General features: G+C 29.9%; 7 protein-coding genes across 7 annotated transcripts; 3 read left to right on the top strand and 4 right to left on the bottom strand.

The window, feature by feature from the left end:
* The first annotated feature begins 7,802 nt into the window (after positions 1-7,802).
* LOC109798586 (uncharacterized) lies at positions 7,803-9,461 on the top strand. Its single transcript, XM_083061274.1, has 2 exons — positions 7,803-9,242; positions 9,297-9,461. The coding sequence occupies exons 1-2, from the start codon at positions 7,803-7,805 to the stop codon at positions 9,459-9,461; spliced, it is 1,605 nt and encodes a 534-aa protein (XP_082917400.1).
* Positions 9,462-14,960: 5,499 nt separating this feature from the next.
* Positions 14,961-17,289, bottom strand: LOC109798557 (exocyst complex component EXO70H1). The gene has a single exon (XM_020358881.3). The coding sequence runs from the start codon at positions 17,011-17,013 to the stop codon at positions 15,136-15,138; it is 1,878 nt and encodes a 625-aa protein (XP_020214470.1). The 5' UTR covers positions 17,014-17,289; the 3' UTR covers positions 14,961-15,135.
* Positions 17,290-27,581: 10,292 nt separating this feature from the next.
* Positions 27,582-33,392, bottom strand: LOC109798585 (cytochrome P450 93B16-like). Its single transcript, XM_083061273.1, has 4 exons — positions 33,371-33,392; positions 32,201-32,475; positions 31,523-31,592; positions 27,582-29,681 (listed from the first exon to the last, which is right to left on the bottom strand). The coding sequence occupies exons 1-4, from the start codon at positions 33,390-33,392 to the stop codon at positions 29,173-29,175; spliced, it is 876 nt and encodes a 291-aa protein (XP_082917399.1). The 3' UTR covers positions 27,582-29,172.
* A 2,353-nt stretch (positions 33,393-35,745) lies between these two features.
* LOC109798972 (large ribosomal subunit protein uL29) lies at positions 35,746-37,655 on the bottom strand. The gene is made up of 4 exons (XM_020359427.3): positions 37,499-37,655; positions 37,231-37,366; positions 36,983-37,139; positions 35,746-35,910 (listed from the first exon to the last, which is right to left on the bottom strand). The coding sequence occupies exons 1-4, from the start codon at positions 37,500-37,502 to the stop codon at positions 35,836-35,838; spliced, it is 372 nt and encodes a 123-aa protein (XP_020215016.1). The 5' UTR covers positions 37,503-37,655; the 3' UTR covers positions 35,746-35,835.
* Positions 37,656-40,388: 2,733 nt separating this feature from the next.
* On the top strand, positions 40,389-41,954 carry LOC109799176 (Chloroplast-targeted copper chaperone protein). The gene is made up of 3 exons (XM_020359714.3): positions 40,389-40,924; positions 41,103-41,178; positions 41,546-41,954. Exons 1-3 carry the CDS (start codon positions 40,499-40,501, stop codon positions 41,707-41,709), a joined length of 666 nt encoding a protein of 221 aa, XP_020215303.1. The 5' UTR covers positions 40,389-40,498; the 3' UTR covers positions 41,710-41,954.
* An 8,810-nt stretch (positions 41,955-50,764) lies between these two features.
* On the top strand, positions 50,765-52,254 carry LOC109807304 (dirigent protein 24). Its single transcript, XM_020369824.3, has one exon. It carries the CDS (start codon positions 51,056-51,058, stop codon positions 51,818-51,820), a length of 765 nt encoding a protein of 254 aa, XP_020225413.2. The 5' UTR covers positions 50,765-51,055; the 3' UTR covers positions 51,821-52,254.
* A 1,473-nt stretch (positions 52,255-53,727) lies between these two features.
* On the bottom strand, positions 53,728-54,752 carry LOC145950849 (dirigent protein 25-like). The gene has a single exon (XM_083062676.1). It carries the CDS (start codon positions 54,718-54,720, stop codon positions 53,884-53,886), a length of 837 nt encoding a protein of 278 aa, XP_082918802.1. The 5' UTR covers positions 54,721-54,752; the 3' UTR covers positions 53,728-53,883.
* Between the last annotated feature and the right edge of the window lie 5,622 nt (positions 54,753-60,374).

Raw genomic sequence — 60,374 nt, 5'->3', positions numbered from 1 at the left:
ATTTAGAAATGTGTTTTTGGGCCACATACAGTTGTACTTGGGCTGATTGAAGTGGATTAGTAGAATATACGGTATATGATAAAGTCAACTTGATTGATTGCATTTAGCATCGTCACCAGAGTCGTACTACCTATCATATAAGGAAAAAGACACCCCATGTGATGCATAGATGATCCTAAGAAGAATTTTATTTTTTATATTAAAAAAAAGACATTGACGATTTAGTTAATTGCCTTTATTGTTAACAAAATATAATACAATATGATTCAACTTTTTACAATAAGAAAATTCAATTATTATTTACCTAAGTTACTATAGAAGAATAACATAACAATTAGATACAAACTTATTCGTAAATAAATAAATAAATAACTCAATGTGCTTAACTATTTTTTTTAATATATCTATAAATTTTAATTTCATAATGTTTTCTTTCTTGAAATAAAAATAATTTCATAGATGAACTAATTTCATCACATTAAAATGAGAAAAATAATTTTAACTAAAACGACTCACAAATTATTCCACTAAAACTATTTTTGGGGAGTTTGTTAATTCAATATCATGTAAAAATGTTGTAAACAAAATTAACCATTTGTATTAAATACAAACTAGCTATTTATTAATTTAACAAAATACAATATATATATATATATATATATATATATATATATTCATTTGTATTAAATTAATCAAAATTTTTTTGTAATTTTTTAAATATAAAACCTAAATATATTCTTTGCTGCTATTTTTAGGGGTAAAAAATAAATTTATTTATTCATTATTTATCTGATTCATTCACAAAGAATGTTATATTTCAAGAATTAAAGTCTTGTTCAAAAATTATAAACAAATTGAAAATTTGTTTTAACCTAAATGGGATAATATTATATTTGAATTTGTGTTACTTTTAACTCTTTTGAAAAAATGATATTTGATATTATTAAATTTACTATTTACAAAATTCAATACGCTTGTCAAATAATTCTAACACAACTCACACAAGTCACGTTAAAGAAGATAGTCATTATGTTATCGCTTATGGTATAATAAATGCAACATAATTATATGTGAATCATTCATTTATTTTAATAATATGAAAATCTAATCCCGAAACTTCCCTAACGACGAGTGAGTAAATTGTTCCTTCAATGGCTAAACAATTTTTAAATATAAAGATACTTATAAATTTTATGTTTAATTACTCACTCTAGGAGCAAACTTTTTATCATTTAGTCTTTGTCGTTGATTGTAATATTAGGTCAATATAACTTTTTGTTGACATGGTCGTATAGTGTACCAGAATTCTTGATGTATATGGCAAACAATATGCATTGTGGTTGAGATCTTAACAAAGCTTGAAGCTAATTATGCACATGTTAGGTGTTAGAATCTGAAGAAGGTTTAAGAGAAATGTTAGTAATATAATCTTTAAAATAATTATTTTAAGTTTTTATTAATGAGAAATATTTATAAAAAAAATTACAATTTTTTTAATATGTCACTTCTCATTTAATAAACTTGTATTAATTTTATAGTTTTTAATAAGGTTTTAATCAATAACAAAATATATACTAAAAAGAGTATGTTCTTAACTCTTCCGTCTAATTATTATTATTATTAATGAAAAAAGGTTCTTCGTGTCTTATTAATATTGTGAGTTGTGAAAGTTATAAAACGATTATGCTGCAATTTATTTTTAGAAAATAATATTTTTTATTTAAATTAATTGAGTAAAATTACTAAGTCATCATTCACTAAAAAAAATTGTGCAATTATCATAATAAATAAAGAGTAAAAATATCTTAAAATTTGTATACATGAAAATGGTGAATCATTTTTATATATTGTTATAGATTATTATTATTATTATTATTGTTATTATTATTATTATTATTATTATTATTTTCTTGATCAATAGGTTTCTATATGAAAAACTAAGTTTAATAAATTTTCTAATTTAACTACGTTTTTCATCTCTCGTTTTGCAAATTTCATCCTTCTATATATTCTTTCGTGATTTTAATTGTTCATTCAATAACTTAACATTTATTATTTAACTAAAATATTGTCATAAAAGAGTATTATATAATGCCACCTTATCGTTTTGGTAAATATTAAATGTTAAGTGATGAATTATTTTTTTTCAATTAAAATAACGAAATCACAAACTTTATAAAGAATGAAAAAAAAAATTCTGAAATTAAAAAAGTAAGGAGACCAAAATACAGCAAGTCATTCTTTCATTAGTATCAATAAAGAACTTGTTTGTTTCATCAAATTCACGATCCTATGTTGATACACCTTTCTTTCTAAACATCTTCAATTTGGGGTAATTTAATTTTCCTTACATGTGAAAATAATTCATGCCAACTACTACTATACTATAATGCTGCCTTTCTTTTTGGCTGTCAAAATTAAATAATAAAAAAAAACAGCAACAACAATAAACTAAAGTATAAAAATCTGCATTTTCATGTGATGCTTCTAGTCTCTATCAAACTCTAGCATGTGTGAACAACTTTTTGAAAAGTTCATTACAATTCTTGCTTGAGTGCTATAGCCGAATTGTTAGATGAAAGTTTGTACTTTGTAGAGTTTCTCAACTAATTCTCATTGTTTTCACGTTATATAAGTTTCTATTCATTGTTATTATCTTTTTATTAACACAATCTATAAAGCTATATATGTGCCTATGTGGGGGGCTATCAATTAAAACTAAAGGTAAAAGCATTTAAGGCTTGTTCCACCTAATAATGCTGGGTCCTAGACATTCAGTGAGATTACTCATTATTGTGTAGGATTGTCTATAAAAAGAAGATGTCTTTAATTGATTAGGACATATCAAGAGTTAGTTGATTTATTAAGGCTTATTACTTAATAGTCATATTTAATTGGAAATAAACTAGATACAAAATTATTGACATTGGGAGCATAAACTTATTTTTTCCTTATATATTAAAAATGGACGATTAATTTTCGGTACTAAAACTTTAGAAGCCTTTGTTTTAATTTAAATTTTAATTTTATGAAGAGATTTTACCAAAATTCTTAACTAAGTATTGGAAAAGATATAATATTTAGATGATAGTCAGTAGACTAATCTTGTAGCTAGGAGGCTTAGTTATACATGCTAATGTTGTGGTAAACTCACACCCAAGCTGTTTTACCCTAATATTAATAGTAATATTAGACTTTCATAGTTTAAGTGGTGAAATTTGAGAAACCATGTTGCTGTGGATTTTGATCCAAAAATTGGTTGTTGATCTAGCCATAATGAAAAGATTGCATTATTGATTCAGTAGGTCAAGCCACTTTGACTGCTCACTTGTGTTATAAGATATCTCTTAGTTAAATGTGTAACGACACATATAATTGTTGTGTTATATATATAATATATTGATTGAGCTGTGTAGTTCATATGTTATGTTCAATAGTTGATGAGTTGCTTTGTTGTTAAATGTTAGATTAAGGTGTTGTTGTGTCGTTCAAGTTGAAGAACATGTTGTATTGTGTTGAAAAGTTGCAAGTTGATAAATTGCTTAAGTTAGATGAGTTGTTTATGTTGGTAACATATATAGTTGCTTGACCGATACCCTAGGTTGACACATTTAGTACTGGATTATTATGTGTGTGTGTATGTGTATATATATATATATATAGTTAATCATCCCTACACTGCCAGTGTAAAGTTTTTTACACTGGCAACCAATCATATCTTTTAAAGTTGCTTATTTTATTATTATTTTATTAAATAAGCAACTGACATGTCACTATTAAAAGATATGATTGGTTGCCGGTGTAAAAAAACTTTACACTGACAGTGTATAGGTGATTAACTCATATATATATAAAGAGAGAGATGAGAGATTCACTTACTTCAAGAGTAAGTGACTTATTCTACTAAATAACTCATGTTTTATATCAAATTTTAATAGTCCAATTGTTGAATTAAAAGTTCTTAACACATACATTAAGTTCGTAATTTTTTTAAAAAAAATTGAAAAGTATTTGATACTTCATTTCTTTAATTCAAATTGATAAATAATCATAAAAATATTATATGCATTAATTTGAATTAATGAAATGGAGTAATAAATAGTTTTTATTTTAAAAAAACTTTACAGACTTGATCTACACATTAAAAACTTTTAATTCAATGATTGAATTATTAAAATTTAATGTAGAATACGAGTTATTGAGTAAAGTAAGTTTAAATAAACTCATCTATACATATACACATACATGTATAGTCATGTCAATTGTTGATGCAAATTTTAATACATGTATAGTATATATTATTACTGGTATGTTCAAGTATTGCTTACATGATTGTAGTTAGTTGTAATAATATTTTTTTATTATTAATAGTTGAATCATTAAGTATAGAAATCATAGTGAGTCGTTACAATATCATGTTAGCGTGTGACGCCTTTAATTTCTTTTATAGGTCCTTCAAATAAATAACATTTATCTACAAGTACCAAATATAGTTATTTTAAATTTTAAAGATATACAAATTAAAAAAGAAAATATTTTACAGGAATCAAAATAAAAATTTACTCTTTTCACAAGGAGTAAAAATAATGTTTACAAAATTTAATAGGATGAAAAATAAAATAAAAAATTTACAATAACTAAAATAAAGAACTGCTTACTGTATAATGATTAAGAATATATTTAATTTTTTTTTGTTTCTTTTACAATTTTGTTGATAAAGCTCTAATACATATAAATTCATCCCAACATTTCAAAAAACTATGATAATGTAGTCGAATTCTTTAAGTATATACTATTGATTTTAACATTTATAATTGGTAGGAAGTTTTATTTTAGTGACCATATATAAGAAAATTCTATTTACTTTCTGAATGACAGGATACATACATTCTTAAAGGAATTAATTAGCTGTAGCTTGAATACGTTTGTGGTTGACAAACAGCAAGTGCATAAAGTATACACATCAACACAATTACACGTTATTTTTATTTTTATTTTCTAATTGACTGTTCGCTTAGAGTAATATAATTTTTAAGATAAATGTTGATAGCTGTAAAAAAAATAATGTTAGTAACATGGTACTAATACTAGTACAAAAATAGGATTTTACGTCACCTCATTTACGTCAGAACTCCCAAAATACGATATTATAAATATACGGTGACATTGTCGTAAATAAAAGCTAACTAATTTATGTCGGACAAGGGAAGGTCCGACGTAAATTATACATTCTACGTCGGACACAATTACCCTCCGACGTAGATTGCATAATTTACGTTGGACCCTCCCTTGTCCGATGTAAATAATGCACATGACTGCCCTTAAAAGAAGGTCACTAGCAGCTGGAGATTTGGAGACATTTCAAAAACTTCTTCTCCTGCGCGTTGAAATCCCTTCGCCTCCTATACTCCTTCATTCTTTATAATTTTTCTAACATTTCAGTCTCTATTCATACGGCAAATGGGTGAGGAAGCAAAAACAGGTGATATTTCCTGGTGAAACCTTTTTTCTTGCTGATAGTGTTATAACTTGGTCTACATTAATTAGTTCTTCTACTTATTATGTGTGTTCCTTTTTATATTTTGAGTAGGAACAACCAGTGGCTGAAGCCAAGGCTGAGGAGAACAGAGAAGAGAAGCCAGAGGAAAAACCAGCAGAAGAAAATAAGGAGGAGAGCCAAGTCCGGGTTGCAGAACGGGCCGTTCTGCAAGGAGAACGAGCCGTTCTCCAAGCAGAACAGCCCGTTCTGCTTACAGTCGTTTTTTTTTTTTTTTTTTAATTTTCTTACAACCGACGTAAATTTACGTCGGTTTTTTACAACCGACGTAAATTTATTATTTAAAATTTATTAGAAATATAAAATAATGTGATATTTACTTTGTATTTACTGAATTTCATTCTTTTTTTCTTCTTCTTAATTTATAACAATTTTTACTTATTTATAAAATTTGTGTTATGAAGAATGTACTATTATACTTGTCTATTTTAAATTAGACCGAAAGTGAGAACTTGATAACCAATATTGTTGTGCTCACAACATAATAAATAAACAAAATTATTATGAAGTTGATTCATGTGTGTATAATTAAAATGAATAAGCATTATTAATGTACGATTATGATATATGAGTGATGACAGCTGTGGCTTGTGCAATGAAGGAGATGTGGTGAAGATAAAGGATACAGCTTTTGGCTTTTAATAAGACAGCAACGTTACCACTTACTACTGCTGGATTGCATTCATTACTTTTGCAGAAAGATTCATCACATATTTTTAAAAATTACAAGATTTCAAAATAATATTATAATTGGTTTAAGATTAGACTGTACACCAAGAATATTTGCTCCTTTTTTTTCAATTCCCTTGTAATAACACCACTAAATATTGAGATAATATTTTAGAATATTTTTTTAATGAGAATGAGTAAGTTTTAATTTAAAATTCCATTTACTAATTTTAATAATTTTTTTCATATTATCATTCAATTATATGTTTTCACATTGTTAGAATATTTATATTATGATTGTGATGATAGTTACTCAATATTTTAAAATAATACAGATAAATGAAAAAAATTGTAATGAAATGATGAAAGCAACAATGAATCAAAGTTAAATTCATTCCAACTAATAATAAAAATCATTCCAACTTGCGCAGTATAGCAGGAAAGAAAAAATTAGGCATAAAAACTGGGCCAAGCTAATGCTTATGTGATTAACCCAGTAATTGAGCAGTCTGTTTTAAAGCCCAAATCTGCGTGCGATAGCGTGGCTCTTTCAAAGAGTATCTTTAATTTGAACTATATGGAACTGGGCCGGCCCAAACCACAATACACTTATTTTATGAATTTTTGTAAAACTAGAGGAAATTTTAGAACTTATTTTAATTTTTAGTTTGTGAATGTACATGATAAAAAATTAATTTTATATGATTAAAATTTATGATAAATAAATATTTTTATATGATTAAAATTTATAATAAATATTATTTTACATATAAATTAAAATTTAGATTTATAATAAAATATTATATTTTCAAATAGGGTTATTTTTAACTATTTGTTGATTTTAAAATATTAAAATTTAATATATAAATAAATATTAAAGTAGTAAATAAAAAAGATAAACAATTCACGAAATCAAATATATGAGGGTGATAATAATTCTTAGAAATATTTTTGTTTAAAAAATATTTCTAAATACACTATGATTTAAGATAATTATTCTTCTATATATTTTGAACACAATAGAGCAACTCAAGAAGTGAAAGAAGCCTCAATTGAGAGATACATACCTTATGTTTATTTGAATTACACATTCGACTCAGGTAGAATTACTGTAAACAACAAAAATTGATCTTTTATCTTTCTTTTTACAAAACTTGAAATTTTAGGATTTCAAACTTCAAATTTCAATGTTAACAATGCGAAATTTTTACATGTTTTTAAAATGTAGGGTCGTTGATGCAGCTGTAGATGGATTGGGATGTGAATGATCTTAGCTATAGTCAATTTTACTATAGTTAGTTTTACCATAGCTATTTTATTTTTATCAGGGTTACTTTGTAACCAGTTCAATTATGCTTTTTGTTTTATCTTTTTGTATAAATACCCTTGCTGTCTCTGTTATGCACAAGTTTTTGTTGATCAATAATATTGAGCGTTATATGCTTCCTTTCTCTCCAGAGCTCTCCATTATCATACATGTTACATTTGGTTCATAATATGGTATCATAGCTCTTATTTTGAAGGGCTCTGGTGCGCATCTTTCTCTTCTTCATCTGTTCTTCCTTTTCTTTCTACAATGAGTGGAGATTATGATCAAATAGTTCATATGCATAGCCCTTATTACTTACATCCGAGTGAGAGTCCTGCCATTGCTCTCGTCTCACCAGTGTTGGATTCATCAAACTACAACTCATGGAGTAGATCAATGTTAACAGATTTGAGTGCCAAGAATAAACTCAAATTCGTTGATGGAACCCTCACCGAACCATTGCGAACCAATTCTCTCTACATCGCTTGGCGAAGGTGCAATAACATGGTCGTTTCATGGATCGTGCATTCTGTTTCAGTTTTAATAAGGCAAAGTATCTTATGGATGGACAAAGCTATCGACATATGGAGAGATTTGAAGTCACGATATTCGCAAGGAGATTTACTACGCATCTCAGATTTACAGCATCAAGCTTCTTCCATCAAGCAAGGTGACATTTCTGTAACCGATTTCTTCACAAAGCTACGCATAATTTGGGATGAACTTGAGAATTTTAGACCAAATCCGATTTGTTCATGCTCACCACAATGTTCTTGTAAAGCTCTTTCTAGTGTTCTGGAACGGAAACAACAGGATCAGATCAGGCAGTTCTTACATGGTCTTAATGACCAATATAACCAAGTCAAATCTCATATTCTGATGATGGACCCATTACCACCGATTTCGAAGGTCTTTTCCTATATTGTGCAACAGGAACGACAATTTATTAGAAATGATGGTATTCTCAGTACACTGAATCTTGAATCGAAAGGATTAATCAATGTTGTTAGTTCCAATACATCATCCTGCAAATTTTGTGGTAAAATTGGTTATAGCGAAAGTGTTTGTTATAGGAAGCATGAATTTGCCTCAAATGGAGCTGGAAATAAGGTAACATCCAATCGTGGCACAAAATCTTGCACTCATTGTGGCAAACTTGGACACACGATTGATGTGTGTTACAGAAAACATGGTTTTCCTCCGGGTCACAAATTTCATAACCAGAATACACATGTGAACAGCTCAGTGACTGGTGATGTACATGTCACTTCTGATCAACAAAAACAAGAAACTCATGGTCTACGCTTCACATCTCAACAATATCAAGCCTTGCTTGCCTTAATACAACAGCCAAGCAATGATTCCTCTTCATCTTCCACTCCTTGTGTCAATCAAATTGGTACTTTCTCTCCATGTCCCACTAATAATTCTTCCACCGTAGGTAATGTTCTCCCCTTTATTTGCTCCTTAAATTCAATTCACAATGCATCATGGTTTCTGGATTCTGGCGCTACAGATCATCTATCTTCTTCCTTAGCCTACTTCACTTCTTATTCTTCCATTAAACCTATAGTTGTTCGTTTACCAAATGGTCAAGAAGTTTTCGCCACACACTCGGGTCTTGTAAAATTTTCTGAGACATTATTTCTTTCTGATGTTCTCTACATTCCATCTTTCACTTTCAATCTGATTTCCATTTCCAAGCTCGTTTCTTCTCTTAATTGCATACTAACCTTTTCTTCTAATAAATGTTTGATATAGGACATGAACACCAAGATGATGATTGGTACAGTTGATGTTGTTGCTGGCTTATACAAATTGGTTGTTTCACCACCATCCTTAGACAACACCATTTCTGCAAATCATACCTCTGTTTGTTCTACTGTTATACAACCATCTTGTAATAAGTTGCCTATTGACCTTTGACATTTTAGAACAGTACATATTTCTCATAACCGCATGCTTCTTATGAAAGATTCTTATCCTTCTCTTGTAAGTGACAAAAATTTTATATGTAATACTTGCCATTACGCTAAACAACGCAAACTTCCTTTTTCCAAAAGTGATTCACATGCTTCTCAACCTCTTGCTCTTTTACATGTTGATATATGGGGCCTTTGTGCCAAAATTTCTTTTCAAGGTCATCAATATTTTTTAACAATAGTTGACGATTATTCTCGTTACACTTGAGTTTTTCTAATGGTTTCTAAATCTGAAACTCGTCAAATTTTACAGAATTTTATTACACAGGCAGAAAAATAATTTGAATTCAAGGTTAAAATCATTAGAACAGATAATGGAGTCGAGTTTCTTATGAATCAATTTTTTGCTTCCACAGGCATAATACATCAAACTAATTGCATTGAGACACCTCAACAAAATGGTATTGTGGAACGTAAACATCAACATCTTTTAAATGTTACTCGTGCTCTTTTTTTTCAATCTCATTTACCTCCCACATTTTGGTCCTTTACTGTTTTACATGCTACTTTCATTATCAATTGTTTGCCAACTCCTTTTTTAAAAAATAAGACACCATATGAACTTCTTTATACACATCTTTGTGATCTTTCTTCACTCAAAGTTTTTGGTTGTCTTTGTTATATTTCTACTATAACTGCTCATCGCAAAAAACTTGATCCACGTGCTAACCCTTGCATTTTTCTTGGTTTTAAACCTCACACCAAGGGTTATCTTGTGTATAATTTACACTCAAGAAACATAGAGATTTATCGTAACATTGTTTTTCATGAGGATTGTTTTCCTTACTATCACATTCACCATATTTCTCAATCTGATACCACCCCTGAATTCATTTCATCTAACTTGCCTCCTCTTTTATATGACACCCATGAATCTTTTATATGACACCCATGAATCTTCCATTTCACCCACTACACCAGTTGTTTCACCTATTGTTGATGCTCCTTCTCCTTCTAATCTTGTTCCTCTTTGTCGTTCACAACGACCCAGTAGACAACCAACTTTTCTTAAAGATTTTCACACAGCTTTTACCTTAACTAACACCAATCATCATCCAGGTATTCGATATCCCTTATCTCAGGTATTGTCATATGCTAAACTGTCTCCTTCTTTTTATCATTTTGTTATGTCTATTACCTATGTTTCTGAACCCAAATCTTATAAAAAGGCTTCTAAGCATGACTGTTGGCTTAAGGCAATGCATGAGGAGATATCTACTCTAGAGGCAAATTATACATGGGTTTTGACTGCTCTTCCTCCTCACAAGACAACTATTGGTTGTCATTGGGTTTATAAAATCAAACATCGAGCTGATGGGTCCATCGAACGTTACAAGGCTCGCTTGGTTGCTAAGGGTTACACTCAAATGGAAGGTCTTGGTTTTATAGACACTTATTCTCTTGTTGCAAAGCTCACTACTGTCAGATTAATTCTTGCCCTTGCAGCTATGAACAATTGGCATCTTAAACAGCTCGATGTTAACAATGCTTTTCTCCATGACATTCTTCATGAGGAGGTTTACATGCAACTTCCTCCGGGTATCACTCCTTCACTCCCTGGATAGGTTTGTCGTCTTCAAAAATCTCTTTATGGTTTGAAGCAAGCAAGTCGTCAATGGTATGCTCGTTTGTCTTCATTCCTTGTTTCTCATGGCTACACGCAATCTCAGTCTGATCATTCTCTTTTTCTTAAATGGTCAAATAATTCTTTGTTCACTGCTTTATTGGTCTATGTTGACGACATTCTCCTTGCTGGCAATAATATTTTTGAGATTCACTCCATCACTCATCTTCTTGATACCACGTTTCACATCAAAGATCTTGGCAACTTAAGATACTTTCTTGGATTCGAGGTTGCCCGAAACAACACTGGAATTTCCGTTTGTCAACGCAAGTATACCCTTGATATCCTTACTGATACTGGTTTATTGGGTGCTAAACCTGTTAACACTCTGATTGACTACTGCACCAAGTTACATAAAAAATTTGGTACTATTCTTCCTGATCCTACTCCGTATCGTCGATTAATTGGCAGATTGATTTACCTCACTAATACTCGTCCTGACATCTCTTATGTTGTCCAACATTTAAGTCAATTTGTTGATTCTCCAACATCTGCTCATCAGTAAGCAGCTTTTCGCATTTTTCGATATCTCAAGAATGCACCTGAATGTGGTATATTTTTCTCTAACAATAGTCATCCTCAGATCAAGGCCTTCAGTGATTCTGATTGGGCTGGTTGCCATGATACTCGTCGGTCTGTGACTGGTTTTGCGGTTTATCTTGGTTCTTCTCTCATTTCATGGAAGTCCAAGAAACAAGCTACGGTTTCTTGAAGCTCCTCTGAAGCAGAATATCGTGCTCTTGCCTCTACAACTTGTGAAATTCAGTGGCTGACTCTTTTGCTTCAAGATTTTCAAGTTCCTTTTAATAAACCAGCTTTACTTTATTGTGACAGTCGTTCTGCTCTTCATATAGCTGCCAATCCCATTTTTCATGAGAGAACCAAGCATATTGAAATTGACTGTCATATTGTTCGTGAAAAGCTCAATTCTGGTTTACTTAAACTTCTACCTGTTTCATCATCTCTTCAATTGGCTGACATATACACAAAGCCTTTGCCTCCTGCTGATTTCCGCCATTTTTGTTCCAAGCTGGGCATATCAAACATCCATTCCCAGCTTGCAGGGGGGTCTTAGCTATAGTCAATTTTACTATAGTTAGTTTTACCATAACTATTTTACTTTTATCAGGGTTACTTTGTAACCAATTCTGTTATGCTTTCTGTTTTATCTTTTTGTATAAATACCCTTGTTGTCTCTGTTATGCACAAGTTTGTTGATCAATAATATTGAACGTTATATGCTTCCTTTCTCTCCAGAGCTCTCCATTATCATACATGTTACATTTAGTTCATAATAAATGAGATTGTTCATAAAGCTAGAAGGAGCCTTGATGAGTGGAAACTAGCTCGCAGAAAGGAGTAAGTTGTAATGTAACTTAGATATGACAGTGTTCAAATCTAGAAGAAATTTTGGAGCACCTAAACAACATCCCTTTATTTTAGAGGATCTAAATCCTATCTATTTAAAAAAAAGTGTGATCAATTTAATATTGTCATGCATTATAAATTATATCAATTTATATACTGGGTACAAATATATTTTCACTTTGAAATGCTCTATCAAAGTATATCATTGTAAAATCATAACTAATGTAATCTTATATTATAAAAAAAAAATTTGAAATCCTCATTTTAGAAAATGAATGCCTTAATTTCCTCTGTCTCCCATTAAGCATTTTTAAAACTTCATTTCCTTTGTTCTTTTTTTTTTTTGTAACTGCATTTCCTTTATTCTTATGCAGTGCATTTTACGCAATATCCCTGCGAGCAGTAAGACAAGCATTTCTCTAAATTATATTGAACTATCATCATTTTATCTTTATCTATCTATATATTTGGTTTTTCTTAACTGACTATTCATTTCAATTTTAAAGTAACCTTACATCACAATTGAGATTATTTATTATAAATCTAAAATATAATCTATAAATAAAAAGTATTTTTTAACTTTTATTTATCATGGATTGTAATTATATAAAAATAAATATTCAAATACACAGACTTACGTATTAGCATATATCAAATGCACCAGCCCAATACTGTCATTGTGTCATATGTTTGGGAAGATAAAATGATGCATTTATTAATGCAATTTGTTGAGGTTTCGTGGTGATCTGTTAAGAAATTTAAAGATGAAAAATTCAAAATTTATCTTCATCGTCATGCTCTTCTTCCTAGGAAGGATAATGCAAAATAAATAATTGGGCCATAAAGGACTAAAACAGAAGGATAATGCAAATTAAATTATTGGGCCATAAAGGAACCGTACCAATAATGTTCTCTCAATGTTTGTCTATATTTCAATAATTCAATGCTTCCATTTGCACCCGAAATGTTTGTAGATTAGGCCTATGCTCATCCATGTTTGGGTAAAAGATAAACACTATACATGCGCTCCATCTAAACTTTAAATGTTAATGAACCACATCTAAATAATAATAATAATAATAATAATATAATAATAATAATAATAATTAAAAAAAAAACATTTCGTCATCTAACCAGCCTGCCCATTGGATAATCTCGACCTTATTTGGAGAGATTGGAACCAAGACAAAAAATAAAAAAACGAGATTGTAACTTTATTTGGGCCTTTAGGTAATACTTTTTATGGGCCTTTGGGTAGTAGAATGCAATGACGAAGGGCAGAAAAAAATAAATGTAAAGAACAAGAGACATCTGTTTAAACATGTCATTTTGTAAGGTTGAGGCTTCTTATATTTGATGCGTGTTGGGAATCTTGGGATTACATTATTTTTTCTTTATAACTAAAACCGTCGACAAATGAATATGTTTTTATGTAAGAGACATACATTTGAGAAGAAATCTGAATAATTATAGAGACTCTATTACGACAAAAATAAAGAAAGATAGAGATTAGACAGTTTTATCTATATTAATAATAATAAAGAGATTTCCCTAAAAAAATAAAATAATAAAGAGATATTTCTTTTTGCTGCATACAATTTTTTAAATTACTTAGTCTTTATAACTTTTATATTATATGTCAGATTATTCTTTATGACTATACAAAAACTGTCTTCAATTATTAATCACTAATCATTATTTAATTTTTTTTTATTTAATTAAAAATACATGGAGGTATTAAGTGTTTTTTTTTATGCTTAGTTCACAGAGTTGATATTTATATCACTAAATGAAAGATAATGAGAGAAATTGAAGAGCTGTAATTATATAATTTTTTTTCAAGACCATGTCTATATATATAGAAGAAAATTAATTATATACTAACGAAGTTCAACACAATAGATAATTGTATCAATTCTTAAGTATGTTATACGCTGGAGATACCCTTAACTGAAACAAAAGTTGAAATATCTACATTAATTTGATTTTTAAAAAGAATATAATAGAAAATGACTTCAATTAATATAATCAAATATTTATATAAAAAATACTTCCTCCATGTATTTGTAGAAGTTAAAATGTTAATAATATATTAAAACAATAGTATATAACCTAAATTTATATTTTGATAAAAATTAATGATAGATTTTCAAAATTATATGTGCAAAAACCACTAAATTTTCATTTAACTTCTTCACATAATCCAGCGTATCTAACATTTTTTTTTTATAATTAGCATGAATTTAATTGATAGTGTATTATCTGTTTATATATATTGATTGATTCAATATCCCTACTCGTTCTCTTTCAGACAAACAATGCGTTATCATAGAGAATTCCTTGGACATATTATTCTTCTAATTCCTAAGGTCTTCATGGAACCACCAGAATTAGTACACCACAAAGTTTAATTAAAAAATAAAATAAAAATCATACGGTAAGCAAATTAAATGAGCAAAAAAGTGTATTGTATACAGTAATAGTGAGTAAACAGGTTACACATTGGAATATTCTCTATCTTGTCCCATTCTACACCCAGGACAGTTTCTTATCGACGTTTAATTGAAATATACAAAAAAGAAGAAAAAAATGGGGGAAAATATAGCGTCATCGATGTTCGACGACATCACCGTCGATTAGAGCGATGAGAAGACGACGTCGTTGACGAAGAATGTGACGAGACACTCGAATCTCCAATCCCGTTCCCATTCAAAATGTTAGACATGTGATTCCCTATATCGTCGGGTAAAAGCTTCGTAACGGACTCCGACCCGACCCGATTCTTCTCGTAGAATTCGCTGTACTTTTGCTCCACCTTCGAACCTATCGACCCTTTGATTTCTTCTCTGATTTTCGGGTCGGATACGACCCACGACAACTGTTTTTTACACGCTTCATGAAACGCAGCGTTGAAATTCACGAAATAGGCCCTAGCCTGCTCCGCCGGCAGCGCCGCCGCGGGATTCTCCGGCAGCGAGGCGAGCACCGCGCCCCACCCGACGCGCTCGTACTTGGACGCGTACTCTCTAGCCTTCGCTTCTTGCTTCGCCAACCACTCCTCGCCGAGAAGGAACCCTAGGTTCGATTTGCGCACCTTTACGACGACGTATTGCGTGTTATTCGCGAGGAACAGGTACGAAAGCGCCACGTCCTTGTAGAGTTCCGCTTTGCCGTCGAGCTTGCACAGCACCACGAGAATAATCCACGCGATTCGCTCCGATAACTCCGACGCCGCCGCGTTTTCCTCGCGCATCGGGCTGCGGAAGTATGACTCCGGCAACGGCGACTGCGGCGAATCGGCGATTATATCGACCAGCACGCCGCTGTAATCGGCGAGGAACGTGAGGTAGTTCATCACGTAGCGCGTGAGAGGGTGGATTCCACCGCCAGGGGCCGGTTTCTTGGAGGCGTCCTTCTGAATCGCGGTTTCGAAGTCCGTTAGCATCGTCCTAACGGCCTCGCCGAGTTTCACCATCGACGTAACGGCCTGTAACCGAATGTTCGACGTGGATTCGAAGGAGAATATCGATTCGATTTGCGGCCAGTGGTCGGAGATCGCTTCGTACAAATCCAGAGTCCTGAACATTTTCTCCGGCGTTTTCTTGCACTTCGCCACCATCTCCGGGAATCCAAACAGCGACGCGGCGCCGTCTTTGGCGATTTCCGCGAAGCACGATTCCGCGACTCTCTTTCCCGAGTCCGCGCCGAAAACATGGTCGCAGAGGATCCACTCGCCGTGGAAGAGAGTTCCGACGGCGACTTTCGCGGCCTTTAGCCAGCTCTTGATCTTCAACTCGAGAACCTCCCAATCCAGCTTCTGAACCTGAGAGAAGCTCAACCGTTCCATTCCGAGATGGTACAGTGCTTCATCGACGATCGATTTTCTCATGATGATGTAAACCTTGACGCACTCTTTTCCGTAGCCAGAGGAAATCATGCACTCCGCAATTGCCTTCAAATCGTCCATAGCGAGCATGGAAACTCTCTCCGTCTCAGAGACACGATACTCGTCCTCGGAGATCGAGATTGAGATTTCGTCGTCGTAATCGGAGACATAGTCGGAGACGCTGCTCCGGCGGTCGACGGAGGAGCGCGTGGAGACGGTTTCGGGATCGAGGTGGTCTCTGTTGGAGGATAGAATCTGGTAGAACTCTTTCTGCAGCGTCTTCATCGCGAGTTGCATCAGAAACTGAGCGCGAACGAGGGTGGTGGAGGAGGAATCCTGTGCGACGAGGTGTTGCATAGCGGCCTGTAGTCCCTTCACCGCGTTTAGGTACTGTTTGGCTTCGTGGCGCGGGCCGCTGAAAAGAGGGATTGGGAATTTAGTTCGGTAATTAGCGTTGGAATCGTCCCATTTGGTTATGAGAGACTCTGCGGTTTGAATGTTTTCTTCCATTATAGAGTCCGAGAATGTGCGGAGAGGGGAGGGAGGTGGTAGTGATGACGTGGCGGGTGGAGGAGGCGATGGTTTGAAGAAAATGCTTCTCATTCCTTTTCTTGGCATTTTGTTTGATCAAAGGAAAAGTGATGAAGCAAGTAATAATGATGCGTGTTGGTTTCAAATTTCAATCAGTGTTCTCTTGAGTTTGTGTAAGGGAGAAGGAAGAGAAGAGAAGTCGAGAGTAATAGTTTGAAGATGTGAGTTGTGAGAAGCGTGAGGGGTATTTATAGAGAGTTTGACTCCAAAGGTGTTTGATTTTGTCGTTGGATGAGTAATGGCTTGCGTTGATGTTGGACTACGTAGTTACGAGGATACGCGGTCGGACTGTGCAAGCCTTAACTGTTGTGTTGTTTTTTACTTCCGTTGGTTTTGGACACCTGGGGCCATTTTCCACAAGGTTGCCGCAAGATTCATCATGCCAAACTGAAAAAGGTATAACATACACTAAGGATTAGTTCAATCGTAATCATAAATTACAATTTGCCAACCCCAGATGAAAGTAGCCGTGTTTTGCTGGACACGAACTTCGAAGAAATTGTTGTTTTGTGTTATGACAAAAAGAAATTGTACTTTTGGGTTATGACAGGAAGAAAATTCAAATAACTAATCATTTTCTTAAAGAAAATAGTACAAAATTTATTTGAATAAGTTTCGCATAGTAAAAGATCTTGCTCTATAAATTTCATTAATATGGAGTTGAATTCTTAAATATCAAAATAAAAATAAAAATACGCTTATGTTACAAGAAATAATAGGTACCCACTAGCTTCATAGCATGATTAAGAAAGATTAACTCACTGTTTTAGCTATTTTAAATAAAACTATATGTTTAGAATAATTGTTAAAATTTGTAAATAATTTTTTTACTAAAATTAACTTTTTAACATAATTTTATTTTATTATATCTAAATTAAGTTAAGTATCTCATATTTAATAAATTTACCTAGCCAAACAAAAGTTGATTTTGAATATTATTAATTATACATCTGATAATTATTATAATATTATTAATTATACATTTGATAACTTTGGATTCATGATAGAAAAGTTTAAAATAATACTTATTTTCAAATTAATAACCTTTTTCTTCATTTATTTCGAATTTGAGAATATGTATTGATATATTTTATTGTTAATAAATATTTCATTATTAAAAAAATGTCATATATAAAGTGTTTAATGCGATATCTAAAGAACTTAATTATAAATTCTTTTGACAAACTTATAAACTAGTGTAATTAAAATAAATTTGTTTAACAATTTTTTTAAAATTTATAGTTTATTTAAATAAAATAGTTGAAGTAACTTGTAATTTGTAATTTTTTAGATTTTTGTATCTTTAATAATTTATTCAAAATTTGTTTTTATCCTTTTTAATTTTCGTTGTCGACCACATATCTTCAACTAAGAGGAATATTGTTCTAATTGGATAACATTACTATGAATGTCAAATCTCTCCCATTTACCTTACTAGTGATTCTCTGACTCTTAAGTAATTAATATATGTTATTTTAGATAATTAACTAACTTACAGGTGTCAAAAGAAAAATTATATTATCAACTAATTTTATTAAATAAATTTTAATTTAATCAGTTAATTTATAAATTTTCAAATTTTTAATTCATTTCTTATTACTTTTAAGGTTTTAGAGAATTTATAAGCTTCCAACAAACTTATAAATTAGTAGGTTTATTAACCACATTCATAATATTGTATATAGTTATCTTCATTATTTTTCTAAACATTTTTTGTCGCACACACTCTTACTCTTAATAAATATTTTCATTATAAAAATTTGTGTCATATTTAACCTTGAATATAGTTATGCTTATTTTTTTTATTTACTTTTACATTTTAGAAATTCTTGTTATTCACACACCCAAACTCCTACTTTTTTTTTAATCTCACTCTTACTTTTTAAAATACGTATTTTGATAAATAGTTTTGTTATAAAAAAAAATTGTGTCATATACAATATTGTATTTAGTTATGCTTATTTTTATGTACATTTTTGTTTCCAAACAACTTTTTGTTATTCCAATTTTGTGTTTAAAAAACATCGTTTAAACTGCATTTTGAATTCATTAAAAATATAATGATTTGATAATATATTTAAAAAATAAATGAGAGAACATCAAACGTTACTCCACCTATTTTTTTGGACTTTTGATGATGACTTGGTCTGCTTATTAATGCACGTAGGCATTTGGTATAAGCATTAAATCCCCAATGTGGTCAGCGTAAAAAATTAATCTCGGACGAGTTTATTCCTAAATTCGATTGCATCATTGCAAATGTATCTGCCAAATAGTTTTAAATTTACTTATAATTACTATTTGTTGGCAGAGATCTTTTTTGTAATTACTATTTAAGGGCAAAGAGTTTGAATCCTATATGTAAAAATATAATTAATTAGTGTTGATTTAAAATATAGCATCATTTTAACCTATTAAAATTATTAAAAAAAACATAAATGTACTCTTATTTATGTTTTTTAGACTTTTAGTGAGGCCTAATTCTTGAAGGATAGAGAGTCAAAGTCAATGGCCATTGAAGACACAAGTTGCACTAAATAAATACACAACGGTCAGAAATAAAGTTGAGCTCTACGACCCTGTCTACTCAACAATTAATAAATGCTGTTTTTTTATTAATTAAAATTTTATTTAAATGAAATTCCACTAATAATTTTATATATGTTTTTAATTTTAATCTATATATAAAACTGATACTTTCTTATAATAATTTTTTTAATCTTCATTTCTATTCAATACTTTTACTTCTAAATTCATACGACACACTTTATAATCTAGTTTTAATAATTTTTTAAAATCACTATTTCATCATATTAAAAAAAAACACCCAACCTCCATCTAATTTATACAGCTACTTACTCTCAAATCTTTAATATTTCTCTTTCTTTAAAAATCATTATTCATCAAAAATAAATATATGCAAAAAAATGTTCTCATCTTCCTAAATTAACTAAAAAAATATTATATACAATAATATAAAAATGTCAATATAAATATAGAATATATAAATATAAATTTATTTGACATATAATTACATATAATTCTAATGTTGACTTTAAATAAAATTTAATAACATATATTATATATCATTATAGCTTATTTATATAATTTTTTTAATAATATACTAATATATATTATATCGCTAGTATAGATAAAAGTAATTTTTTGATAATAAATACTGTATCACTATAGAGTATGTGTGACTATATGAATAGTGATTTATATGATTAATAAATATAATACTTCTTTTTATAATTGTTTTTCATATTTTCTTTTATGTAATTTGTAAGTTTTTTTTTATTAATTTTATGAGATAATTTTGGTGTACAATTTTTTTTTAATCTCATTCTACTCTTATAACTGTCCAAAAATCTCTTAGTCTCTCTAATAGATAATCTTTTAATTACTGTTACTGATCAACCTTAAAAAATACACAGAACAGAAAAATAGATAATCTTTTAATTAATATTACTGATCAATCTAAAAGAATACACAGAACAGCAAAATGACTCTTTTTCTCTCGTATTAAATAAAAGAAATGTGGTTGTCTGGTAGACAGTATATCGAAAAAACTTCTCATCTGAGTTCTGATAAAGGTAAATAATGAGCAGTATAATCAAACTTAGAAATTCATCCGTGGATTCTGCTGCAAACGTAATAGTTTGAATGAATAGGCAATGTTTGAATTTTATTTTAAAAAGTTGTTTTTAGGTTTTAAAATGTAATTAAATAAGGTAATTTAAACTGCTAGTGAAAAGTGGTGTATGATAAAAAAATTTAAGCGTGAAATTGAAAGAAATGATGAAGACACTTTGTCCATGGTGAAGTGTTTCTTAACCTCCTTTAGCACGGAACACTCAAACACACTTATTTTAACATATATTTTATTTTATTTAAAATATATTAAAAAATTATAAAATTAGAATATTTTAACCTTCCAGTTTGTGTTTGCGTTTGAAATATACACCAATGTCTCGTTGAATAGATCCAATTTAAGAGGCCATAATGTTGTTTTAAAATAAAAATTTATAAGGTATAACTTCTATCACTATAGAATAATGAGATTTCAACAACATTGAAACTTCAATATCTAACAATCATTTGTAGCATATATATATATATATATATATAAAAGGATAAGAGAGGAAAAAAAACAAACAAAAAAACAATATAAGGGGACTAGGCAAAATTCATAAATAAGAATTAACAAAAAACCTAAAAAATAGATCACAACAATTATAAAAAAAAATTATCACTATAAAACCTAGGGGAAGAATCCCACCATTTATACATTAGCTAGCATAGCCTATGATGAAACCCACAACTAGCTAGGCTATTCATACAAGAATTTTATTCCTGATAAATGTGAGAGACAAAAAATACATAGTAAAACAAATATGTCAACAATGCAATTACTTATTTCAAATCTTTCAGGAAACTAAAGATGTATCCTTAAAAATTGATAAAAACAAGGGTAGAATCACACTCCAACAAAGGTTATATGAGCCCATTTCATGTGGTTTTTCAATGCCCACAATAACAATCATTAGTTTAACAAAAAATAGTAGATTTAATATCAATATAAGTGAAGAAGCCACCAAGAAATGCTCCACTAGAGTCGTGAAAAATGTCTCCACTAACAATAAGTCCTAAACAATCCTACACTACACCATCACTATTACACTTAATAAAATCTGAAACTATAAGATGTGAGTCAACTTGAATTATCTTTAAAATCATAATATTAATATTCAGCTAATTCAATAGGATAACTTTAATATGAACAACAAAACTTTGGCCGACTATTTAACGAGTTGCATACTATTAATCAAGCTGAAATAATTTCTGACTAGTTAATTCGTCTATTCTATTTTTTTTTCTTTTATCCTTTCTTAATTAATATTCAATTAATCCTCATAAAATCGTAAGTTTAAAACTTAATCATAAAGAAGATCATTTAATTCCTTTAAAGGAAAAGGGTGTATTTTAAATAATAAAATGTACTCACAATTGTTAATTAAAAAAATTATGGTTGATAATTGTGATAAAATTAAATATATGTATAATAATTTTTTAATAAACAATTATTATTTTACTTTATTATCTAAAGTGAATTATGTTTACTTTAGAGAAGTCAACTCCAAAGTAAATAATTTCCCCTTCTAGAATCATGAATCTGAAAATTAAACTATAAGCCAGTTTTAATTTAAGATGGTTAAATTGAGAATGTGTACTGCCAACATTTCTCGTATACAATTTTAAAATGCTAAATCTTTCAAAAATTTTAGCCATAAAAATAGCTGAACCCCACATCCACACTTGACTTTAAGTGAATGTTGAGAAATAGTATCGATTTGTTAATAGATGGGAGAACAATTCCGTAATCTTTATTCGGTACAACATTATTCGTATAATATTGAATACCTACGAATACGATGTGAAAATTGCAAACCGGCTAAAAGTTTGGTTGAATTTATTTAATGAACATATTCTTCTTTCTTCTTTTTCATTTTTTGTTATTTGTGTTTGTTTTCATTTGATTTTGGTTGATTTTTTATTCCTATATATTCAATTAAGACATAATTATGCAATATTTACGGTAAAGCATGCTTGTGTATAATGTCTTAAACTTAAGTGAAATTATTATTATTTATTACACCCTCTTTTGGTTGGTGAAGTCACTGATTTCGCAGCTATTTGATTGTGCTTAATCAAGTATAAGATCGTATATGCATTCTGCATGTCAATCTAGACATTTCATTTTCTTTAGGCTATATTCTGTTGCCTTGTTTCATTCATGTCTTTATCATGTTCACTAATTTAATTTATTTCCCAATATTAATCTAGCTAGGGTGCACATGGGGTAGTTGCTTCCCTCTCTTGGCTTTGATCAAGTCATATGAACAATAATCAGCATATCCTATATATACTATTATTTGTTGATGCATTATCCCTTTCATTCTGTTTTTTCTTCCACAAATTCAGCAAAGAAAGACAAGTCAAAAAGCACAAAAGACAACGAGTGATGACCCAATCATTTATAAACTGATATACTATAATTTTCAAGTCAATTTTCATATGCAATTTTTTTTTTAATGAAATTGCGCACGTACGGTATCCATCTTTTACTTAATTTATTCAATTAATTACCAATACGAAGGAGTCCTAATTTGTATTTTCTTCTTCAAACAGTGTATTATTATCTTTTGCCTCTAGCAATTTCGTGTATTAAAAAAATCGTTGAAAAAACGTGCGTATATTAAAAAAGATAATTAGGTATTATCATTTATTTATTTTGCTTATATAATAGAAAGTCTAACATATTATTAATCCAACATATTGCTTTGTTTCAGGCAACTTGATTTAATCTATCTATTGGAATATTCACTATATTATTAATCTGCCCCTATAATTCAATCTGGAGTATCATGAGATGATTCATTTGTCTCTCGTCGCCTAAACGATCTGAACTTTAGCCTCAATATGGGAACCGAAAATTGGGACTAATTTGTTGAAAAACATAGTAATGTTTTATTTTTTAATAAAAAAATTTCATGAAATTATTATTATTTAAAAATAAAAATAAAAACAAAACGAGCTAAATGCGCACAACAGCACAAGTATTTCACATATTTTTAATTGTTATATTCAATTACGTTGATCTTAACAAAGACTTTTCGATATATAATATATATTTACATGATATATTAAGGTTCGCCAAGATTGATTTATTGGGAAAAGTCATGATGATTGGACGTAGAATTAGGGTAAAATATGCTTAAATACTTATATTTTAATTAATTATAAATCAACTCTGATTAACATAGCAATATTCATGCAAAATATGTTTCTTTTACAAATTATTGTCGTAATTTCTTTTATATAATTTCTGCTTATAACGAGTCAACAGATCAAAAGCTATGTGAAATTCTTAGATTTTTATAGATAAATGTCCTTAAACTGTTCCACCTATAAAAGCCATTTTTATCGATTAATGTGCACTACGATTCCATCGTGAATTGATTAGCTTAGAAGCATTTATTTGATCTGGGATTTGATGTTATCTCGTGCGTTGCAAAGTCAACATTTGAATCTAAACTAATAACAAAAGAAAATCATTTAATGTCCACAAATTTTCTTACATATTTTACCTTTAATAATCAACGAGTCATTAGTGTAAACATTATTAAATTTGATTTCTTTAAGTAAGATTAATTTTAAATTCAAATTTTATGCATAAAAAATATAATTTTTAATAAAGATTAATCATCAATAAATATTTTATATAAAAAATAATTACCTAAAAATATCAAATAACACACAAACTATTACAAAAAGACTATTATTTTTTCTTCTTTTGCAGGTGCAGGTTATCATTTTTCTGCTAATTATAAATAAAGGTATATATATTAGTCAACAAATTAATAAATAATTTTTTTATATTAAAGAAACATTATTTTTTATAATTAAAGTATATTATGTAATAATATTTTACATAATTTAATTTTTACCTTTAAATTCCTAATTAATTAGCTAGTGTCCTTATGGATAAAACATATTAATCACATGGCTTGTGTTTTAATTAATTAGCTGGTATCCTTATGAATAAAACATACAAATCACATGGCTTGTGCATAATACATGTTCTTTAGCCTTTTTCTTAAAATAAAAAAAAATCACGTGGCTTGCGATTTATAGTATTACTTATATATTACCTGTGAATCGCATATTAAATTAAAATGATTAAAAATATAAAATATGTTAAATTATGTATATATATATATATATTTTATATATATTTTTAAATCAGATGAGATTGGCTCCCTGTGTCTGTCAAACCTAGGCCAAAAAAAAGGAGAAAATCTAATGTATTTTAATGCTTATAATTCCTTTAAATCATATATATTCTTAAAATTTAAAATCTTAATTATCAAATTAATTATTGTATTCCACAATACATACTTCATATTAATAATATAGTTACAAATAAAAATTTACTTGTAAGTAACCCCAAACCCTAGCTTTTACAAAACAATAAAACCCTAGCTTACATAAAAAATCAAAACCCTAGCTAACATTTCACACAAGTCTCTCTCTAACTTCAGAACTTTTTTTTCTCTCCTTTTTTTTTTTCTTTCTTTTCTGTTGGTCGAACACTCCCTCCTCTCCCCCACTAAAGGCATCATTTTGGTGGTTTCTTCTCCTACACCATTCTAGTTCGGTGTTAGCTCAAATTCTTCACTTCCTTCTCATTCTTCATACTAAGACGAGTTCCTTTATATATATATATATATATATATATATATTATACTCTTCTTGTATGGCAGAAAATAGCGCTATCATGATCTCCTCCTCGTTTTCTTTTCAAGCCCATAATTTTGGGTATAAAATGGTTGGCCTAGACTTTGTTGGTCATGACTTTGCTGGTTCTGCCTGGAGATGTTGAAAATAAATAAATAAATAAAAAACTACTCCATTTTTTCCTGGTTCTTTTGTAAGGTACTCGAAGTAACAAGTCAATGGATAAAACTGTTGGATTAATCATGGATTGTGTGTGCGTTTTGTGTATTTTTTGCTTGCTGAACTGTTCTTTTGAGGGTTTTGAGCTACAAACTTTGTTGTCAATGAAAAAAAAATGATTCCTTGATGCTTAAAACTCTGTACTGTGTGATGTTGGCTCTTGAGTCATATAATTTATATATGCCTTTGTAAAATGTCTTTGTGACTTACTACTAGTATTTGCCGTCCTGGGTATCCAAGAAGAAGAAAAAGACGAGAGTGACCCACTCACGCACGCGTCTTTTTATTCACTAGTAATCTACTTTGCATTGGACGGCCCTCATTTTACTAAAATTTGTCAACGTTACTTACTAATGTTCCTAAAACCTTAACTAATTAATTTCACATTTCATTCTTCAAGAGTCCAACGTAATGGAAAATAGCTTGCATTTGCCTACGTTTATGATTGTTGTCTTTTAAACATTCTGCAATACCTCTCTCCAGCTGTCAATGAATACACTGTTATTTATACTTTGCCAACCAAATTAAAGTTAGAGCGCGTCAATTTTTAGCTGAAATTTCGAACAATTGTAACTGTACCTATATACTATTCAATACCACGTACTAGGTATTTTCCTAGTTTTGAGTTCATTTTCTGATCATGCATCCTATGATCAAGTCAAACCCCCTTTGTCTTTTATTGGAAACAAAGACACGATGAAAATTAAGAATTATTTATTTTAAACCAATTCAACATTGTACAAACAAAATTACCAAATTGATTTGCGCATCAACGGATTACGAATTAATTTGGTTTTTGCCAACGCTCCTAATCACCGTTGCTCTTCATCATACGTACAGAAAACAACAAGACTCCTTCATTATATTCCAATATAACTAAACTTGCAAATTATCAATCGCAAAGCAATTAATTAAACATTAGAACACTAACGTACAATACATGAATTTCACTATTAGCTATTAGTCTTTATTAATGTTCAAATGGTTTTAACAAGAGCGTAGGATACTCCATGAAAGCTGTAGTTTTCTCGAAGAAAAATTTTAAAACCACTGACGCATTATTTCTGCATTTCCCATACACGGATTTTAGACTTGGCACAACATGCAATTTAAATAAAATAAATAAATATTTATAATAATAATTGTTAGGCTTAATTGTGTTTTTGATCCCTCAAGTATTACAATTGTGCAATTTTAATCCTCAAGGTTTTAATTGGGTAATTTTAGTCCTTAAAAGATTGTAATTGTTTGATTTTAGCCTCTTAATTTTTAATTGAACAATTTTAGTTCCTCAACTATTATAATTGTGCGATTTTAGTCTTTTCCATTAAAAATTTAATAAATTTAGAATTTATATATATATATATATATATAATATTTTAAAATTATACAATTGTTTGCTTATTTAATTTAATGTATATTATAATTTTTATTAATATATCAAATGATATATATTTATTATTACTAAATAAATAAAATTTATACATTATTAGTATTTTAATATTATTGATAAGTTAATAACAATAATATTTTTAGTATATTTATAGATAAACTAATAATTTGATAAATATGACTTAGTATATATTAATATATTTTTTAAAAAATATAAATATATAAGAAAAGATATGTATATTTCTAATTAATATACTTATATTTTTGTAAAAGTATATTAATATATAATAAATTATATTTATCAAAATATTAGTTTATCTATAAATATACTAATAATATTATTGATATTAATTTATCAGTAATATTATAAAAATAATAATATATAAATTTTATTTATTTATTAAAAATAAATATATATCATTTGATACATTGAAGAAAATTAAAATATATGTTAACTTGAATAGACAAATAATTGTATAATTTTAAAACATTGTGTGTATATATATATATATATATATATATATATATATATATATATTAAAATTATTAAATTTTTAATGGGATAGACTAAAATCGCATAATTATGATATTTGAGGGACTAAAATTGTTCAATTAAAAATTGAAGGATCAAAATTGCACAATTACAATATTTAAGGGATCAAAAATGCAATTAAGCCTAATTGTTATTATGCTGTTAAAGTTGTTTGAATATATTAAAATCATACATTTATTCATTTTTTAAATATTTAACATGTTGATTTACATAAAAGAATAATCTTTATTAATTTATTTAAAGATAAATTTATATCTTAAAAGTCTTATTACAAAATATATTTTAAAAAAGTTATCATCGTAAATATCACACTACTCAATTCTTGTAAAATCTAACATATATAATTATATTTTATTTTGATGTCAAATTATTACAAAAATATGCACTTAAGTATGCATACAAGTCCGATTAAGCTAAATTTTAATGCAAATAAAGCCAAACCTGTAAACAAAAGTTTATAATAAAAAAAAAATCAAGCTTACAGTAATACACCCTGTAATTTTAACCAGATAGATATATTTTTTGAAGTTATTTTAACATTCACTCTATTATTTATTGAAGTTATTCTTAACATAGTGAGTTTCTCCTACCACTAAATTGAGAGATTTTGAAACAAAATTATAATTTTTAATAAATTTTTACCAATAATAAATATTTAGCAAGGCCTGTGTCAGCTTAGAAAATCATATCCTATACCTCCGCTAACTACACGATCACAAACCAAACCAAACCAAAAGTTTTCTCCTTCTCATTCTTCTGATCTGCCAACTCATCAATCTGGTCCATCATCACTGCCCATTAAAAACGCACCTTTGCACACTTTTGCTGAACATGAGGATAAGGTCTTTGTCAGCCCAGTGGGTATAGATACTAGCCCATCAATAGCAGACACAATGAGGCCCAACAAAAGAAGCACCCAATGGCCCAAGAAGTGCAACGACTATGTTTTTAATTGAGTCCCTCTTTTCGATTGTAATCCATATGCAGGGAAGTCATGTTCCGTTACGAATTTTTGCTTTTAAATCATCTTGTATCCTCATTGAGGGATATGCCTGAATATAAGTCTCTCTTGACTACATTAAAATTATTTAATTCTACTAAATACAAAGTCTGAAATATTTATGAAAAATAATTGATTAATAAGATTAAAATAAAATAATTATTAGATTATAGAGTGAATTTAATATCCTTAATTTAGGTGGAAAAGTTAGAAGTATCAACTTACACTATAACATTCTTTTCTTTTTCCATACCAGCATTTGAAACCTGTCCCTTATGATATTGTTTATCAACAATTAACATTCAGGCTAAGGCCAGTACACAATAACATTCTCTTTAATATAAATCGTTGTTACGCAAGCGCATCATTATTTTAAAGATTTTGAAATTGTTTCAATTTAGTTGTATTACAAATAAATAATCTAGTTGAATTATAAAAGTATTGTTTTAAAGTTATAAGACATAATATCAAATATTTTACCTTGTACATCACAAATAGAGTGCGTTTTCCAACCCATATTATCATTATATCAAATAAAAATAATAAATTTAATAAAAATCATATATGACATCATTTAAATGGTCCTAATTAGAAGGATAATGATATCCTTTAAATAGTACTTGCATCAAAGGAATTATCATGTATACAAAACATAAACTCCATATTACATAAGCATAAAAATGACATGCACAAGACTTTGTTGTCGCAAATTCCCTCCACACTAAACATGAAGAAAAGGAGTGGGATTTAATCGTGCAATAGAAACAACAATAAGATCATTAGCCTTTGGAGCAGTTAATCCTGGTCGTTTATCCATATTGATTAAAGTTGTAGCATGAGCATGATCTTTGGAATCAAATATTTTCCACTCAAAGCACTGTATGAGAGCTCCGATGATGGTGAGTAACTCTCTCAAGGCCAAAGGCATGTGGGGACACCCTCTCCTTCCACTACCATATGGAAACAACTCAAAGTTATGTCCTTTTATATCTATACTGCTTCTTTCATCTTCTAAAAATCTCTCTACCTTAAACTCTAATAGGACTTCCCAAATATTAGGGTCCCTCCCCATGACCCAAATGTTTACGCATACTATTGAATCTTTTGGAATCTTGTTTCCGTTAACCACACAATCTTCAATTTCCTTCCTCATAATCATTGGTATTCGTGGGTGAAGTCTCATTGTTTCTTTTATGATGGCATCGATATAAGGAAGATTTGGACTGTTTGCTTCATGAAGTTAGTGAAAAGTCACACAAAAAGGGGGTTGAATGTGTGTGTGAACGAAGAAATTTTAAAAACGTTTTCACAAAGAGACTCTTCTTCGTCTAATAAAAATATTATTTTGAACACTTAAAAACTGTGCAAGGTTAGCTTAACAAAAGATTTTGCGTTTGAGAGTTTATCGTCTACACAAAGAAAATGTTTATTAAAATAATAAGTTAAGCAAGTGTATTTTCTGTCTGAAGATAGTTGCAGTGGACAAAATTTTCAGTATGATATATTAGCTAAACAAAATTGTGTCTGAGAAATAGATAAAAAGTACAAAGAGTTTTATACTGGTTTGTTCGACCTGAGCTACGTCCAGTCTCCATTAACTGAAGGGTTCCACTAATCACAACGGATTACAAGTATTATCTACCACTTCTGGTTCCCCAACTTCACTCGTCAGCACTAATATTCTTAAATCACTTCTAGTTCCTCAAGTATTATCAACCACTTCTGGTTCGCCAACTTCACTCGTCAGCGCTAGTATTCTTAAACCACTTCTGGTTCCCCAAGTATTCTTTCAACTAGCCTCTTCAGGCTTTACATCAGATAGATGTTTTGAGTGTGTGTATAACTCTCACAGAAAGGATAGGATGGTTTCTACACTCGCTAAGGTATGCAACCTTAGTTTTACAGAGACATGTGTTTTGAGTGTGTGTATTACTCTTACAGAGAGGATATGATGGTTTCTACACTCGCTAAGGTATGCAACCTTAGTTTTACAAAGATGTGTCTTTTGAGTGTGTGTATTACTCTCACAGAGAGGATAGGACGGTCTCAACACTCGCTAAGATAAGTTGTCTTAGATTTACACAAATATACAAGACTGTACAAGAGGAGATGTAGGTTTGCTTTTACGTTCGCTTTTGCTTATTGTTTGTTGCTTCTCTTCTCTACTTTCTTTTCTTGTTAGGTCTTGATATTTATAGACTTGTGATAAATTTGTCTGTTGTTTAAATTTGAAAGTGTCCGTTGGAGCAGAGCTTCCCGTTTTCACAGATAATAGTTCGTCCATGGCCATATAGATCTTTCATTTAATGCATTTGATCTTGCATTAAATGTTTTCTTACTGAATCTGTGTTACGTGAAGTCTTTTCTGTAGTTCGTTCACTTCTATTTCTAACTTCAATCATAACCTAGGTATTTCTGTTCTCTTTCCGTCATTGTAGCTGCAGAGACGTCTTTTTCTGAAAAGTAGGTGTACTTTCTCTGACACACGCATGCTTTGACTTGTAGATACGCGTTTGTCTATCTTTCTTCTTTCTTCTCACAAATTTGATGACTTCGTGTGCTCTTCTATGAGTGTAGACGATATTTGATTTCTCTTGTTGTGAATAGTGGACTTTAGACGCTTTTCAGTATTCTTCATCTGCGCCTGGTAATGCATCTCAAATTTGAGTCTCCATCTGAGAAGTAGACTTTGACTTTTCTTTCTGTCTGGTTAGTTGTGAAGAGAGAAGACATTTAATTCCATCTAGAACGTTTCTTCGTCTTGTGTTATCCATCGTCTAATACTTTGTTGACCTTCGACTTGTAGTACACTTTGTCTTGTATTTATTGTATTTTCGTCTGGCTTTTGATCAAGCTTAGTCTTGATGCTTGATCAACCATCGTCTGATATTTGTTGTACAGCTCAACTAGGCTTCGTTTGGTTTAACCATAGTATGTGTAATAACATGTACTTCATTTTTCAGTTTTGCATGTTCTTATATTTATCTGAAACACTAACACACATGTTAGAAATAACATTATGTATTATATTTGTCATGTTCAAAACTTTGTTCGTAATTGTTTCGTCTAACTTAACACTTCATACACCAATCGCTTCTTCCCAATCACTTTCTCTACTTCCTCTTGGGCTTTCTTCAACACCTTTGGATTGTTCAACAATTCTGTTATGCTCATTCTACTGAGATGATTGTTGTGTCAGTAGCTGTCATAAAATAATCCTAAAAAATTAATTAATAAAAAAATATTAGAAATTATATGTAACATTTAACCACGAGGTATTAGTTATTTAATAGCTTCCACGTAATGAGACTAAATTGACGAGATTATTTATTTTACTAGGAGTTTGCAACCATGCACTCCATACTATTAATTTGAAAATAGTTGGATTCCACTTCATGCAAGGGAGATTCGTATTATTATCCATTATCACTATAAGAAAAATGTAAATTTTTTACGAATATAATCCATCAATAAAAATGAATATTCGCCGAAAAAAAATAATTTTTGACAGATTTCTGACGGATACAAATCTAACTATCTACATTTAACATATTTTCATTTGTCAAAAATTCTTTTTTTTTGACAAATATTTTTTTTATCAATAGATTATGTCCGTCAAAAAATTATTTTTTTTCTTGTAGTATATTCATTAAATAATATGTTCAATTTTTAACATGTAACAAGTTGAATCTTATATATAAAAATATGTACTAAAATTCATTTGTAAGGTACAAGAAGAAGCTACGTACCAAGATCAATGATTTGACATGGTTTTGAGATAACTTGACCTCGCAATCTTTCTGCTCAGCTACATCCAACAAAATGTCAAGAAAATCTATCACTTTCTCATTTCCATCTTCGCAACCTTCTACCTTTGATTTACTTCTCAATTCCTCGCGATCAGAGATTATCTTCTCTAGCAGAGCATCGTACCTAGCTCCTATGTATATCCATTGCTCTCTTCCAAAGCCCTTGCTTGTTCTGCTTGGCTGTCTGTTCCCAAGCTCTTGATGCTCAACATCATCTGCGATATTATGTTGTTGGAAAGCATCAAAAGTGCTTCAGTGAGGTTCACGCTCTTATGGGCCCTTGATCTGTCGAATAGAGTTTGAATGAATTCATGAAGTTGCCTGTTGGGATTCATCCCAAGTCCCACATCGGTAAAATGAAGGAACATTGGCTAGTTTATAAGTGTCCACCATTCCACATAGTATGAGGCCTTTTGGGAAGGAGCCCAAAACCAAAACCGTGCGGGCCTAGCCCAAAGCGGACAATATCATACTATGGTGGGGGAACAGGTGGACTATCGGGCCCTACAAGTGGTATCAGAGCCAACGGTTCGTCTGGGTTTGATGCGGGAAGACCCTCAGTGTTGTGCCTCGCGATGGAGATTCGAACTTGGTGCCTTGTGTCGAAAGTCTTCCTGATATTGTGGTGTTCAGGCGGCGTGTCCCGTAGAGTTAACGGCGGTACAAGATGGTGACGGATTATCGCTTGAGGGGAGGAGATCACGAGACATGTGGTCCTTGGTGGCGGCGTGTCCCGTAGAGTTAACGGCGGTACAAGATGGTGACGGATTATCGCTTGAGGGGAGGAGATCACGAGACATGTGGTCCTTGGTCTGAGGGGAGGTTTGTTGGGATTCATCCCAAGTCCCACATCGGTAAAATGAAGGAACATTGGCTAGTTTATAAGTGTCCACCATTCCACATAGTATGAGGCCTTTTGGGAAGGAGCCCAAAAACAAAACCGTGCGGGCTTGGGCCCAAAGCGGACAATATCATACTATGGTGGAGGAACGGGTGGACAATCGGGCCCAACATTGCCAAGTCCGAATAGGTAGGAACTATCCAAGGGTTTGGTTCCCCAAGAGTTGAGTAGTGCTAAGCTTTTTCAGGAATTTCCAATAAGTGTCATACGGGGCAAAAGCAAAAGTGGCATTATGGTAGGTAACCATGTTGATGGCCATGTTCATTTTACGTGAAGAGTATATAAGCTCGTTAGTTTTGAGAAACTCTTTCGGAGTGATGGGGTGCTTATAACCATGTATCGAACAGAATCAACTCGTAGGGAAAAAAGAGGTCCATAATAATATAAATTTTAGCTATTTTTCTTCGATAAGAACTTCTTTGAGAATTTTCTTTTAAACTAATGTTTTAAATTTTTAATCATATTTTTAAATTAAATATTAATATTTTAAAATAAATTATCAATAATTTAAAATTTTCTATAATAATATAAAAAATATTTATTTAATATTATTTTCAATTAGTATATTTATATATTGAAAATTTTTTATTATAAATTTTAACTACATGAAATAAAAAAATTGAAAGTTATTGATACTTTTTAAATTTTAATATAAAATATAAATTATTGAGTATAATAAATTTAAATACACTTACTTTTAAAATAAGTAAACTTATATATATATATATATATATAATGATCGTAAAAATACTTCAATTTTTATAATATTAAGTAATAAAAATTACTATTAATATGATTTTAAAGATAAATATAATGAAAGTTAACAATTTTTTTCTAAAACAATTTCTCTTAATGTCATCCCCCATAAATGTTCTTAAATATAAAAATCAATCATCATAAATTTTACAAATAGAAAAGTCTAACATGTCATTCATAGTGTAAAAATTATTTTTATATAAAAATCTTCAAAAAAAATTCTATTTTATTTATAAAAAAAAATAAGTCTATTGTGAAACAAAAAATAGAAGAAAAAAATTCTTAAATAGTTTATAACATAAATAATTCTATAAAAAATACATTAAAAACTCAAAATAAATTCTATTATTATTGTGATACCCTAATTGTTTGATCACACTTACATTAGCATCACACCCCGTTAGACATAGTGATAAGATACTCTCTGAAAGCTGTAGTTTTCTGAAGGAAAAAGTTAAAAACCACTTTGGCGCATTATTTCTTCATTTGTCACTTGAATTAATTTAACACTTAACTACGTAGAGCTGCTTAACAAAGGACCTTGATCTAATTTATATCAAGGTCCGTACTTCATATCAAACTTTTTATGAAATAGATTAAATCAAAACATTTATTTGAAATTATTTAATGTAGAAGTCAGAAAAAAAATATTTTAAATGCAAAAGACCAACATATTTAAATAAAAACAAATCGAAACTTTTACTACAATAACTATTTAATTAAAATTTATATTTTATTTAAAAGGCTTATTACAAAATATATTTATAAATAAATTATCATCATAAATATCGCATTAAAAACACTTCAAATGTTCTCATATCATATAAATATATCAAAACCAGTTTTTATAAAACTTAAACCAGACTAAATTACATTTTTAATCTTTATTTTTGTTAATTTATAATTTTGATTCCTTTATTTTAAAATAATTTTTTTTAGAGATATAAAATTTCAGTCCTATCAACAATTAGATATTCATGAATCATTAAATTTAACATTATATAATAATCTATTACAACTGAAATGACTTGATACATAAAAACCTAACATATAAAGATAAAAATTTTAAAATAACATACAAAACTTTTTTGTTTGAATCTATTTTTACAAATGATTAATATTTATTTTATTAATAAAAATTTAATTTACATATTTTTGTTCAGTTTTTTATTTCTAAATGTACAAGTGTCACATTCCTTAAATATTTGTAAATGTTAAAAGTTAACAATTAGTAAATGTAAAAAAATTTATGAGATAATAAAAATTTTGTATTTTTAAAATTAGAAGAGTTAAATGTCTATTTAAAAAAAGAAAATTATAAATTGATAAAAATTGGGAGACTAAAAATAAAATTTAGCCTAAAAAATATCTAATTTCGATTCTATATTTATATATTATTACCACAATATGTCCTTACACATGCTTGTAAGTCAGGTCACACTTTTATATAAGTCACGCCTTTAAAATAAAGCAAATGACAAGTAAACATGTTAATGTTAATCTCATACCATGTCTAGAGGAATGCTAATAACATTAGTATGAATAAATCTCAATAAATAAACTACTAAACCTGACAGAATTTGTAGTTTCTAATAAATTTTAATCGATAGTAAACACTGTTAGCGATAATGACCAAGGTCTGACCCAGCCTAGTAAAGCCTGACTTACTGAAAATAAAAATAAAATATTATTATAAAAGAAAATATTTATTATATTAAAACCACAAAAGCCACACTACCTTTTTTTAAAAAAATGATTTAATGCATTTCAAAGATGAAAAAGGAAAAGAAAAGGCGGAGAATATAAGTTAAGTGAAAAGACACAAAAATAGAACCTAAGAAAACTGAAAAACTTTAAAATTATGTCAAATAACAAATAGAAAGCAACGTCAAAAAAATCACCCAAACTTGGATCGACATTACACCTTTAATGCATATTTTCTAATTGGGAAGTACATTTCTTTCTTCTTCTCACGCTCTGTCTTCAATGATTCCTGCGACAAATACAAAACAAATTCATTCAGCCATTCTTAAGTAGGAAGCCTACATGCCTATAAGGCTAGAAATACAATTAAAATGAGGGCCAAAACAACCTCAACAAAGATCGTCCTCAAAAATCAAAACAGATATCGACCAACTTAAATAGTGCAATCAAAGTCTATATATATCACCCCCCAACAAGATAGACAATCCAAAATTTCGTGCATGTTTGAAACTTCAGCAAGTAATTTACAAGCTAAAGTTTGAATAACATGCAATTGAATCATCACTTGCTTCAATAAAGTTAAAGTGATGCCATTGCAGTAAGATTCTTCAACTAACAAAGAATAAAGATATGATACAGCATAAGTGATAGGAACTATTTTAAAATTATAAATTTTAAGAGAAAGAGAGCCAATAAAAATAATTGAGAACTAAAACCGAATGAATTCACACATATATATGCTATGTTTTTATTGATTATGAATCTTTCAATTCATGATACGATTTGATTCATAATTCGGAAAATAGGCTTTCCAATACACAAATTGTATCCTGATTCAACTACCATGATATTTACAGACATTAGAAACGTATGTTATCCAAGAAAAATACAAGTCAATTGCAAATTTTCATCTAACATTTTGGACAGTATGGTGAAGCATGTTAGTCAAAAAGCAGACCTAACTTTTGGGGCACCATAAATTTTGGCCGAATAAAACACTTAAAGGAGCCATATCTCTAGATCATAACATGAGATGAAAGGGCATGATGATCCAACAAGTTCCATATAAAAACGACACTATACAGTATACACTATATTTAAACAAACAAAGCTTTCATCCAACTTGCTGACATTCAGAAAAGTTCAAAATCAATATCTAATTCAACCTTTCAGCCAAATTCAGAGCCAAGCACATCCTTATTAACTTTTTCATCATAGTCACACATTATCTCTACACTAAACAACACCTCAATAGCCTCACCCCTTGAGCACCCTTTCTACTGTCACCCGCATCAAGCTCATACCACTAACGTGTAAACAACATAAAATTTATCACAGAAAATGGAATGAAAGGTGCATACCTGGTGCTTTGTGAGGCGTCTTCTGATAGCTCTGGTCTTCTTGGGACGCAGATCCAAAGGCAAGTACTTCTTATTCTTGTAAGCTTCTCTCAACGCTGCTTTTTGCTTCTGCGAAATCACCGTCAGCACTTGCGCTATCGAAAGCCGAACCACTTTTCTGCATCATTCACACACACACAAATGCAATCAGATTTGAATAACAGAACAATGCTACATCAAAATTCACAAGAGAGGGTGAGAGAGCTCACATCTTCGAGAGCTTGTTTGGGGCTCCACCAGTGACCTTAGCGACACGGAGAAGAGCGAGTTCGGCTTTCAAATCCTTCAATTGGTTCAGAAGCTCTGCTTTCGTCTTGTTCCTCAGCTCGTAAACCTTGATTCTCGCTTTTAACATTCAAAATTAAAAGATTTAGATTTAACAACAAAAGAAAAGGAATATCAAGATCATGTTGGTAAAAGGTAAAAAAAAAAACATATTTAGCAGCACTTTGTGCAATAGGATTTGTTTCGTCCTACCCATTGCGAAGCGCTTGTGTCACTGTGAAACCCTAATTGCTCTGCTCTGTGTTCTTCTCAAAACAATGAAAGCAGAAAACCCTAATCAAATACAAAAGCTAATAGGCCGATTGAACGTATTTGCCTGGACCTGGGCCTTTGACGTTTAAACTGGGCTGGATTGAGCTAACCTCTTCGGTTTTTCCTTTGGGCCCAATTTAAGTTTGAGCTTTGAGGGCAGCGTTTTTGTATTATTAGGTAAGAAATAAAAAAGGCCATGGGAACCCGATTGTTGTTTTGGGCCTTCTATGCGTTTGGTACAGAAAATAAATAGTAATACTAATAGGACTTATTACAATGTTTCAAAGATAGTTGCTACTCGTACCCCTTAATTATTCTTTTTATATTCTCAAAATATTTCTCTTTCTTCTTACTTTCACCCTCATCACTTCCCTACAACCTCTCCATTGTACAGTCAACATCCCCATCTATTTTATTTGTTAAATCTAAATATCGTTTAGCCAATAGCTAACGACAAATTCTATGAACTATTATAATCTATTTAAAGAATTCATGTTTGTAATAAGTATTTTTTTTTTCATAAATCCTTCTTTCTTTCATCTTTATTCATGCCTTAATTAACCCTTCGACTCATGAAGAGAGACCCACAACTTTATACGCGTGATTATATAATTATATAAACTTGGTCTTCTTTTTGTTAACAATAGAAAAAAAACTTAGTCTGAATCACCGAAGGATATCCAAAGCCTCACACAGCAAAAGCTATGTATTTTAAATTAATAAGTATCAGATAGAGGTCTTAAAGCAATCCATGCTAGTGAAAAAAGATTCAGAGCAAGAGTGACACCATTCATCGTGATTTTTGTGTGTGTCAATTACTATAAAAAAATAAAAAGTGTATTCAATTTAAATCCTTGTAATATTTGATGGTAACAGAAGAGTTGCAACTTTTTAGGCAATGAACATGCATGGATCATTGATAAATTAATGATTACTTGCTCTATAATTATAATCATTTTGCGTTTACTAATTAAATTCCTATAGCGTCGAATTCATAATTTTCCATAATTTTTTCATTTTTGTTTGAAACTTGTGTAGTGCACCATAGCCGACCTTTGACCTATTATTTGTCCTCTCTCGTCAAGCAATCCCCAAATTCTGGCACACGATCATTAGTGCTCAATGTTCAAAAGGATAACTATTTTTATTTAAAATTTGACGGCAACTGCTAAACCTAACGTGTATATTAATTATAAGGAGACACTATTACGGTGTGATTTAGATTAGATGCTGAATGAAGTCAAGGAAGATAACTTTCCCTTTTGGAGACCAGACGCAACACGACACTTACGTCAGTGCGCATGTATATATGGTTGTTGGGGCTAATAATACCACCATGAAATAGTATGATACCCAAAACACAACATAGCTATATGCTACGGGACGAATTGCTCACGAATCAACTTTAATATGTTTTTAGCAGTTGAATAGCAAGTTAAGGAACAATAGAAATCAAAATTATAAGTGTTTAATTAAATTTTTATATTTGAACATAGAATTATAATCAAAGTTATCATTTTATTTTTGAAATAAAATAGACCATTCTTACTTTATAAATTAATTTCATAAATTTAACATATTCTTACTTTATATATTTCATTTTGAATGATAAATTTTATATTTAACATGTTCGATCCTTAACGAAAGTAAAATATATTAAATATCTCGTATAAATTAGTGATATGATCAAAATAAAATATATAAATAATGATTAATTCATACATCTTATCAACATGTTTGATTCTTGGTATAAGATATGGTGAACATTATATATAAAGTAACGATATTAACAAAATAATGAATGAAAACTGTGGTTTATACTCACCTTATAATTTATAATTTGATTATATAGACTAGAATTGGTTTTGAAACCATGTTCTAAGTGGTTATAAATCTTGAATCCACAAAATTATTTCATGATAAAATATGTATCAAAATGAGCATATTCGTAATTTCAATCTGTGATTAGTAATTACGATTGAGGCTACAACACTACTCATGGCAGCTACAACTACGACTACATGAAAATAGCATTTAATTATATGTAATTTATACAATTTTGGCAATCGCAACTTAACTGCAGCTGCAACCACAAACACATTATTTATCTACTTGTAGTATTAGGCAACTATATGAATGAAATTAGGAACTAAATAACAAATTAATAACCATTAAGTTGGCTGAAATTGCACCCACCAATGTCACTGATTTCTAACCATCCACATCCGCAGCGCACCCACTTCATTCAAAGCATGAAAAGTGCTAATACAGAGAAAACGAAAAAAAAGGAGCCCACAAATTGTAGAACAGAGCCCACTGTGAAACAATGATGCGTCAATAATAGAAGGTGTGTGTCACCTCTAAACTTTGTTAATTCCACAGCTAGTGGTAGTAATCATATCATGGCAAAGACGAACACACTTTCTTATTCCCACCAGTTAAAAAAATAATTAATATTAAAAAGATATAATACAAATTTGGAAATATAAAGTAATCTCATACTTTCTAAGGTATCATTACTCAGCTGCAGGACCAAATATATTATCTTTTTATTAATAAGTTGCAAATAATATTAGATTGGTCTCATAAATAAATTTTGAATTTCGAAATTGTTGGATGAAAAAAAGTTATTAAAAAAGAGATTTCACTAAACACAACTAACTTCATTTCACGACATAGATCCATCATCGGATTATAAAAAGTAAATGTTACTGTAATGATGAACAAAGAAACCAATAAAATATATATTATAAAAAAAAATAAAAATGCGTTACCTTTTTTTAAGATCTTTATGTTACTCTCTTTGCCTTTGCTCTAGCTTAGGCTACTACCTACTACTTAAAATATCCATTGCTTTCAACTTGTTCTCTCTTGTCTATAAGTTTGCAACTGGCCACAAGCAAAAAACTTACAACTTACCATATTCAGTGAAGAAAAACCATGAAAGGAATTGATTTGTTCTGTGCTTCCTCTGCTTCCACAGCAGTAACTTCTAGAATGCACCATCGTTCTATGGTACACAGAAGAACCAAAAGCTACGACCATGAAAGAAGGAAAAGCCAAGTTCATGTCCCTTGTTCATCCCAATTGCCCATCAACCCAAAGCCTTACTTCGAAAAGCACAGAAAGAGTTCAGCAGATAAGCATAACAGTGACATGCGTAGAAAAAGTTCTGTTGAAGTTAACGACCTATATACTCATCATGCTAGTGTTGATGGTTCATCCACAAGATATCTCCTTGGTGATGCTCCATTCATTGAGTGGGTATCTGAATCTAATAAAATCGCAGCAATGGCTCCTTCTCAGCGTGATGTCAAACACAATCCTATAGTTCGGTCCTCTTCTTCAACTCGCTCCAAGGACCAGGTTTTTCAATTTTTCTTTTGAATTTTGTTCTCTGTTTATTGTTTCTTGTTTCCCAAAAGAATAAAAATTGGAGGGGTACTGTTTATTTTAACGAAAGTTTGGGTTGTTACTTATTTTGTATTCATTTTGTTTTGAGTTGCCATTATGGTGATAACAATTTATCTTCTGAAACCTTCAGGTTGTGGTTTTGAGGGTGTCGTTGCACTGCAAGGCTTGCGAAGGAAAAGTTAGAAAACATATTTCAAAAATGGAAGGTGAGTATGGTTAATCAATACATTGTCTTGGAGTTTCAAAATGAGAGTCTGGATTGAATAGAAGTTTAGAAAAGTTTCAGAGTTTTTTTTATTAAAAAAAAAACCCTATTTCTAATAGAGAAATTGTCAAAAAAAAATAATTTAAGTTTGTATACGAACATGTTCCTAATTAGATAAACAGTGGCAGTAATAATAATTCCCAAGTTCTTGAGCTTTTTTCCCTCCTTCCTCTAAACATCAAAGTTTGATTTTTTGTAATGAAATATAGTAATTTATAACAACCAATTTTGTATTAAAGCAGCATCATTGGTTTTTAGGTCTTGTAGTTCTTCTATACATTAATGTATGGCTAATCCTATATATGTAGGAGTGACATCATTTAGCATAGACATGGAGACAAAGAAAGTGACAATCATTGGAGACGTGACACCACTAGGAGTACTTGCGAGTGTATCCAAGGTGAAGAATGCACAGCTATGGCCATCTCCTACATCATCATCTTCGAGGCCAACGTCTCCATGGTCAACATAATTAGTTATAATTGACACAATATATTATATTAATTTCACCCCTCTTCCTTTTCTTTTTCTTGGCCTTTATGTCTCTAGTTTGCAATGGTTTGATGCACCTTCGAAGGTGTGCGTGTTTGTTTGATTAGAAATTTGATGACTTGTCAAGCACTCTAGCTTAATGTGTGTCGTGTAAATGAACAATGGGTGTAATTTTATTTTGCTGTTTACTGATTCTGCTCACTACTGAAGTAGTAGTTCTTACAATTCTTTACTTGGTCATCTTGTGTCTTTCACGTTAAAACCATATTCTATTGCTTCGGTTGGCAACTGTTACGCTTCCAATTGTTTACTCTTCTTCACTGCAGACTATATGAAACACGCACCTGTTTGGGGGGACAACTTCTGGCCAGTTCTTAAAAGGGAGAAAGGGTAACGTGTATGCTTTAAAATGATGTACCTAAGACCCACATTAATTTTTTCCTGCTTGTGGGGATTACTTGCATGTAAATGATCGACATCAAAGTATTCGTAGAAAGTAAGTGTCTGAGCTAACCACCTTGAATCTGAAAAATCTCGCATAATATTCACACTACAACACCAATGTTGAGTTCAATGGAAAGGATTAGTCTCCTAAAATGTGGTGAATCAACGTTCGAATTATTGTTCAAACACATGCTTAAATTTAGTGCATAATAGTGTATATATGGAGATGAAAAATACTGGTCAACAATGTCCACTCAGACACTCTTTTTCCAATATATAATTTATCATTAGTTGAAAATCACAAATTTTGATAAGTCAATGAGTTACGAGATTATAAATTTTTTATTTTTGATAAATTTTAGCTAATAATAAGGAAAATGTTAGGGGCATTAGAAATAAAAATAAAATTGCCTCTAAATAATGATACCTGAAACATGATTGTTTCGGAACAAAGATACTTGTAGAGAAAAAATATATATGTATGCACACCGCAATGAGAGAAGGACTTATCATCAGTAGCCTGGAGGCTAAGCACTTGAAAAGCAATCATGGGTCTCCAACGTTTCTCTAAGCATGAGAAGCTTGCATACATGTGCATGGTATTAGTATATATGCAATGGGTTCACTCCATTTTGGTTGAATATGATTAACAGCTGCACTTTCTTGGGGACACAAGTCACAAGGTAATGCATGCCAGACAGTGGTAGCAGGCAGCACTCAAGGCCAGCCTGGTTTGTTTGGGACACATTTCTCTTGATCAAACTTTTCCTTCTAACATTTTCTTTTTCATCTAATGATCGATGTTCATACCAAACGCTAGTGGGTCATATATATAGTCAACATTTTTTTCTGCACTCACAGTTCATAATCAGTAAATGTATTATTTGGACTCAAAATCACTATTAATTCACCAAATATCGTTAACACAACTAGTTCAGTTTTTATGTTCTTTAGCTAATGATTAAGATTTGATCTTGACTTAATCATGAAATTGAGACTAAAGGTATCACTTTATCTCTATACAACTGATCTATATATGGGAAGGATTTATACCTCCTTGTATTAATGCGATGTCATTTCATTCTCACTATCACTACATATCAAAGCAGCGAACGTTACTTAATGTGTGACATGCAGGTCCCTTTGTTGGAGGGTTCAGTTTGCTTTTTTTCTTTTTGTCAATATTGTACATTTCTACATTCCCTACAAGTAACGAAATGATGAGAGCATAGTCCACTTTTATGGTTGCGTAGTCCTGCTCAAATTTGACGGTGTGGGGCTACTTCACGCCGTGTGTTGTGTCTTCCTTTTGCTTTAATTTGGAATTCTACTTTTATCTAACCAATTCATGAGACAAAAAGTACCATGTAGAAGCTGAGAGAATTTTATCCATAGTCTACACGATTCAGTGTGTTTGAATAAAAATTTAGTTCAATTTAACCCGTTTTTATTTCAAAGCAATACCTTACTGTTTTTGCCTTTTGGATTTTATGTATTGAAAAGTGAACACATTCCCATGAAACGGATATCCAAACACATCTTGAGTAGTTTACTTTCTCTTCTGCTTGGGCTTGTTTGCTTGCTTTAATTTTCTTTTAGTGTATTAAGAAGTTTAGAGCAAACAATTATGTTCAAATTATTGGCATTGTAGTGAAGCTTTTTGTGATACAGCTTCATCCATCCCTCATTCCTTCTATTTATCAAACCGACGATCGGAAACTTTGTGAGAATAATATAGTTAATAATAATATTAAAAATTAAATACTACTATAAAACAAGTCATAAGTTAACATTATCATATTCCTGATAGAATAATTTCCTATTGGATTGCAATGAGTATATTAGTTTTTTGAAGGAAAAAAAATACCAAGAAAAATGCAGTGTTGATGGAAAATCCTTTCCGCCAAGCGGAAAGTACAAAAAGGGCAACCAGCACGATCCCAATGAAACGGTTTTATTTGTGTTTTATGCAATTAAATACCGAGATAGAACGAAAGATGAAAATGACAGATTGAAGAAAAGAGTAAGGCTGAACACGTTAATCAACTTCATATCTACATGTGATCTAAAGTTTTTTGTTGGGTTCTCCTCCTTTACGAGACATGAATTCATAATTTATGAATTGAAATACATGGGATTAGATCTGCTTTGGACATTCTTTAGAGCTTGAAAGTGATGGCTATTGGATACTTGTAGAAAAGAAGAAAAAAAGACTTGCAAAATCACCCTCAGTTAGGCACTTAGAAAATCAGATTTTGCTTTACCTGAATTTTAAACCACGTAAATTCCACTATAAATCTTTAATGAGTTTAATAGTTTTTCCTGATTCTGTGAGGGCATGCCTTTCTCTAATTTTAGATTTTTTTATATATAATATATAAGGTGAAATAGTTTATGTTTGAAATGTACTTGAAATTTTTAAATACATAAAAATAATTAATTATTTTCTTAAAATAAATTAAACTAAGCTAATATTTGAAAAAAAAATTAAATGAAAAGTTATTTAAATTTATCTCGTGATATAATAGTAAGTACTTATAAGAAATGCTAATGACATTTTTTTAACACTCATTCTAGAACTATATGTTAGGTTTAGGGTTTAAGGATTATAAATTACAAATATTAGTATGTTACCTATTTTATTTAACCGAGTCTTTATCCTAAATGGGTCCATGAAAATTTATACTTTTCAATAAGTTTCGATTAGTAATAAAGAAAGTGAAAAAAAAAGTGACAAAAAAGTTATAATTAATTATAAAATAATTATTAGGATCGTTCTAATGGTGAGAGGTTGGAGTAATATATATAGAGTCTTAAGTTTAAATCATGGTATTATTATTGTAATTGTTAATGTTTTCAAAATTGAATTAATCATTAAACTGATCTAAACAAGAGTCTAAGGTAACGTTTGGTAGTGGAACGAAATAAAACAAAATGGAATGGAACAAAACAATAATATATTTATACTAAGTTTGGTAACAACATAATAGAACAAAATCATGTATTCTATTCTGCATTTAGTGCTTGTTGAACATAACAAAACACCTTGTTTAATTATATATATATATATATATATATATATATATATATATAAAACAACGTTGAGTTGATTTGAATGAGTATATCATTCTCTCTATTAGCAAATGATAGTAATTCAAATGATCAATAATTTGTATGATACAAATAGTAAAACACATAAATTTCAATGATGCAAATAGCATAAAAAAAGATAAGGAAAAACATGCTTTGTCCTTATATGTAGTGGGAACAACGAACAGTGCAGGGAGAGGAAAAAAGAGCAGCGAACTAGTGCGAGGAGAAAAAAAATTGCTACAAGAATTTTGTTTTTTAGTTGGGTATGTAGTGAAAGAGTTATAAAAATAAAAAGTGGTAATTTTGTCATTAAAAATATTTAATAAAATGTCTTGTCTCATTCTAGTTGGTTCCACCTTTTTTTAGGGAACAAAGTGTTCTACTATTTTAATCATGTATTCCGTTCTGTTCTCCATTTTAATTTCATTAATTAGGAAACAAAACTCAATTATCCCGTTCCGTCCCATTCTAACATGTATTCCAAACATTACCTAATAATAATAATATTAAATGAATATAATATTATAATTTTATAACACTAAAAATTAATTAAAATAAATATATTATTTATAAATTTTTAATATTTAATGTGATATAATATTTAAGTTCCAAACAAAATATAATATAATATTTAAGTTTAAATTTTAATAAAATATAACAATATTTATTAATAATAATAACAAGTTTACATTTAAAATAAGGGATATCAAATTAATATAATATAAGTTGTAAAAAATAAAGATATTGAAAATATAAAATTAATATAAATGATTAAACTATAAATATAAGATAAGTATTAAGAATAAGTTATTCAAATTTAAATTTTTTAAATATGTATTTTTATTAAAAATATTTTAAATTGAATTTTAAAAATAAAAAAATATTTTTAATTGAAACGGTTCAACTGATTTTTTATTTATTTTTACCGATTTTACCAAATTCTTATCAATTGATTATCAAAATTATTTTTAAAACCAACTAAATCAGTTGAAAATTTAGTGGTGTATTGGTTTAAGATTTTATAGGATTTTAAAAGATTTTTTTTGAGTAAAAAAATGTATTGGTATTCAATCAGGATTTTATGTCACTTAAAAACAATCAAGTGGTATTCAATCAGGATTTTCAAGATTTTTTAAAGAATATATTAAAATCTATTGGTATTTATTTGAGACTTATTATAACTTAAAAACAATCCATTAGTATTCAAAAATATAGGAATTTTAAAGGATTGTTGTATTAGAGGGATTTTGATGAACTTTTTAATTAGTAGTATCTATAAATACCAAATTCATAAAACAATCCCATCCAAACTCATAAGATTTTGGAGGATTGTTTGAAGTGACTTTTCAAGTGCTTCAAGAATTTTCAAGTAAGTTTTTCATCTTTTTTTTTTTCTATGCTCATGTCTTCTCCATTTTTTTTCTCTTGTTAATAATATTGCACTACTACTTGTATATAATATTGTACTACTGTTCTCATTTCATTTTCCTATTTGGTGAAACTTCTATACGTAAATGATAGTGTCATTAACTTGCTCTATTTTTCTCTCCGTTCTCTTTTATTGACTTGCTCTATTTTGGTCTATTTAATTGAGATTGTTCCTCAATTATATAACACAGAAAACACTTAAAATTTTAACTTTTTTATAACACGCGTCAAGAAAAAGGAAAGGTGAAAGCTAAAATTAATATATATATATATATATATATAAATATGTATGTAAAAGATGAATTTGAGTTAGGGTTTGTGTAAGTAGAATGAGATAAGAATGGATCTTAGTCGGGGAAAGAACCCTCTCAGCACAAAAACTGCGATCCCTCTCCCTCTCTTGAATTTATTATTGTTATCCTTCCCCTTTTATGACTCAACAATTATTTTATTTCTTTTTTTTACTATGAATTTTATTTTTTTATTTTTTATATTATGAAATTAGGATTTTTATATTTTAAAAAAGAAAATTAACATAAGAAACGAGTGAATAATTAAAAATAATTAAAAATTAAAAAATTATTTTGTACCTGTAACAAATTTCATAAAAAATTATTTTGTCCCACAAAATATAAAAAATTTGAAATATTGTTTAGAATATTTTTTAGCATATGTGGGACTACATAACTTTCTTCGTAAAGAATGTCATTATGATAATTTTTCAATTGAAGTGATGGACGAACCTTCATCTTCAACATTACTAGTTAATAAAAATCATAATTTTGAGCCTATTATTAAAACACAAGAGCAAGGGCGAAAAGATACTAATGTTTGGAGAACTAGTATAGCTATGAATATGTGGGTGAATTTTATTTAGAACGACATGATATTACGAAAAAATATTATTTTTATTTATCCAGACATTATTGTTTTTTTTATTATTTTTATATTTGACTCTTTTAAATTTGAATGTATGAAAAAAAAATCTTGAATTCTTATCCTATTTCAAAAATTTATGAAATTCTGCAAAGTTCACAAAGTTTCGCAAAATCTAATTAAATCCTAACTTAAAAGTCTTGCATAATCCATTAAAATCCTTATTGAAAGTCTCGTGAAATCTTACAAAATCTTAAAAGTCATGGAAATCTTGCAAAGTCTTTTAAAATCTATAAGACTTTTTTCAACTAAAAAAGTTTTTTAAAATCTTAATCCAATACACCCTTCTTATTCTCTGTCGAATCAACCAAATAGTTCGATTCAGTTTTCAAGACCATGATAATTCCGATAGATAAAAAAAAAATCATTGGTTAAAATATCTTATAACATCTCTATAAATTTATGGCAAGACCTTTATAAAGAGGTTCCAATTTTTTTCTTGTATTTGAGTCCCACCCTACCAGAAAAACAAAAACAAAAAATATCATATTAATTTTAATTTAAAATTCTTCTTCGAAGACCATAAACTCTGAACAAAAAATCTCATATTAATTCACATTCATTTGCATGTTCTTCTTCAAAGCACGTATATGATCTTACCTGTTGTTTTTCTTTGGACCTTTTTTTTTTATAGATTTTTCTATAAATATAGACCTGTAACTTTCTAATAGAAAAAAGAAAGGAGATAAAAATGAATTAGTGTTTCTAGTAAGTTAAAATAAACTAATTTACTTTATTCAAGTCAATGTTTTTTTTTCTTTTGTTGCTAAATCTATTTCCTCCGGTATCAAATTGAACTGAACTTATTCAACTCAATTTTGTTGATTTAATTGTAACTTCAATTTTCAAAACACACAATTAATAGATCAAATACAAGAACTTAAAAAGTGACCGTTCATAGTCTAATGTCTAATAAATAATTGCTTTATTTTTGGCATACGTAAAATGTTTTTATGTTTAGCATACTTTTTTTTGGGCGGGTATAAATGTACGTTAAGTATACTTTCCTAATCGACTAAATTTAGATACGGCCCAATGGGCCATACAAGATATATGCATCATGTATAAGGCTTCGTAGATAGATTCGGGGCCTGGCCCCTTATCTTGGGCTAAAGATATATGGCTCGTAATATATACACCTCCTTTTTTATAATTTTTATAATACACCTCCTTTATTATTTTAAAAAAATTATATAATATTATAATTTTTTTTTAATTTTACATCTTCAACTTTTAATTTATTATTTTTTTTATTACAATTTTTTTTTCTCTTTTAATTTTCACATACTACCAAAATAGGTGGGGTAAAGGAAAGTAAAGGAGTGCATGTAAAAATTGAAAAAAAAAGAGGAATGATGTGTGAAAAAAAAGTACTAAATTAAATATTGTGGATGTAAAATTAAAAAAAAATAAGAATATTTTAAAAATTTAATTATTTTTTTAAAAAGGAGGTGTACTTATAACAAAAAGGAGGTGTATATATCATGAACCTGATATATACACCTCTTTTTTTTTTTTTTTTTTTTAATAAGTACACCTCTTTCATTTTTTATTTTTCAAAACAATCCTAAAATATTCAAATTTTTTTATTTAATTTTTTAATTTTACATCTCTAACTTTCAATTTACTATTTTTTCTTTTCACACACCTCCTTCTTTCTCTTTTTTAGTTTTCACATTTATCATCTTATCTTCCTCTAATTCCTCATCTATTTCAGTGGGTAGTTTTAGTTTTCTCGATTTTTATATTACTCTTTTATTTTCTCGACAACATTGTTGGTACGTGTAGTTTTCTCGACAGTTTCTATCAAATTAGACACACATTTTTTCTTCCAACACTTCCTTTCCTTTCACCCCTCCAAAAAATTTAACATTAAGTGTAGTGTTATGAAAATGACATTTTCACTATTCTAAGTTTTATGCAGATAGTGAAATCAGGAAAAAATCGAAAAATGGAAAAAAAGAAAGAAAGAATAATGTAAAACTAAAAAAATTAAAATTACCTATCAAAATAGGTGGGGGTGAAGAAAAATTAAGGGGGTACATGTGAAAATACGGGAAAGTGATATGTAAAAAAAAGTGTTAAATTAAATGTTAGAAGTGTAAAATTAAAAATTAAAAATAATAAAAATTAAGGATATTTTAAGAACTTAATTATTTTTTTAAAAAAAAGGGGGTGTACTTATTATAAAAAAAGAGGTGTATATATCATGATCCCTTATCTTATTCTCACTCCCCATTTTTTTTTAATGATTTTAAATGTCTCTCACAATATTTATCTTTTTACAAGAAATACTATTAACTAAATTTAAGTCTTTAAATTCAAAAAATAATTGATGAAGTTGTTGGAATAAGTGTTTTGTTAATATTAAAAAAATGAAAAAAAAATATAAATTTAAGACAAATTTAATTAACTAAATTAATCAACTTTCCCCATGAACCACAAACAACTTAACTTATATTTAGAGAAGGCTTTTCACTATCCCATATTACACACCCAAGTATTTTTTTTTTCGAATAGATTTATTTATGTGTATTTTTTGTCTGCTAAATTTTTTATTACAAATTTAGTTCTTTCAATTTCCAAAATTATGCAATGTTTGTCTACCATTATATATTATCTAAAATTAAATAGAAAATGAAATTAAAAAAAATGAAATAGAAAATAGTGATATTCCCGTGAATATAACACTACTGACAGTTACTTAGCCACATAGGAAAATAGTAATGTCAAAAAAATTTAAAATTGAAAAAAAAAATTGTTCTAATTAATTATAATTTTTAATTAAAATAAAAACAAATAAATGACATCAACCTGGTGTCGGGTTGCCACTCCCAAATATATCAGTATTTTCTATTGAATTTTAAATACTATATTAATAGTGGACTTTTTTTTGGTTCGTCCCTGGAGTATCCACCGCCGACAGCAGTGACTAATCTCCTCGCTACGTTGGAGACACCTCAAAGGGTGGGATAGCTGGCCCCAAGATTTAACGCGGCTGCATACACAAGGCAGGATTCGAACCCCTGACCTTGCTTAAGCGTGGATCAACCCCTACTAGTGGACTAATATTAATTTTAAAAATTGTGAAAATGAAATTTGTAATAAAAAAATTTAGATACTAAAGTTACACATTTCAAAATACTATACGGACCGAACTTAAGCGTAAAATAAATTAGAATTCGCTAACTTTATCCTGCATTAATTAATCGTAGCATACAGGTACAACATTAGGCATTAGCTACTTCACTTCCAAGAGTTGATTCGGTTACCAACAACTCCAATAGTTCAATTATACAATCTCAATCTCCCCCATAAAACTATAATCTATCTTACTAATTCATTCTTCTTCAAAGCAACCAACTAAACCATTATTCGACGCCGAATATATATATGAATTGCAACTAGCTTACAGAAGACGCAAAATGGCCAAAAACCTCGCCTACTTCACATTTTCCCCGAAAGCCATAGTAATGCTCCACCTCTCCCTCGTTGGCGTCACCCTAAGGCACATGGTCCTCACTGAGGGTGATGTAGTTACAAAACCCTCTACCCCTACGATCACTTTCTTCATGCATGACATCATTGGTGGATCAACCCCTTCGGAAAGAATCGTGGCTGGCACCATTGTGAACACTCAAACCAGTAACCTTCCTTTCTCAAAACCCAATAATAGGGTCTTCCCCTTCAAAGGTGCCATACCATTAGTTGATACTAGCACTTCCACTAATGTTCCTACACACACAAGCACCATGGTGGTGAAAAACATCGACAAAAACAAGGTCGTTATCGATAGGAACTCGAACTCCATTCCACTAACACTTGAGAAGTTTTTGTTTGGAAGAATAACGGTTATTGACGATGAAATAACAAAAGGGCACGAGTTGGGGTCAGGGGTCATTGGTAAAGCACAGGGTTTTCACTTGGCTAGCTCATTGGATGGAAGTAGCAGAACCATGGCATTTACAGCTTTATTTCGTGGTGAAGGTGATGATGACGATGATGGTGCTGTTAGTTTCTTTGGGGTGCATAGAACGGCTATACAGGAGTCTTATATTGCTGTTGTTGGAGGAACTAAAAAATATGATAATGCAAAAGGGTATGCGAAAATTGAGACTGTACTTTCACCTGAACAGCACACGACAAATGGGGTGGAAACACTTCTTCAGATTAGTGTCTACATAAGCTAGATTGCTGTGCTTTTTTTCATTGACATATTGTTTATGGTGGAATTAGTTTAGAGATTCTTTTACTTCAAACTAGCACGATAAGCGTTTCAATTTAGGTATATTGTGCTTTGAGTTTTACGGGATGAGACAAAAGTGGATTAGGAAGGTTAATGGTTACTTGTTTCTAAAGATTCTTCAATAATTAACAAGCAATAATTTCCATACACATAAATACTAAGATAAACAGAATGAATAATGGAGATACTTGCAATACAAATCATGGTTCAAATTGCATAATGTTCTAGAGTTACAATGCCAAAGCGCTATAACTACGTGATTAAAAGAAAGAAAACGAGAGAACTACACTAATTCTACTCCTATAAAGCAAAAAGGAAAGTGGCCGAGAATTAGTCATACCTAAAAACGATTCCTTGCACGAAAGCCATATGCGCAGGCAGAGAGTGCTTGAGATTCTAGTCTTAGTATGAGTTTTCCGACCTCCATAAATTACCATGCCTTGCATATTTATAGAGCTAATCAAGGGCAGTTAGTTGTGTGTGAGTTATTGGAAAATAACCGTTATTCACTACGTTCTCATTACGTGGTCTGACATATAACTTCTCATAACCACTCATCTCACGTGCTTTTATCTTTTCGATTCACTTTCCAATAACTGCTCTATTTTGACTCCTCAAACCCTTTTAGAAAACCTCTAGCAACTTACTTTATCAATTCTTCGATCATTTCTCTCTTCGGCTCTCTTTGATTCGACCCATTCTCTTCGACCCCAACTCGAGCACGAACAATTAAGGCTACTAATACGATCCTGGTAGGTGTTGACCTTTTCCGTCTCGAGTAGCTTTCGCAAATACCATTTTCGAGTCATATGATTTTCGAGTGTCCCTAACACATATGCTATTTGTTTGTAGGAAAAAAATATTGTTTTATCCTTGATATTGTTTGTACTTTGTAGGAAAAGAAGCAATACTATTTTTTTTTATCAGATATAAATATTTATGAGATATGACTTTTGATTTAATTTATGTTACACAAATTTGGTTTGGTTTTGTTGGAGTTTTCATTTTAGTAAGCAGAAGATTAGAGAACAGAGAAGAAGTTGAACCACTACAACACCGGTTTGTTAGCGTGCGCTTAAAACCATTTATGTCAATTATACAAGTTATTAAGCTATTTTGATGACACAGGCGTTGTGATAAATTATTCTTCCAATCTGCAATACATAATTTTTCGATGTACGAGTGTGGATGAAAGAGTCCTAATGTAGATATTGCAAATAGGTATGTTGAATAACGTATATGTTGAGAATGACCTATAAGCTTATCGATTTTAATGTTTCCTCCTAAAATATAGTGTTAAATTTATCTTAATTTATTCATGATCATTTGATGAATTTTTCTTAGTATGTAATTCTCTTGTATTTTTAATAAATGGAGTTTTTATTATAATATTTTTAACTCATTCGCTTTTATTAATTGATTTATTAAAAAATTATAAATTTAAGAGGAAGAATAATTAAATACTAAGATGTCAAATCTTCTAAATTTTGTGTATTTCAATAAACTGTATTCAATTAAAAGTGTGTTTAAAAAAATATGTTAAAGAGTATATTGAACTAAACTCTTGACCTAATGATGAGTTAAACTAGTTCTCTTAAATTTAATTCTCATTAATGTTAATATAATATTTGACCAGTAAAAATTTCATTATATAACTAAACATTAATTTTTAGTTATCAATTTTATAATATTACATAAACCATATTCACATAGAAAAAAAAGTGTCCGCTAACATTTATCTTTTTAACGATGGATATCAAAGTTGCATTCCCATTAATTAATAAAAGAAAATCATTTTTCCAACAATGATTTCATCCATTCCCATTAATTACTAACAAATTAAAGTATGCATGGCAGATAAATCCCAAGTCATAGATAGATACAGGTGAAAATGAACCCAATTATGACCGGGAAAACCAACTTTGACTCACACTAGACAAGAGAGTGGATTGAAGAGATGAGAGACGGAAAGGAAATAGAAAGAGTAAAATTAAAGCAGTGAAGTAATTAATAGGAAAGATATGCAGTGAGTTGCAGGAGAGTCTGGACGCCATCAGTATTGTGTTGCTGATTAGGGGAAAGCGGAAAAGTCTTGATGATGGCATAGCCTTGTGCGTTGAGATATCTGCCAGTCCCTCCAATGATGGCAAGTTGAGATTGGGAAACTTGAGTACGATGGACGCCAAAGAAGCAGAGACTGTCAGCGTAAGCGTTATCTTGGAACTTAGCAGTGAAAGCCATGAGCTGGCTGGTTCCATCAACAGCGCTCGCAATGTAAAAGCCCTGCGCCTTACCCACCAAACCCGAACCCATTTCCTCACCCTCTGTCAGCTCATCATCGAACACACTCATTGTCCCAAACATCACCTTTTGCAGTGTCATTCCCTCCGGAAGTTGGTTCGTGTTTGTCACCGGGAAACCGCTCCCTCCGCTCACCAAGTTGTTGCCGTTGTTGTTGAACACGCTCCCCGTGCTACCGCCCAGTCCGGTCAGGAAAGGCAGGTTGTTGTTGTTCAGGATTCCGCCGTTGTTGTTGTTCTGAGGAACCCCGTTGTTCAGAGGAATGTTCGCGCCGTTAGGCTTCGCGAATGCCACTTGAGCGTTCAGAGCTGGATTCGTCACTACTCCCGTCACCGCTCTCGCTGTGGGGTTCGACCCTCCCAGAATGTCGTGCATGAAAAATGACAACGTGTGCTGCTCCTCGTCAACGCCGTTCACCCCCTTCACCGCTTCAGGAGCCTCTTCTCCTTGTGCTGCCTCCTCAAGGATTCGAGTTGAACTCGCAGTGCCAAGGATCATTATTAGTGCTACCAAAAGTATGCAAAGAGAAACAAGCCTTGCCATAATTTTATTTGATACTTCTTGATGATTATTAGAGAGCTTTAAATAGCAATTAAGAGAAGGGACTTCAAATTAACTCTATCATGGAGTTGATGCCAGCGGAGTGGTTCATGTGTGCTGCTAGCTGATTACGTTCAATCTCCCCATGTAGTAGTTACAACTAAACGGCGCCTATATATTATTCTTATCAATTATACATTAATGACATAATCATTCTTATAGGAGTCTTTGCACGAGGCCAAAACCATTATTCAATTGGACAACCAAAGAGGAAAAACATCAAGTCACATCTTGTGCACCCACAAGAGAGGATTCATCCTTCGTGACCCAGTAAAGAACGAGTACACAACAGTAACCTTAGTAAAGTACAATTCTACAAAAAGCTTAAATGATTATTTTAAAATGTATATATATATATATATAATATATATATATATATATATATATATATATAATATACACTAGTACAAAATATGAAATTTACGTCATTGTATTCTCGTCGTACCAAGAAAATTCAACGTTAAAAAAATACGGTAGCATTTTTGTAATTATAATCAAGTTTTTTACGTCGGACCTTATAGGAGCCGACGTAAATTTGAAAATCTACGTTGGATATAGCTTGTGTTCGACGTAGATTTTCCAAATTATACAACTAAACGGCGCCTATATATTATTCTTATCAATTATACATTAATGACATAATCATTCTTATAGGAGTCTTTGCACGAGGCCAAAACCATTATTCAATTGGACAACCAAAGAGGAAAAACATCAAGTCACATCTTGTGCACCCACAAGAGAGGATTCATCCTTCGTGACCCAGTAAAGAACGAGTACACAACAGTAACCTTAGTAAAGTACAATTCTACAAAAAGCTTAAATGATTATTTTAAAATGTATATATATATATATATAATATATATATATATATATATAATATACACTAGTACAAAATATGAAATTTACGTCATTGTATTCTCGTCGTACCAAGAAAATTCAACGTTAAAAAAATACGGTAGCATTTTTGTAATTATAATCAAGTTTTTTACGTCGGACCTTATAGGAGCCGACGTAAATTTGAAAATCTACGTTGGATATAGCTTGTGTTCGACGTAGATTTTCCAAATTATACAACTAAACGGCGCCTATATATTATTCTTATCAATTATACATTAATGACATAATCATTCTTATAGGAGTCTTTGCACGAGGCCAAAACCATTATTCAATTGGACAACCAAAGAGGAAAAACATCAAATCACATCTTGTGCACCCACAAGAGAGGATTCATCCTTCGTGACCCAGTAAAATACAATTCTACAAAAGGCTTAAATGATTATTTTAAAATGTTATATATATATATATATAAACAACCTATTTTAAAGCTTTTTTTTTTTCCAAGAGTTAATATTTAAATTTTTTATAATAATTATTAAAAAGTTATTAATTAACATTATACCTGCATCCCCTTTAAGAGTATATTTGTAAAAACTTATAATCCTACCTTTTGTATGTTTCAGTTAGAAAAAAAATGTTTATAAAATGCTATGCCATGCAAATGCACACACCAGACTTGCACTTCGGTAATTCATGAATCGTCTAAATTTTGTAGCAAAGTTCCCAGTCAGGCTGTCATAGTACGGTCCTTGTTTTGTGCGCTTCCAAATCAGGTTTGTCTTTTTTTTTTTTATCAAGTGCATGTCCTCTAAAGTAAAATAGTTACGGTATTTTGTAAAATATCTATACTATTATTTATTATTAGTCAAGATAACACTCACGGACACTAGATCATTTATATATGTCCATATTTACTCCATTTCTATTTACTTTTAATATTTATTTTTTCTCATTCACATTTTGGAGCCTTTTCATATTCAATGACAGTAACAAGAAGACAAGAAGTACCGTACTGTGCCCATCCCCTAACACTACTTGTGTTCTTGTGATCTCTTGCGTTTTTCTATTTTTGTAGTCTGAAGGCTAAATCTTTAGTAAACTGATCTAGCTAGATGCAAATTTTGTTATTAACGGTGCGTTCTTTCTTTCTTTATCATGTTTAACGCCAACGGCATGTTTCCAAATTGTACGATCATCACTGTTCAAAAGTACGGTTGCTAATTTCTTTCTTTTAAAAGACAAAGATGATTCAACTTATTTAAATGTTACAACCATCACTATGCAATAAGCAAAAGATTAAGGGGGTTTCAATACATTTTTTTATATAAACTCATAAAAAATTTAAAAAAAATTAATTTAATTATAAAATAAATAATCCAAATTATACTTATAAAATAAAAAGTAAGATAAAATTATAGAAATTAAAATTATAAGATTTCAATAATATTATAAAATATTAAAAAAATAAAAAATTAATAAATAGTAAAATAAAAATTATTAAAATTAAAATATAGAAATTTAAAAATTTTAAGTGAAAAGATAAAAATATACTTAAAAAATTATTAAAATTAAACTATTTAAATATATAATAATATTATTAAAAATAAATTAGAATATATAAAATAAAAATAAAATGAGTAAATAATTTAAAAATTGAAAGAATAAAATATCATAAATATTATTTAAATAAATTATTAAAAATATAAAATATAAAAAACTGTACCGGTACCCTCTCAAATAAGATGGGTACCATATAATTTCTCATAAGTAAAAAGGTATTTCAAGCACTACGTATTTTCCTCATATCCTTTGTGCTCATGGGTATTAATTAGTCATTATCTTGTAATTTTGTTTTAAAAGTTATTTTGTAGCATGATTGGTAGTGAGTTTTTTTGTTGTCAAATATCATATTTGTTTAGATATGGATATTGAGAAGGAAAATACACTTTCTTCTCTTGACAACCTGCTGCGTAGAGAAGAATCTTTAGCACATTGTTTGGATTTTGATGATGAGAGTTTATACTCCAAAATTTGGACAAAAAAAATAATATGGAGGCATTGTAAATCTGATGAATAAACTTATCAATTTTACAATACATATATATAGTGGTGAAATTGGTTTTAGTATGAGAAGGCATTGTAAAAATGATCTTCCAAATAATACAATAAAAGATCGAATGTTTTGTTGCTCTGCTGAAGGCTTTCAAGCCTTTCATCGTAATTATAAGAGAATCATTGAAGTGGAAAAAAAACCAAGCTAATACAAGAATAGGTTGTGCAGCACACATGCAGATTTCTATTCAACTTAATGGCAAGTATTCTGTTACTATTCAACTTAATGTTCATAATACATGCATATAAGAAAACGTTGTGTTACATCTATCAAATTAATCTTTATTTTATAAGGAAGTTAAAAATAATTATCTATAACTTCTATTTTCATTTTTAAGTGTTGATTTTTTCATTTATTGTACTTAAAAATCACAAAATTGTAACATTTTCCCTTAAGTTTGACAAATGTTGTAATGTCCTTTTTTTAATAATTAAATAATTAATTAGAATAATTAGATATAATATATATATATATATATATATATATATATATATTATTAATAAAATAAAAGGGAGGGGACTTGTTAGAAATATTTGGGCTAGACTTTGAACTTAACTCAAAGCCTAATTTAAATAAGAGAGGTTAAATAGGATTAAATTAGATTGCACATGTTTTTTAAACCCTAAGAGCTCATAGGAGAAAAAAACCAAAAGAGATTGTGTAGAAATTAAGCACAATTTGATGGTAGGAAAAACACGATTTGACTGCAGAACCATTCTGTGAGACTCATCACTTTAAGTAGGGGAATTATCAAGTCTTAAACATGTATGAGAGATAAGGGTGGAGAGGTGAACCCTATGCTTTTTAGGTTATTTGTTTAAAGTGAATCTTTTTCTATATGGTTACTAATTGAAATTATATCATTGGCTGTATGTTCTGATTCTTATTTGTGTAATGATTAAATTAATAAAGAAATTTTGTACTCTAAGGATTAGGATGGTGGTTATGCATGAATTTTGAGGATTTTGAGTAAATTGTGATGAGTTGGTACAATGAGGTTTATGGACCAAATGCATTTTAAGTTGAAGTGTTTGATATGTATGATAAGTTGGAAGAAGGAAAAAATAATTATTTAACTAATTATTTCATATGTTTTAAATAATTATTTTGTACATTTTAATTAATTAGTTTGTACATTTTAAATAATTATTTTATAGGTTTTAAATAACTATTTGTACATTTTAAAGAATAATTGCAGAGTCAATAGGGAATACTAAGACTAAAAATTAAAAAAAGTAATTGATGAATAATGTTGAGACTATATGGTCTCTCCACGTCGGACGTGGAGTAAACCTTATTAAGCGTTATGCATATTTCTTTTAATTGTTTTATTTTAGAGTTTGTTTGTTGAATGAGCAACCATGAAGAATGATTGATATTGTTTACTAATAAATTAAAATTAATGAATATATTGAAAGAATTTGTTATGGTTGTATCGTGATGTTGTTTAAATAGCCTTATTTATATATTATTGAATAAATATGATGAGATAAATTAAGAGAATTTGATGATGATGACATGTGGTGAGATATGATGCATGAAATAAATGATGATGTGATGTAATATTGAGTTGTAATGAATATGGTGAAGATGCATTTTGTGAAAGTATTGATGATGAGACATGATGAAGAAGTCCAGTACTACGGACTGACACTCGAGGAGTTGATGATGCATTTGAGTGGTTAAATTGTTTGTGAGATAGTGTGAGTTTATATAGGTGGGGTATCATAGGTCATCTACGTGTGTCCTGAGAGTGCTATAGTGAGGAAACCTCTATCGGAAATAAGAGACTACCATGACCAGCTACAACATTTTGACAAGATCCTAATAAACATCCCCTAGTGAGGTGGTTTAAGGGGTAATTTATTGCAGAGTGGTCCTTACACTATTTGATGGATGGTCTCGTTGCATTACTCCTAAACTATTTTGTATACTTGATGATGAGAAGGAGATTGGTACTACATGCATGTAAAGTTAGGAGATTACATCTCACGAGTGTTAATTAATGAATATTATTTATTGTGATTGATAGAATGATGATGATAAATGGAATGTAATATGTTAACTTGTTATTAATATTGTATGAGAGGATATTGTTTTAATAGTATGACATCTGGACTAAGTTCTATGATTAGCATTTGTTAAGTTGAATTTCTTTTAAGTTGTTTTATTATTAGAACTTAAGAAGATGTTTTATTCCATTTGAAATGACACTTTATAAATTTTTATTTTTGATATTGATGAAAGATGTGAACCTTTTTTACCAAATTATGAGAAGTATTATTATAAACGTTTTATTTTCTAGAAATTTTGTTACATTGTATTTATTAAATCCTTGGGGTAGAAAGGTATCACAACTTACCTTTTACTCCCTAATTTGATCATATCTTAAATTCACAACACCCTTTCATGTGATTTCAAAGCTAAAGTTAACTAAAATCGAGGGCTATAATTCTTATGAAACAACATAAATCCTAATTATGTTATATATCATGCTCGGCAAGGCACTTCTCATGCATGATATTAAGAGGTCAAAAAGTTCTATAGAGTTTTAGCACCTAGTGTAGTTAAGGTTATGCTCAATGAGAAACTTACATAAAAATAATATTAAATGGAGTCTGATGTGGTATAGTTAGGGCCTAACACC

This window comes from Cajanus cajan, chromosome 8 (genome assembly GCF_000230855.2).
Source record: "Cajanus cajan strain Asha chromosome 8, NIPB_CcT2T_4, whole genome shotgun sequence".
Taxonomy (NCBI): domain Eukaryota; kingdom Viridiplantae; phylum Streptophyta; class Magnoliopsida; order Fabales; family Fabaceae; genus Cajanus; species Cajanus cajan.
Note: the sequence above shows the minus strand (reverse complement) of the source record. Positions and strands in the feature narration are given on the sequence as shown.

What these genes read in the sequence shown, in the direction of transcription:
- LOC109798972 (XM_020359427.3), bottom strand. An exon ending in CCAAACAAGCTCTCGAAGAT is followed by an intron (nt 37,140 to 37,230) that starts GTGAGCTCTCTC and finishes TGAATGATGCAG; the next exon opens with AAAAGTGGTTCGGCTTTCGA. An exon ending in GACGCCTCACAAAGCACCAG is followed by an intron (nt 35,911 to 36,982) that starts GTATGCACCTTT and finishes TATTTGTCGCAG; the next exon opens with GAATCATTGAAGACAGAGCG.
- LOC109799176 (XM_020359714.3), top strand. Translation starts at nt 40,499, where the DNA reads ATGAAAGGAATTGATTTGTTCTGTGCTTCCTCTGCTTCCACAGCAGTA. An exon ending in CAACTCGCTCCAAGGACCAG is followed by an intron (nt 40,925 to 41,102) that starts GTTTTTCAATTT and finishes TGAAACCTTCAG; the next exon opens with GTTGTGGTTTTGAGGGTGTC. An exon ending in ACATATTTCAAAAATGGAAG is followed by an intron (nt 41,179 to 41,545) that starts GTGAGTATGGTT and finishes CTATATATGTAG; the next exon opens with GAGTGACATCATTTAGCATA.
- LOC109798557 (XM_020358881.3), bottom strand. Translation starts at nt 17,013, where the DNA reads ATGCCAAGAAAAGGAATGAGAAGCATTTTCTTCAAACCATCGCCTCCT.
- LOC145950849 (XM_083062676.1), bottom strand. Translation starts at nt 54,720, where the DNA reads ATGGCAAGGCTTGTTTCTCTTTGCATACTTTTGGTAGCACTAATAATG.
- LOC109807304 (XM_020369824.3), top strand. Translation starts at nt 51,056, where the DNA reads ATGGCCAAAAACCTCGCCTACTTCACATTTTCCCCGAAAGCCATAGTA.
- LOC109798585 (XM_083061273.1), bottom strand. Translation starts at nt 33,392, where the DNA reads ATGCCACTTTTGCTTTTGCCCC. An exon ending in GCCACTTTTGCTTTTGCCCC is followed by an intron (nt 32,476 to 33,370) that starts GTATGACACTTA and finishes ATAATATCGCAG; the next exon opens with ATGATGTTGAGCATCAAGAG. An exon ending in ATGTCAAATCATTGATCTTG is followed by an intron (nt 31,593 to 32,200) that starts GTACGTAGCTTC and finishes AACAATCCAAAG; the next exon opens with GTGTTGAAGAAAGCCCAAGA.
- LOC109798586 (XM_083061274.1), top strand. Translation starts at nt 7,803, where the DNA reads ATGAGTGGAGATTATGATCAAATAGTTCATATGCATAGCCCTTATTAC. An exon ending in TGATTTCCATTTCCAAGCTC is followed by an intron (nt 9,243 to 9,296) that starts GTTTCTTCTCTT and finishes TGTTTGATATAG; the next exon opens with GACATGAACACCAAGATGAT.